The following is a 71626-nucleotide window of genomic DNA, read 5'->3' as shown; positions in this document are numbered from 1 at the left end:
GAGCAGCTGGAAGATAAGTCTATGGCTTATATGGCTGCAAGGTTCAAGCATATCAAGTTCAGGAAGAACCCCCGGTACAAGAAAACTTCAGGGAACAAGTTTCAGGGTAAAGGAGGATACTCAGGGTCTGGGTCCAAGAGTACTGGCAGTTACAAATCAAACATGTACGACAAGAGCAATGTCTGATGCTACAACTGCAATGACCTAGGGCACTTTGCAACAGAGTGCAGGAAACCCAAAGCGGCTCCTGTCAAAGAAAGAAGCAACTCATATGATAAGAAAAATTCTTATGAGGATCTGAAGAAAGAGAATGAAAAGCTGAAAGCTAAGTTGGAAGCAATGGTGGCCAAGCATAAAGGAATGGCTTACATTGCTGAGGGAAAAAGCTGTGATGACACGGATTCTGATGATGAACCTGTCCAGAGCAATTATGCATTTGCATTAATGGCTGACACTGTCGAGGAATCTCCATCTCAGGTATCTCCTGAAATTTCTGTTGATGACATGACTACTGCTGATTATAAAAAGACTATAAATGAACTAGGTCAAGAGATGTATAACTTGCACACTAGTTTATTAGCTTCAGAATCAGATAACTGTAGTCTTTCTCTAAAGATAGCTAAACTTGAAGAACGAGTAGATGAATTAGCTTTAGAGAAACTCATGAACACTAACCTTAAAGATAGAATTGAATATCTAGAGAATAAGGAGAAGTGTAGTGCAGAAATTGAGGAGTCCCTCAGGTCTCAGATAGCTGACCTAGAAACTAAGCTTAGGGCCTATCTGAATTCTGTTTTTCTACAGAAAGAGATCTTGGATAGTCAAAGGGTTGATAAGAAGGTTGCTATTGGCCTTGACTATAGTTCTTTGGAAAGTTCTAAAAGAAAGAAGAGAAAAGAAAATGAAGGCATATTTGTTTCAGCAGGAACTGAGAATGCTCCAGAAGGAACAAATGTACCTAAAATCTTAAAGAACACCAAGACTCCTATCTTTAGAAAGGCACAAACAGAACCTCTGATAGAAGAAGACCTTGTCATCAAGGAAGAGTTGAAAAATGAGGAAGTTGTTAAGCCTCAAGTAAAACAGGAAACACAAGACGTACCTTCTAATCCCCAAGTTAGAGAAGATTCTGATAAAACTGGATTAGGAAGTACTAGTTCCAACAAAAAGAAGAACAACAGAAATGGTAAGCTAGATGCTAAGAAAACCAACTCTAGGACTCTCAGTGCTAGAAAGGTTTGTAACAATTGCAATTCTACTAATCATCTTACTCATGCATGTAAAATGATTAAAGTAGATACTCCTGTCACTAGCATGCCTAATACTGTTAACATGAATGCTGTTCATTTGCCATGTGGTAGAGTAGGTTGCATGCAATGTGCTATGAATATGATGTCTGCATGTTTTACCATGTTAAATGCATCTTTTTCTGCATCACCTACTATGAATATGAATATGCCTGCACCTTCTGTTGCCCCTGTGGCAAAGACTGCTAGTCCCTCTAAGAAGAAGGAAACTCCAAACTCCAAGTCTAAAAGCATTTCTGCTAAGACTAAAAAGGAGAAGAGTCCAGTCACCCCTGAACAAGCACATGTTAAAACAGATTCTGTTGATACTCCTATTTCTACTAAACCACCTGGACCCAAGAACGTCTGGGTACCAAAGAAAGTTTAATCCATTTGTGAATGCAGGGCACAGGAAGGAAAAGTAAAGTTGTGTGGGTTCTTGATAGTGGTTGTTCAAGACACATGACTGGAGAAAAGTCCCTGCTCACAGATGTGGTGATGAGAACCGGCCCAATTGTAATCTTTGGAGATGACAACAAAGGATTTACAACGGGATATGGTAAGCTGAAAGTTGAAAATGTCATCATTGAAGATATCTCTCTGGTGGAAGGACTCAAGCACAACTTACTGAGTATCAGTCAGTTCTGTGACAAAGGATACGACGTATTCTTTCAGAAGGAAGTTTGCTTGATCCAGAACCGGAAGAACAAGGATCTTACACTCCGTGGTGTAAGAAAATCAAGTTTGTTTATAGCCGACATAGATTCAGCAAGTAAGGGGGAGGTCAAGTGCTTCTACAGCAAGGCCTCTGCTGATGATAGTTGGTTATGGCATCGGAAGCTCTCACACTTGAACTTTAAGACTATGAATTCTTTAGTCAAAAGAGAACTTGTGAGAGGACTGCCACAGAAAGAATTCTGTCAAGAAGGACTCTGTGATGCATGTGAAAAAGGGATGTCAAAGAAAGCATCACACAGGAGCAAATGCATGACTGACATTGGTTCACCCCTTCAACTGATTCATATGGATCTATTTGGACCAGTCAACATTCCTTCTATATCAAGAAAAAGATATGCTCTTGTGATCTTCGATGACTACTCAAAATACACATGGGTATTATTCTTACATTCTAAGGATGAAGCAGCACTCGTCATCATTGATCATATTAAAAAGATTGAAAAGGAAGCAAATTTGCCAGTAAGGGCAATCAGATCAGATAATGGAACAGAATTTCGCAATGCTGTTCTTAATGACTTCTGTACTGATAAGGGCATCTCTCGTCAGTATTTAGCTCCAAGGACTCCACAACAAAATGGTGTCGTAGAAAGGAAGAACATAACTTTGATTGAAGCAGCAAGGACAATGATTAGTCAATCAAGACTTCCAATCTATTTCTGGGCTGAAGCTGTGAGTACTGCCTGTTACACTCAAAATCGTACCCTGATAAACAAGGATTTGGATAAGACTCCTTGTGAAGTAATGGCCAACAGAAAACCATCACTGAGTTACTTTCATGTGTTTGGTGCAAAATGCTTTGTGTTAAAAGAAGAGCATCTGAGAAAGTTTGATGCCAAAGCTGAAGAAGGCATCTTTCTGGGTTATTCTTTAGAGTCTAAGGCCTACAGGGTTTATCTGATCAATGACGACAAGCTGATGAAAGCATCAATGTAAGATTTGATGATACCAAGCTCCCAAGTCTTCAAAAGGAAAATGAATCTGATTCTCTGGAATTTGAGAATTTAGAAGACATCTATATAGGAGAAGATGAACCTGAAGCTGATACTAGGGAACCTAATGCAAATGAAAGAAATGCTGATCCTGAACCATCTAGAGGAAGTATTGGCAACAATACAAATGATCATCATGATCACAGTGGTCAAAGTGGAGGATCATCAAATAGAATTAGCATCAGCTCAGGGGGAGCAAGTCAAAGTGGATCTACTAGTCATCACACTCAACACAACTATGATTATGGTGAATCATCAAGATTGAATCTGCCAAGACAAAGGGTATGGAGTGGAGCCCATCCTGTTGAACAAATCATTGGTGATCCAGACACTGGAGTGCAGACTAGAAGAGCAACTCAGAATGAATGCAACTTTGCTGGATTCTTGTCTCAGACAGAACCAAAGAAAGTTGAAGAGGCTCTAAGTGATCCAGATTGGGTATCTGCAATGCAGGAAGAACTCAATCAATTTGAAAGGCAGAAAGTCTAGAAGCTGGTGCCAAGACCTAAAGGAAAATCTATAATTGGCACTAGATGGGTTTTTAGAAACAAACTGGATGAAGATGGTATTGTTACAAGGAATAAGGCAAGACTGGTTGCAAAGGGTTATTCACAAGATGAAGGAATTGATTATGATGAAACCTATGCTCCAGTTGCTAGGCTTGAAGCAATCAGGATGTTCTTAGCATTTGCTGCACACTCCAACTTCAAAGTATATCAGATGGATGTGAAAAGTGCATTCCTGAATGGTGATCTAGAAGAGGAAGTCTATGTTGAACAACCCCCTGGGTTTGAAGACAAGGAATTTGAAGTCTTCGTATACTTTCTCTTCAAAGCACTTTATGGCCTGAAGCAAGCCCCTCGAACCTGGTATGACACTCTTTCCAAGTTCCTACTTGAAAATGGTTTCACTAGAGGTATCATTGATAAAACTCTTTTCCATAAAAAGCATAAGGATGATATAATTCTTGTACAAGTATATGTCGACGACATTATATTTGGTTCTACTAATGATCTTTTGTGCGAGAGATTTGCTAAGCTGATGCAGAGCAAGTATGAGATGAGCATGATGGGAGAATTGTCCTTCTTCCTAGGACTTCAAGTTATTCAGAAGCCTGACGGTATTTTTATCTGCCAATCTAAATACATCAAGGATCTTCTGAAGAAATATGGAATGGAAGAAGCATCTCCTGCCAAAACCCCTATGCCAACTGCTGTCAAACTTGATCAGGACAAATCTGGTAAGTCAGTTGACATCACGAAGTATCGAGGTATGATTGGCTCTCTCTTGTACTTAACTGCTAGTAGACCAGATATGATGTTCGCAACTTGTTTATGTGCTAGATTCCAGGCTGATCCTAAAGAGTCTCATCTTATAGCTGTTAAACGTATTTTTAGGTATCTTAAGGGAACCCCCAATCTAGGGATTTGGTACCCTAAAGATACAGGTTTTAATCTGATTGGCTATACAGATTCTGACTTTGCAGGATGTAAGATTGGTAGGAAAAGTACTTCAGGAAGCTGTCAGTTTCTTGGACGAAGGTTGGTGTCATGGTATAGCAAGAATCAACATTCCGTGTCTACATCTACAGCGGAAGCTGAATACATAGCTGCTGGAAGTTGCTGCGCTCAAATCTTGTGGATGAGAAATCAACTACAAGATTATGGACTCATGTTGGATAAAATTCCGATTCTGTGTGATAACACGAGTGCCATTGCCATTGCCAACAATCCTGTTCAACACACCAGGACAAAGCATATTGATATCAGGTATCATTTCTTTCGTGAGCATGTCATGAATGGAACAGTAGAGTTACACTTTGTATCTACTGATCAACAGATTGCTGACATCTTCACTAAACCACTAGACGAATCCACTTTCTCTAGACTGGTTGGTGAACTTGGGATGTTAAATATGTCTAATTAATTAGACAATAAATAACTACAATTTGTTCGTAAGTTCACAAGTTTTAAAATGTACATATTTTCAGGACTTGTGAATTTACAAAGAGCATCCAGTATTTTACATATTTATCTAATAATTAGTTTTATTTTATTTGCCATGTTTTATATGACTTGCATGATTTTAAATGATTATGTGATTATCTGCTATGTGGTAGATATTTAGAATTAATTTTCTTGAATTATTTAAGTGCTTATATTCAATTAATGAATATTAAGTGTTTATTTAATTCATATTTTAATTATATTTGATTAATGGATTTGAAGCAATTCAAATTATTTGAAGTTATCCATTAATTAGATTTTAATTAAAATACTTGCAACATAATTCATTAAATATTTGTTGACTAAATTTTTAATTTAGTTAAAATTTATTTAACTTAATTGTGATATTAATTTGTTTAATTATTTTGAACTTAATCAAAATATATTTAACAAATTGATATGATTTTCGGGTGAAATTTGTTCCAGAAATCTTCTAAGTACACATATAGCTGTTGATTGATCTCAGGCGCAACGTTTGACCAAGTCAAAGGTTGCGCCCCTTATTGATCTGTATATGTATGTATGAAGTTCACTTTTCTCCCAAGAACATCGACAATACAGTGAAATCTTGGCGCAACATTTGACTCAACATTTGACCAAAGTCAAATGTTGCGCCCATGAATTCTTTGTACACTCGTCTACTTAGTTTTCTAAGTACCAAAGTCGCGCCACTCATACACTGTATGTGTATGAGGGGCAAAATGGTACTTTCCATTGTTGTGCCACACTCGTCCCTCTGTGTGACCCATGGAGGGCAACTTGCTAAATAACCAAGTTGCGCATCGGTGTACTATGAGTATATATATACACGACTTGTGTTTTCTTCTCTTATTTCTCAGCCGTATACACACAGAGATACATACACCCACGAACAAACCTCCACTGCCATATTCAAACTCGCGATTTCGAGTTTTTAAATTCACTAAACACAAACGATCTCTTGCCCGTTTTTTTATTTGAAACCAGTTTTGGAATCCTTAAGTCAAGAGCTTTCTATACATACCAGTTTCATCATGATCTATAACTGTTTTTCGAAAAGGTTTTTCGAAACCCTTCACCTTCTAGGCCTGATTTGTACGTGTTTTTGGCATCAATAATTTGCGAGACCGATACCATTATTCTTAGAATTTCAAGAAGTATAACATACTATAATTTCATCGAAATCTGAAATTCTTGGAATTAGGGTTTTACGGAGCGTTATTAATTAATTATTTTCATAACATAAGTGAAAATTTGTTCGTAATTATTCCTGAAACGAAATTTATAATCATTTTTAATTCTAATTAAAAATGGCTGCAAATTTTGATATTCCGAAAACAAATTTCACTATTGTTGAGAATAATAATTTAATTACGCAAGCAAATTATCGACGCTGGGTTCGATATATGTCTGAATTTTCTTATGCAGAATTGCTATGACAGAGTCTGTTTATCTTAACAAATCTCTTCTACGAGATTTCTTGTCTTCTGTTTCTGTTGTGAACGCAGGATAGGTACTTGGTCTTACTTTTCAAATTCAGGGACGGACATTGTCTATCACTGAGAACACCCTGAACACTGCTCTCCAACTACCAACAGAGGATTTTGAAGCAGTTCCTGACAGAGCTGAAAGGATTAATTTCTTCTTTGCTATCCACTGCCAAAGGGAGCCAACTGGTGATCTTCCAGCAAAGATGTATGTCAAGCACTTACCTCGAGAATGGAATTTCTTCTTTAATTCCATTTCTCATGTATTTGCACCAAAGACTAGAGGGTTCCATGGAATTACTACCTTCAACCAGGAAATTGGAATTGCAATAGCACAGAACACAAGGATCAATCTGGGTCATCTGATTATGGGAGCTTTTCAGGACTCTCTGAGGAAGAACAGACATGTACTTCTCTATCCTCGATTCTTCCAGATAGTGCTGAATCAGATGTTGACCCCTGCTGAAAGAGCTGTCTATCCAAGTATAGACAATGTCATCTGTTCTTTCATGACCACAAGGGTAATCTCAATGCTGGAGAGTCATCAGAACTACACCAACAATGAACATGTGGTGCTTCCTGAGGCAATGCAAGAATTTCTTAATCTCCAGAACTTGCGTCCACCTCATGTTCAGAATGTTGTTGCTCCTGAGGTTGCTGAAGAGGTCCCTGAGGAACAAGCTGAGCCAGTCACTGAGCCACTTATTCAAGACAATATTCCTGAGGCTCAGACTACTCCTGTAGAGGAAGAAGTGATAGTGGAAGATGCTGCAGAGAACTCCTCTGAAAGCAATGCTCAGTCTGAAGGAGAGGATTCACTACAGGATAATTCCACTGATTCTGAGGATGAAGTGGATAGTCCTGTTCAAACCACTGTAGCTGCACCATCTGATGATGTCATGGTGGACATTGATGAGCTTTTCACCAACACCTACAATCCACTGCTTCAGTCAGGTATCCCTTCTGACTCTGACAACTTGTCTTTCAGTGCACCTGATTGGGTTCAGAATTTACTGGATTCCAATCCACTATCATCACCTATCACACATGCCAGTGAATTTGAAATCCCACAAATTCATAACCAAGGCATCACTTCACAAATCCATGAAGCAGAAACTTCTCAACCCCTTAGCCAACCACTTGTTATTTCTGAGAGAGAGGGAGAAAGTACCTTAAGTGCACCACATAAGGAGAATGTTTCTGAAACTACAGCTCTGTCTCCTAGTCAGGAAAGGAGAATAGAACCTGAGACAACTGCAGACATGTCTATTTCTTCACCACCTCAACCACATGATATATCATTGCACAGTGAGGTTGCACACACGTTTGAAGAATTGACGGTCGCCAACACCTTGTCATCCATGTCAGGGATAGACACTGTTGTTTCTGATCCAATTTCGGATCAAGTGCCTTCACAGGCTTCTGGGGGAAACTTGGATGAGTTGCCAAATTCTCCATCCTTGTCTACCCCCCTGGGAGGAACATTCCCAGATCCCTTAAGGGACTCTTCACCTCTCGAAGGTGAACGACAATTTGTTTCTGAGCCCTTCATATCAGGAAGTGTGCCAGTTACTGAAGACTTGTCACAAAGTCATTCACCGTCAAAGGCAGTTGTGGGAAACCAGGGTGCTTCGCCAATTCAAGGATCACATCCTTCGAGCCCTGTGTCTACCCACCCTGAGATTCCAACTCAGGATCCAACAAAGGACTCACTACCTACGAGTAGTTGGCAACTTGTTTCTTATGACTCAGATTCATCTGACGAGGAAACTGAGGACGAAGGCTCACGAACCTTCATTGCACCTTCTGTGACCTCTCTAGAAGAGGCTAAGAAGATTTCTTCTGCAGGTACATCTCTGGATGCTGGCACTTCTTTGAGTGAGAGGGAAACACCTACAGAACTTACTATACAGAAACCCCCTAACCCACTGAGTGTTCTAGTTCTGAGTGAAACGAGAGAAACACCTGCAGAACAAACAAGTGAGAACCCAACAGCCCAACCTACAATTGAATCTACAATTCCAACTGTATCTGTGACAGAATTTGAAGCTCTGAAGTTTAAAGTTCAACATCTCGAAGCTGAAAATCTTGTTCTACGGGAGGAGTTGGTGGAGATCAAATCTACAATGGAGCAAAGGTTGGCTGCTCTCGAGGCTAAGTTACTGGCATCTCAACCTTCCAGAGAGGATTACTCAACTGAGGGGGAGAGAGCAGCAGAAAAAGCAAGAGGTAAAAGGGTGATCACAGGGGTGTCAGAAGATTTAATTGACTCTGCTCTTAGAGGTCAATTCAGTTACAATCATGACGAGTACATCCCTGAGTTTGTTGATGACAGGGTGATAAGGATGGTTGGTGCTGATGATGATGATCTAGAAGAAGGAGAAATCCCTGATAATGAAGTCTTTGCTGATGAACTTGCATATCACAATGACATCTTCCCTCCTGAAGAGTATGAAATTGCAAATCCTCAAGATATTGCTGATGTCTCTAGAGATTTTGCTGAGCAAAGGAGAGCGAAGGAGAAGTTAGAAAATCAAAGACGGATTCGTAGGGAAAGGAGACTTGCTAACTTGCACAAAGATGGAGATGAATGGGATGTTGCCAGGGCTGTGTTTGATTTCCCAGAGGTCATTCAAGAAAACAATGATGACGAAGTGAAAGATATCTTTGACTCCTTCAGGAACAACTACAAGGATTCACATGACTACCACGAGGTGTTAAATGATATCATTTCTACTGTGTCAGTTGCTGTTCTTCCAAGAAGAGGATGGATGGTCAATATATCATTCGAGCTAAAGAAGGAAGGCCATGGACTCAAACATGTGTCAAGTCAATTTCTCAGAGATCTCTCTCTGACTGAGTTGTTTGTAGTAAGGAACAAGGTCATCTCAACTGGCAAGAAGTATAATGAAGTATTCAGAGATACGGTGGAAGAATGGATCACTGATATTGGACTAGAAATTCATGACAAGCCTTCAGTTATCAAGTATTTCAAGGATGGTATGATTCAGAGTATTGGACTCACTGATGAAGCATTATCAACTTACTCTCCTCGTATACTGAAGTATCTAGAAGCTCAAGTCAGAGAAAAGTGCTCAAGGACAAGCAAGGGAAGACTAACTGCTGAATTGCTATATGCTTATCGTCTGAACTTTGCTGCTATTAGAGACTTGGACTTATCAGCAATCAATCGTCAACCACCATATCCATTGCCTCCACTCAACCCTAAAGTACCTGAGAATCCCAATGCTCCTGTTGTCACTTACAATCCAACATCCATCATATTCAAAAAGAAGAAAGACTCTGAGGCCACTGCCATACCACTTACAGAAATTGGAAAATTCTCCTCTAAAAGAATTGCTCGTGCAGTTGGTGCTGTTAAGTGGTCAGTAGTAAAAGAAGACAAAGGTGTGCTCAAAGATTTGATTGATCTTCTGAAAATAAGGAAAGCTGTAGAGACTGTTCACAACACTTCAAGGGTTCGTGCTCATCCATCAAGAGTCATCATGAAAATTGAAGGAATGGAGCTGAATATCACATTCAAGAAACTGAAGAAGATGGTCCATCTACAAACTTTAGAAAAGATGAAGAAAAATCTGGAGCAACCACCACCTGAGAATACACTGGAGCAAGTGGCACTGAGTAACATAATTGCAAGGATTGAAGAGATTGAGAATAAACTCACTCAGAAGAGAGAAGAGGAAGCTGCAAAGAGAAGAGCTGAGCTCAATCTGATTAATGCAAGAGCTAAGAGAGCAAGGAAAGATTAGTTCAGTGTTAGGTCCTGAAACGATTGTAGAAGGGGGGGTTGAATACAATCGTCACTAAAAATCGCGGCGGAATAATCTGATTTGAATTAAACTTGTTAATCAGATTTTAATTAATTAATATAACAATGTTTTAAGTCGTTATATAATTAATAAGGTTCGTTTTAATGTCCACTAAAGTTCGTAGAATAAATTCGACAGGATGTATTCTAGTTTAGTGATTAAAACAACCGAGTGATCAAAGCACAGAAAACTGTGGATATAACAATTGCAAGTTACAAACAACTTGAAAGCTTTTACAATGCTTGAACAACTTTGAAATGAAGAAGTGAATCCATATATATAGGCAAATCACTTGGAACTAGGTATGACATTGAAAGGAATGACTTAGTAGCTTAGGAATGACATTACAAAGCAAAGCCATGCCAAAAGGAAGGAAGGAATGACATTTAAAAGGAATGTCATACTGCCATACACGGTATGACATTAATTCCTTGGCCTTCAAGGGTCATTTGGCATGACATAACTAGCCAAAGTCATAAGGAATCAAGAGGAATGACTTAATAAGACATAGAGCATCAAAGGGTATGACATTCTAAGTCATACAACACAAGTCATACACATTTACTAAGAATGTCATACTGATTGACACGGTATGACTTTCTTAAGTCATACAACCGAATGTCAGAAGCAAGCAAACGGTATGACTTTCTATCAGAAAGTCATATCAACTGATTAAACCATGCTAAGCTCATCAGAATGACATTTTAAAGACATGGGAGGAAAGCCATGATGAGTGACACGGTATGACATTATTGAATAATGTCATACCGACTGCTATATGTATATAAACACTTGTATTTAATTAAATAAATATTCAATAATCACTTAATTAATTATATTAATCATATAAATTCATAAATTAAATTAATTCGAAGGTGAATCAATTTAATAAATAAATTATACAACTAATTTAATTATTTTGATAAGTGAAGTGATTAAAGAAATATTTATATAATTCTTTTCTTCAAGCAGCAGGGACTCCAGACATGTTTAAACGCTGTAGATCTTCGTCTTGATTGACACTACACCATAGATTGCATTTAGCAACCCCTGAATATAGTTGCTATAATATAAAAAATCATTGCAATAGAGTCTATTGCAATGATTTTTAAAAAATCGACCGTTAAGTTTGCCCCCGTTGCCATAGGGCCCTTTATGCAATGAAATAACACATGTATTGCAACAAGTTTAAATCATTGCCAGAACCACATATTGCAACAACTTTTCCTCTTTAGCAATGATATTTAAATCATTGCTGTAGTTTGTTCTTTTATTGCAACAAAATTTGTAACACTTTTTTTTGGTTTAAACATTGCCATATAGTACCTATGGCAACAATTTTGGTCCGAATGCATTGTTATTTAAATGATTTACAATAGAAAAAGTAACCTCTAAAGCAACATTATAATCATATATTGCAACAATATGAATAAAAAAAATTGATATGACCATTTCCAATATATATTAATCCACCATTGAAGGTTCATTACAAGAACATCCTAAAAACAACTAAGAATGTTACCAACCACAAATCTATCCATGCCTACACAACCACAACCAAGAGCATTATCATTGTTACTGGCATTAGTACAAACAATCCTCAATCTAGAATTTTTAATAAAATACACCAACATATTATTACACTAAAATGAATTTTTAATAAAATACACCAACATATTATTACACTAATTTTTTTTATCAATCAGTAACAAAAGACTTGTCATATCAGGCCCATCATAATCGATTATTGCAAGAGCACATCTGTTGGGATTCTGTTGGAAACCAGCAAAGCACCCTCAATTAGATTGTTGAATGCCTGGCGCAGAGCAAGTTCCTCTATATCAATTTGGTAGATCGTACAAATTCATATAATCCCACAGAGAGTTGTTGCTTTTGAGACAAAGGCTTCCAGGCTCCAACCAAATCTGGTAGCACATCTGCAATATTGCATGGTCAAAGTAATAGAATAACAATATACACATGTAAAGTTCTATATAACACAGTGATGATAAAGTGAAAACAGAGCGCATTACAACTAGATTTGTAGCGTCTTAACCACAGGATAAAGCTAGCTAGCATTGTGTATCTCTAAGGTGAGAATAGTGAGACTGTACGTGAGGTCGTGCTTTGTTGTTGCAAAAACGATGCTTTTATTTGCTCTGTGAAGACAGAGAAGTATAAGCTCTGTGTTGAAATTAATTGCAGATAATGCAGGTTGAGGAAATAAATACCAATCAATCACAGAACTGAAAACATCTTAACCTGCATTCGTGCCATAGAATTGCTTCAGCTGTGCAAACATCTTAACCTGTAGAATGCGTCTGCAGCCTTTGGAAAGAAATTGTCTTCAGAAGTTAACTCAGTCATTAAGTCGGTTATTAGATACACGAGGGATTAATACCTCAAAATTTTTCATGGTACAAGTCACAGCTTTGTCAAACTCTGGCATATGTCGAGACTTCAAAAGCATGACACAGTAAACAAAGAAAAAAGTTAGTCGATAAGGTTAGAAAAGAATACTTATATTTTTTTCAAAAAAATGAATTTTTTTATAGATTGTTATATATGACAGCTTCACACATCACCTAAAAATGACTAATATAGCCTATTAGTCGGCATATAATAAATGGTCAAAAAACAAAAAACAAGCTTGCACATGCATCTTTCAGATTAACAGGCAATAGATAAACACAATTGATTTACCATTGGCTTCTAGTTATATAACCTTATTAACTAAAATGATCCGTGGACAAATAAAGACCCTATATAGCATCCGCCTGTAGAAAGTTATTTCATTAAATCTCAGACCGGAAGGAAAATAGGAAACTGAGGAAAAATATATAGTAGTGGCAATATACATAGTCTATACAAAACTAAGTGTTGGTGAAAAGTTAGGGCATTGCAGGAACATGTATGAAAAACTAATAAAATATCTAGTCAGCAATAAATATAATGGCATCTTTTATTATTTGTTGTTACCACCTTTGACCTTACATAAAACACAACACTTAATGTTATTTCACGAACCTGTGGTGCTGCTTCAAAAACAAGGAATTTCCTATTAAGATTCTCATTGAGGCTACATCACCACATAAAAGCCTCATTATCTAAAGAGCTTCTTCCTGATGTCCAGGTTCTTTTTCAAATAAACCCTGAAACCAAGATATTAAATGGCAAGATATAGCATTCATTCCTAAAAGCAAGAATATATGTCAATAAATCATGGGGTAAAAAGTCAGAAAAAATGGAGGCTAGTATCTATCATCTGCTGCGATATTATACTAACTAGGGACCATATATATAAAGTTTAAACACTAATTAATATAAACCACACATTAAATTATAAACCACACATTATATCAAACAACATATAAATAATATCAGAAATTAAATTAAGGCATATAGTAATTCAAAAACAAACCTCAAGTTAAGTTTGGGGATAATCATTTTAACCTGAAAAAAGCAGCTCCATGTTTCCATTACAGATCAAAGATCCGAAGTCCTATGTAATCGATGGCTCTGGCTCTATTACATGGACAACTACTAAAGACTTAGCTAACAATGTTGCTACCAGAGTTAACAGAATGTTTAGACTATGCAACCCCATGACAAGACGAAAAATAATAATTACCATGGGTGTGTGATTATTCCATTACTTGGGATATAAATTAAACCCCTAAATTAACAAACAAAACAAAACCCCTGAATATGAACTCTTAATTAAACATAACTAAGACTTAATTAAGAACGTAAACTCTTAATTCAACAAACGTAAGACCAAATTAAAAACATATAATCGATTAAACACACGAACAAATTCTATTAAACACATGTGCAAACTCAATTAAAAACACATCTAAACCATTACATACCTCAAGTTCAAGTTATTACGGAAAGAAGATTGATCCATCTATCACCAGCCTTCTTCGATCCTTCTCTCGCCTTCTTCGATCGTTTCTCTCTGTCGCATTTGTATTCTCTCTCCATGGCTAGCTTCTAGTCTGGTGTTTATGAGGTTAATCGAGTGGGTTCTGTTTTAGGTAACTCCTTTATTTTGTTTGTTTTTTTAATTAACCTCGGCAATTCTAATTTTTCATTATCCCGCCACTATTACTTTCCTTGGCCCGCCAATATTTTTGGCCCCAAAAATCTCATCTACTGCAACGCCTGGTTGTGACGTTGCAAAAGACCTTTGTTTCTACAGCCCTTTCAAATTTTTTAACGAAAATTTGATTCTATTGTAACGTTTTTTTCCCTATTGCAATAGACTGTTTTTAATTTTTCAATAGCAACGATTTTAAGGAAAATTTCTTTTGAGTGGTTGCTAAAGGCAATCTATGGTATAGTGTGAACGGCCACTTATAGTTGATGCAGAACATTTAATCTGAGTAGCTGACACACAAATGTACTGTCTGGTTCATCTGTATCTAGCTGAATTAAATATTATTTATCAAATAAACATTTGAGACGTGGCTTGTTCGTCGATTCTTTGTCTTTGTAGTTCTTCTTCATTAGTAACAATAGTGTGGAATCTTCTGAATAAATAAAGTATTAAAACTTTATACCTTCTGGACTTCTGGACGTGCTACAAAAGATTATTTGTACACTGAGGCTTGAACATATTAATGAACTTCTTCCAGTGGTGTGCAGCAGCATCCTGAAATTCTTCAGACATATAATTTCAATAAATCACTTGACGTTCTTCGTACGGATTCCTTCAACAGTACTTGCTATTTACCTTGCCTTCTCATCAGAGTTGAGTTGGTACCTCTTTAATTACAAATAGGCTAAACATATGCCTTTCAATCTCCCCCTATTTGTTTGTTAATATAACATGCAAATTATTGAGAGGATAACTCAACTAACTGATAAGACAAAGGATTAAACATGATTTGTAAATAGCAAAAAGTTTTTGGTATTTCATTAAACATTCACCAGAATTCAAAAGATTACATTAGATTACAAAAGGATGTTCTTACTGAACATATATTACAAATCCCTAATGAATCTAAAGATCAACTTCTCCTTCTTCGATATCAGAAGTGTGAAGAATGGGAGTTGATGGTTCTTCCTTGGTTGGCACTTCAGATGTAGTGGATTCACCACGCTTCTTTCGTTCCTTTGCCAGAGCCAGTTGGTGTAGTACTTCCAAATCCACAGGGTCTTCGCGGAAGTCTGATGGCTGAGATTTTGTAACATTTTTCATCCTTCGAAAGTATTGAGCAACATTCTTTCGAGTGCAGTAAGCAAGAATCACATCATCAGCATCAGACTTAGCTTTAGAAGCAAAGCCCTTGGTTCTTAAAAGAGTGGAGGCAAGAGCAAGTTGTTTAGCTGGATACTTTGGCAAAGCTTCTTCGTTGAGATAGACAGTGCTGAAGATCTCCTTGTGAACGAACTTAACACAGTAAGGATTCCTGACAACCTGAGGACTGTTGAAAACAGCTTGTTCCAGCAGTTTGTCACGAAGAAGTTCATTCAGGTTGGAGCTGCGCTTTACCTTATTCCGAAGCACCCAGAGCTCAGATACAGAGAATGTTTTCAGAGATTCGACAGATAGTCTGAAAGAACCATTCCTCTGTGTATAGACAATTAGCTCCCATTGCTATAGCAAATTGTTGACCCCCACAGTCACATAATTTAATTCCAAAGCAAAGGCATGCATAAAGACATCCTCGTCAGGGTTTACCTCTCTAAGATCATAGATCAGAGATAAGAACTTGTTGTCGTCGAAAGGCTCCCTTTGAGGTCCATTAAAGATTCTTCTTGCAATGTCCCAGCTTTTTCCTTCTTTCCTCCTTATATCAAGATTCTTTTGCTTGACTGCAGCATCATAGATTTTCTGTTTCTCGATCTTGATTTGTTCTTCTGTGATCAACTTGTCCTCTAGAAGTTTTTGGAAATCACCAAGCTTACGCTTCCTAGCTTCATTTTCAGCTTTGAACTTCCGGACATTCTCCTCATGTTCTAGGTCAACAGGTTCTTCATCCTGAAACAAATAACCCTCATCAAATTTACCTTCTTCTTCTTCTGCTTGACGATAGGTAGCATCGAAGATGTCATCATCATCCATATCCTGTGGATAGTCATCATAACTATCAGAATTGAAAACATTGTCGGACTGATGTAACGGTTCTTTGCCTTTAGACTTATGAGTTTCTTTGTCAGGGGCAGATCCAGAAGTGGTATTATCTTTGTTGCTTTGATTTGAGCTATTGCCTCTATCATCCCTGTCACCTTTGTCTCTATTCTCCCCCTTAGTTGAGGGATCCTCTCCGGAGGGTTGATCATCAGACTTGTTGGAGTTTCTGAGGAGTTGATCTAACTTACTGTCGATGGTCTCAAATTTGGACATGTAAAGCTCATGATTAGACCTCATTTCAACAGCCAAGTCATGGATTTCCTCTTTAAGCTCATCCCTGTAAGAACTGGATGGCCTCTCCTCAGTTTTCTGTTGCAGGGTCACCAACTGTGCACCCTTGAGCTTCTCGTTCTCAGCAATCATTCTGGCAAGCTCAGCTCTTAGCTTTGCCATTTGTTCCTCAAACAGAGCAGGGTTAGTGTGTGCGCTCACCTCACGTACACTCAAAGCTGTTTCACTAGCCTCACGTGCATGTGTATCGCTCGGTGTTTGCCTTACATCACTCTTTTCAATCACTCTTCCTGCTGTACCTGTATATACTACCAATGTCCCCTGAGATGGGTTCAAAGGTAGTGGAGGAACAAATTGTCCTCCGGAAGCCTGTGAGGGCAGATTAACTTGCACGCTGCCAAGTTCCGCCTGATCAGAAAAGAAAGAGAGATCAGCAAAGTTTTCATAAATAATACATTGATTTTGAAAATCTGTGCACTCAGTAAACATAGTAACCTGTGTATCTGTTTGGTCTGGCACTAGCGTGAGTGCTAGCGCAGTGCTTGACTCTGTACAAGTTACCGCGGCCGGACTGTCAATTTCAATGGCCACATCCTGTAGAGAGAATGGGTCCAGAGACTGTTTATCTGCCATTTCAAAATCTGAGCCTTGTTGGGAAGGCACAGATGAGGCTACAGTTGTCTCCAAGGTTTCCACCCTTTGCTTCTTTGAGGGAGACAGAGCTGTGGGTTTATTCATTAAACTACTCGAACTCCGTTTCCTCGCAACTTTACGAACAGGTTGCATTGAAGTGTTGGTTGATGTGTTTGGAGAAACGAATATTTGTTGAAGAGAATCTTCAGCTAGGTTATGAACCTGTGTGTTGTCAGGTTCACTGCTGGTAGGCTGGAAAACAAAATCAAGGTCACAAACAAAATCACAACCATAATCTGACGTATCAACATTAAAATTAGAGGATAAGTTAGAAAGTACCTGAGCTACCTGTAGGTCCTGACGGAAGGACTGCAGCTCTGGATTGATAGGAGAGTCAGAGGGTAGGGGTTGTGAGGTAGATTGTGTTTGTGGGATGATTTGGGATTGTGTTTGGTGTGGGAGAGGTTCAGATGAAGATGGTTGATGCTCGAAGAGATCATAATCCAAATTTTGATCTTCAAATGAAGGGTTAGATTGTTGTTGTTGATGGATAGGGGAGTGATATGATGATTGGTTGGATGAATGGTGTGAAGATTGTGCTTCTTGGGATTGTTGAGGTGAATGCTGTTGTTGTTGTTGTTGTAGAAGTTGTTGTTGATGGTGTTGTGTAGGTTGTTGAATCTGCAGGGGTTGAGGTTCTTGAGGTTGCTGCTGCTGCTGCTGTTGAGGTTGAGGTGGATGAGCCACTTGAAGTTGATACGGTTGAAGAGGAGCATTGAACATTTGTAGCATGTGAGGAGTGGTGATTAGTGGAATAGCTGCAAATTTGTTCTTGTTATCCAACTGAGTCATCAACTTGGAACAGGCACGAGGAACTGGTGCCACATGAGAATTAGAGTAGTGTTCCTTCTCAGCGTCGGTCATTTTATCATTGAGGAATAACATGATAAAGCGAGGATAAAAGCAAGAGACTTTGGCATTCTGCTCAACAGATCTGTTTCTCAGTGGTCCCAACTTGGTAAGAATGGATTGGAGTAAAAGCTTACCAAAGTTGATCGGTCGATTAAAAGCAATGCAGAATCCAATCTTCTGAAGCAAGGAAGTTATAACGTTGAAGTTCTTGCGAGTGGTAGGGGCAAACACTTTAGCCAAAGTGTCGAAGAAAAGATCCCACTCGGGCTTCAGATTGCTTTTCAACATCCGAGGCAAATTTATTTCACCCTGATATAATATAGTCTGAAAGAATTGGGTGATCTCAGTTTCAGTAGGTAGCTCAGCAAAATTCTCCCTCGGAAATTCCAGTATCCTATTCACATCGTCAGAGTTGATATGAATGGTACGTCCTCTATGTACTTCTCCAGACATTCGATAATTATCCAACAACGTAGTATTTAATGCTGAAGAGTAGAAATCCTGTATCGGTTGAATTTGGAGTTCAGCAGAGGCTGTAATAGCAGTGCTGACGAGCGACTGACTATTCAGAAAACGGACCCACGGTCTGAAACGAGCCAAACTAGCTTCCGGGTCGAAAAATCCATTCAAATTAGTCTCCTCAATTACAAAGCGACCGGCCATTTTTATAATTAAAAATTGAATTAAGTGAGAATTTTTCAAATAAAATAATAATTTTCAAATTTCTCACAAATTTCAATTAATAATAAACAACTCAATTAATTAATTAATTAATAATTCGATTTAAATGGGTAAAATCGAATTAAAATTTAATTAATCCTTAAAATGGCTTTACAAGGTCCCAAACAATGTCTTAGCACCCACTAACTTCAAAAATTCTCAATTGGCTTCTCAAAACCCTAATTTTCGAAAGCAACAAACAGGGGTTTTGAAATCAGTATGCACAAACCACCACAAATCGCACAAAACTGGTACTACACGGCCACAGGATCACAGAATCGGTCAAGAATCGTTCAGACTCGGTCAAAATCGATGAAACTCGGTGACTCAGTCTAACTCGGGTCGAAGGGTTTCGAAATTTTCAAAATTTCAGCAGCAATTTGACTCGATTTCTTGAATAATCGAAGTAATCAGCAAGCTTTAAGCTTGAAATAACAGTAACCAGCAAGTTTTTCAATGAAAACTTGAAAAAGTCGAGCAAGAACAATGGCAGTGTATGAGTGTATGCGTGAGGGAGATGAACAGAAGAAGGTATGGCTTTATGCGTTTAAGTCATAGGAGTTGAGTTAGTCGGTATGACATTTCTTAGGAATGTCATACCGAATCTTCGAGTATGACTAAAGCAGGAGTTCGGTATGACATTTCTTAACAATGTCATACCGAGGATAGCAGGAGGGGTAGGTGATAATTCGGTATGTCTTTCTTAAGGAAAGTCATACCGCATTATGAATTGTAAGAAAGAAGCCACAGGCGGTATGACTTTTTCCGAAAAAGTCATACCGCACTATTAAAACAGTATTTTGATAAAATAAAATAGAATATTATGATTTTTGATTATTTAAAAGCAATAAAACCTTTTGCACATATAATCAAAAATCTGATACACATACTATATAAAATATTACACATATATTTTGTAAAATTCAACTTTAATTAAATATAAATACTTATGAATTTAACTTTAATTCATTAAAATGAATTAACTTAAAAACAAATATTTATGCTTAATTAATTTTGAAAAATACAAAATAAATACATATAATTATCTAAATGCATGGATAATATTACATGGGAGCATGTAGCACTTAGAAAATTTATAGAGATAGATATGAACATGCATAATTACACATAAAATTATCAGATAATTTACAAACAATTATATAAAAACTAATAAAATAGATATAATTACACAGAAAATTCACAAAAATATATAATAATATATAAAATACATATAAAATATATACAAAGAGAATCATGGCATATTTAACATCCCTAGCTCACAAACCAACTTAGAGAAAGTGGATTCATCAAGTGGTTTAGTGAAGATGTCTGCAATCTGATCAGCTGTGGGTACGAAATGTAATACCACAGTACCATTCATGACATGTTCTCGAATGAAATGATACCTGATATCTATGTGCTTGGTCCTCGAGTGTTGCACTGGATTGTTTGAAATGGCTATGGCACTGGTGTTGTCACAAAATATCGGAATTTTGTCGACAGAAATACCATAATCATTTAATTGATTCCTGATCCAGAGAATCTGAGCACAGCAACTTCCAGCAGCTATGTACTCAGCTTCAGCAGTAGAAGTGGACACTGAGTGTTGCTTCTTGCTGTACCAGGAAACCAACCGACGTCCTAGAAATTGACAACTTCCAGACGTACTCTTTCTGTCAATCCTGCAACCTGCATAATCAGAATCTGTATAGCCGGTTAAGTCAAAACCAGTATTCTTAGGGTACCAAATACCTAAACCAGGTGTACCCTTAAGATATCTAAAGATTCTTTTGACGGCTATAAGATGTGATTCCTTAGGATCAGCCTGAAACCTAGCACATAAACATGTTGCAAACATGATATCTGGTCTACTTGCAGTAAGATAAAGTAAAGAGCCAATCATACCTCGATAGCTTGTTATATCAACTTTCTTACCAGATTTATCCTGGTCAAGCTTTGTGGCAGTGGCCATGGGTGTCTTTGCCGGAGAAGAGTCTTCTAGATTGTACTTTCTTAGAAGATCTCTGACATACTTTGATTGGCAAATGAATATTCCATCTTCCTTTTGGCTTACTTGAAGACCAAGGAAGTAGGACAGTTCACCCATCATACTCATCTCATAATTACTCTGCATTAACTTAGCAAATCTCTTGCACAAGTTGTCGTTAGTAGAACCAAATATAATATCATCAACATATATTTGAACAAATATCATATCATTATCATGCAATTTGTAAAAGAGAGTTTTGTCTATGACACCTCTAGTAAATTTATTTTCAATTAAAAACTCAGAGAGGGTGTCATACCATGTCCTTGGTGATTGCTTAAGCCCATAGACAGCTTTGAATAGGAAGTACACAAAATCAGCAAATTCTGGATTTTCAAAGCCAGGGGGCTGTTCCAGATATACTTCTTCTTCCAGCTTTCCATTCAGAAATGCACTTTTCACATCCATTTGATAAACTCTGAAGTTGGAGTGTGCAGCAAATGCAAGAAATATTCTGATGGCTTCAAGACGAGCAACTGGAGCATAGGTTTCATCATAATCAATTCCTTCTTCTTGAGAATAACCTTTTGCAACCAGTCTGGCTTTGTTTCTCACAACAATGCCATCACCATCTAACTTGTTACGGAAGACCCATCTAGATCCAATTGTAGACTTTCCTTTTGGTCTTGGAACCAGGGCCCAGACATCTTGTCTCTCAAATTGATTGAGTTCTTCTTGCATGGCAAGAACCCAATCAGGATCAGCAAGTGCTTCATCTATTTTCTTTGGTTCTAATTGTGAAAGAAAACCAGAGAATAGACATTCGTTTGTCGTAGCACTTCTAGTCCTTACACCAACATCAGGATCACCAATAATCAGATCAAAGGGATGATCTCTGCTCCAAATCCTTTCCCTTGGAAGTTGTGTCCTTGATGATTCAGCTGTATTATCATTAGGCTGATGTGTATGACTAGTTGATCCATCAGCTCCCCCTGAGCTGTTGCCAGGTTGACTTGATGATCCACCACTAGCATCAGTGGAATCTCCAGCATTATTGCCATTTCCTCCACCATTGCCTGGATCATTATCATTGTTGTCATCACCTGTTGCAACCTCAGGTGTCACATCATCATCTGAATCTGAATCTGGATAGTTGTCAAACTTCAGAGATTCAGATGGATCAGCAGATTGTAAACTTGGTAGTTTAGTGTCATCAAATGTTACATTGACACTAACTTTCACTGACAGAGTATCAATTACAAAAACTCTATAAGCATTATTTGTATAACCAACAAAAATTGCTTCAGATGCCTTTGGCTCAAACTTGTTCAAGTTCTCTTCACCATCCCTGAGAACATAACACTTGGCTCCAAAAACATGAAGATGTTTGACATAAGGCTTCTTGTTGTTATACAGATGAAATGGAGTTTTCATATGATCCTTATTGATCAAAGTTCTATTCTGGGTATAGCAGGCAGTAGACACAGCTTCAGCCCAAAAGTACAGTGGAAGCTTTGATTCAGCAATCATAGTTCTTGCAGCTTCAATCAGTGTACGATTCTTTCTTTCGACGACTCCATTCTGCTGAGGAGTCCTTGGTGCTGAATACTGCCTTCTTATTCCCTTTTCAGAGTAAAAGTTAATTAAAGTTTGATTCTTGAATTCTGTGCCATTGTCTGACCTTACAGCTTTGACTGGCACACCTTTATCCAATTCAACTAACTTTATATGATCAATCACTGTCATCGGGGTTTCATCCTTAGAAGCCAGGAAGTAAACCCAAGTAAATTTTGAGAAGTCATCCACAATAACCAAGGCATATCTTCCTCCATCAATGGATGCAACATTTACAGGGCCAAACAGATCCATATGCAACAAATGAAGTGGATCTGTAATGGTATTGATGGTTTTGCCTTTGTGAGATGCTCTCTTCGCTTTTCCTTTCTGACAAGCTTCACAGAGATCATCAGTTGAGAATTCCAGGGAAGGCAACCCTCTCACCAGATCTCTCTTGACTAGAGAGTTCATAGTTTTGAAGTTGAGGTGTGAGAGCTTCTTATGCCATAACCAACTATCTTCAGCAGACGCTTTGGCGTAGAAACAGTGAACTTCGTTTCCTGGTCCTGAAGACAAATCAGCTACGAATATATTGCCTTTCCTTATGCCACATAGTGAAGGACGCTTATCCTTGATATGTTTAATGATACATATCTCCTTTTCAAAATGAACATAATAACCTTTGTCACAGAATTGACTGACACTCAGGAGATTATGTTGTAGTCCTTCTACTATTGCAATATCTTCTATGATGATCCTTCCAATTTTGTACTTGCCATATCCTACAGTACGACCTTTGCTATTATCAGCAAAACTGACTGTAGGGCCAGCTCCTTCTCTTATGTCTTCTAGCAGGGATTTATTGCCAGTCATGTGCATTGACGCTCCACTGTCAAGCACCCAGGTAACACGAACAACTCCACTGGCACCCTGCAAAAGACATACTGATTAAACCTTCTTTGGGACCCACACTTGATTGGGTCCAGCAAACTTAAAGAATTGATTTCTATCAGGTAATACAACAGAGCCTCTTGGATTGATACTTGGTTCAGATTTGACTGAACTTACTTCCTTAACAACAGCCTTATAAACCTTGGTTTTAGGCTTTGGAACATAAGTCTCCTTCCTGACACGAGGAGGACTAGCAGTCTTTGATCTAGCATGCTTATTGTTTGTGTGTTGTCTAGGAGATGTGTTTTCATTTTTAGCATGCAAATTTATAAAATAAGCAGACATAGTATTGAAAGCACAAAGCATACAGTTATTAACACCACAACATTTATGACATGCATCAAAAACAGGAACAACAGGAATATCAGTCACAGCAGTAGGAACATCAATGGATTCTACTCTAACATTGTTAACAGATTTAAAGTTCTCAGTAGAATGACATCTATTGTTCTTGTTCTTACTATTCACAAAATTATTGGGCTTGTTGAATTTAGTTCTCTCAGAGTTGACACCTAAACCAGCTTTAGGCAACCTAACATTGCCTTTCACTTTGATTGGTTTCAGTGATGTCAGGATCTCATCTCTCTTCTCATTACTCTCTTTCATTTTAAGGTCTTCCTGTTTGAGTTCATATCTAATGACAACAGGAGTTTCTAACAGAGGTTCAGCTTCTGAGGATTTAAACAAAGGTTGAGGGGAATCTTTCAAAACAAAAGGAATCCCTCTCTCCTCAGCACTCTTCTTAAAGGGAGTAATGTTACTAGCCTTACCTACAGATTTGTTATAGTCAAAACCTATTCCAACAGTTCTCTTGATCTCTTGTTTATCATTAAGTTCTTTGACTATAGTGGAGGCATCCTTAAAGGCTTTACATTTCACTTTCTCTTCATCTAGCTGAAGTCTTAAAGCAATCTCACCTTTCTCTAGAACTCTGACTTTAGCACATTGTAATCCTAAATCCATAGTCAGTTGTTCTATTTTAGGTTTTAATACGTTCATCTCATTCATTTTATAAGCATGAATATCTAAGACTAGTGTATCAATTTTAAGATTGGCAGCTTTCAACTTTTTAATAGCATCATCTCTTTCGAGTCCTAATTGCATAAAAAGTTTAGGGCATGTAGGATCTACCTGAAAGCTTCCAGCAGGAGGAGGTGAAGATGATCCAGCATTAGCCATAAGAGCAACATTCCCTAGCTGCTCCTCTTCATCACTATCTGTATCATCCCAGCTTTTCCCTTCTGCCAGATAAGACTTGCTTTTATAATTCTGATTTCCAGAAGTACCCTGATGTTTTCTCACAAGTGCATCATACTTCTGCTTCAGCTCATCGTAGGAATCTTTTCTTTTTCCTTGAACCTTGGGCTGTTTGCATTCAGTTGCAAAGTGTCCTGGTTCACCACAGTTGAAGCATTTGAACTTGCTTCTATCCACCATCCCAGTCTTGTATCCTCCTTTGCTTGTAGAAGATGAATAACCTCCTTTCTGAAACCTGTTCACAGTAGGTTTGTACTTGTAGGAGGGATTCTTCCTGAATCTCATGTTTCCAAACTTCTTGGCAAACAGTGATAGAGATTGATCTTCTAATTTTTCTAGCTCTTCCATTGTATAGAACTCATCATCACCACTGGAAGAAGCAGTCTGACCCATCTCAGGTACAACAAACTCCTGAGTGGTTTTAGAAGGAACAACAACATCCTTCTTCTTTTCTTCCAGTACAGGTGACTCAACAACTAGAGCTCTCGAATGGTTCTGTGTTTTACCCCAGCCATATCTCTGTTTACTCTGAACTTGCTCCAGTTCATAAGTTTTCAAAACTCCGTAGAGTCTTTCCAGAGAAATCTCATTCAGATCTCTGCTTTCCCTGATGGCAGTGATTCTGTGTTCCAGATGTTCAGGAAGTGTTAAGAGAAATTTCATTTTGACCTCTTTCTTGTCGTAGTATTTCCCATTTAAATTTAGATTATTAATCAGATTATTAAGTCTGATAAACACTTCTGAAATCCCTTCTCCGGGATTGGAACCAAACTGTTCATACTGAGCCATCAGTATCTCTTTCTTGTTTTCTCTAACTTCATCTGAGCCTTCATTGATGATCTCTAACGTATCCCAGATTTGCTTGGCGTTTGTACAATTAACAATAGCATTGTACATTACTGGATCTAGAGATTCCACTAAAATTAGTTGAAGAGCGTCATCTAAGTTCATCTGTTCACCCTCTTCATCTGTATACTCATGAAGTTCTTTCGGAATGGTCTGATGAGGTATTAACACACCTTCTTCTTCGTGTGCTAATATGACTTTCATCGGAATAGAAACACCTTTGTTTAATATCCCGATATATTTTCTGTTGGCTGTGCGGAGGAATAATAACATGTGCCTCTTCCATAGGCCAAAGTGTTCCTTGCTGAACGGTGGGATTTTAATGCTACTGATCTTTTGTGTACTCATTTTTAAAGATTTAAAATGAATAGTGTTTGGATGAGAAATGGATTTTTGAAAGAAAAATATTTTAAATCAAAATTAATTTTTGGAATAAAATTAATTCGAATAAAAAATATTTGGACGTTACAGAGTGTGTATAGGATCTGATACGGAAAATGGTATCAACTGCTCTGATGCCAATTGTTAGGTCCTGAAACGATTGTAGAAGGGGGGGTTGAATACAATCGTCACTAAAAATCGCGGCGGAATAATCTGATTTGAATTAAACTTGTTAATCAGATTTTAATTAATTAATATAACAATGTTTTAAGTCGTTATATAATTAATAAGGTTCGTTTTAATGTCCACTAAAGTTCGTAGAATAAATTCGACAGGATGTATTCTAGTTTAGTGATTAAAACAACCGAGTGATCAAAGCACAGAAAACTGTGGATATATATAACAATTGCAAGTTACAAACAACTTGAAAGCTTTTACAATGCTTGAACAACTTTGAAATGAAGAAGTGAAGCCATATATATAGGCAAATCACTTGGAACTAGGTATGACATTGAAAGGAATGACTTAGTAGCTTAGGAATGACATTACAAAGCAAAGCCATGCCAAAAGGAAGGAAGGAATGACATTTAAAAGGAATGTCATACTGCCATACACAGTATGACATTAATTCCTTGGCCTTCAAGGGTCATTTGGCATGACATAACTAGCCAAAGTCATAAGGAATCAAGAGGTATGACTTAATAAGACATAGAGCATCAAAGGGTATGACATTCTAAGTCATACAACACAAGTCATACACATTTACTAAGAATGTCATACTGATTGACACGGTATGACTTTCTTAAGTCATACAACCGAATGTCAGAAGCAAGCAAACGGTATGACTTTCTATCAGAAAGTCATATCAACTGATTAAACCATGCTAAGCTCATCAGAATGACATTTTAAAGACATGGGAGGAAAGCCATGATGAGTGACACGGTATGACATTATTGAATAATGTCATACCGACTGCTATATGTATATAAACACTTGTATTTAATTAAATAAATATTCAATAATCACTTAATTAATTATATTAATCATATAAATTCATAAATTAAATTAATTCGAAGGTGAATCAATTTAATAAATAAATTATACAACTAATTTAATTATTTTGATAAGTGAAGTGATTAAAGAAATATTTATATAATTCTTTTCTTCAAGCAGCAGGGACTCCAGACATGTTTAAACGCTGTAGATCTTCGTCTTGATTGAACGGCCACTTATAGTTGATGCAGAACATTTAATCTGAGTAGCTGACACACAAATGTACTGTCTGGTTCATCTGTATCTAGCTGAATTAAATATTCTTTATCAAATAAACATTTGAGACGTGGCTTGTTCGTCGATTCTTTGTCTTTGTAGTTCTTCTTCATTAGTAACAATAGTGTGGAATCTTCTGAATAAATAAAGTATTAAAACTTTATACCTTCTGGACTTCTGGACGTGCTACAAAAGATTATTTGTACACTGAGGCTTGAACATATTAATGAACTTCTTCCAGTGGTGTGCAGCAGCATCCTGAAATTCTTCAGACATATAATTTCAATAAATCACTTGACGTTCTTCGTACGGATTCCTTCAACAGTACTTGCTATTTACCTTGCCTTCTCATCAGAGTTGAGTTGGTACCTCTTTAATTACAAATAGGCTAAACATATGCCTTTCATTCAGGCTAGAGGAACAATGGCTGCTTGTATTTATCTTTTGAATTCTGGAAAATGTAAGATATAATCCAGACTGTACTTAGTATTATTTCCTGTTTAAATTAGTGTGCTTTTTCATTGTGTCAGTTGAGTTATCCTCTTAAAGGATTTGCTTGTCGAACTCTAACAAACAAATAGGGGGAGATTGTAAAGCATAATGTAACGTAAATGTAATTACGATAACTCAACGCAACAAAAGACATGAAACAATACGTAAGTATAATACAGGAATCTACAGGTTGGAGATTCGATATGAACAGACAAAGACAATCAAGATATCTGAGACGAGCATCAGTCCACTCGAAGAAGTTCATTAACATGTTCAAGCCTCAGTGAAGAATAAAGCATAATCAGTGTCTGCTATCAAGATTGCCTGAAGATCAAGTATCAAAGACCAGAAGATTCCAGTATATTTAATTTGATTATTTATAATCAAATTTATCGAAGCAACGTCTAACCCGGAATGACTGATCAAGTATATATTATCAAGCAAAAGAATTCAAGGGATTATTTCAGTTCGAGTCGTTCTTGAACCAGACCAGTGCACAGGACGTCAGGACATACGAAAGTATTCAGTGGATTCAATCAACGGATTAATTGATCAAGTCAATCGAGCTGCTCCAGAATATATTGCCAAAGAACTCATTATTATATATATATATATATATATATATATATATATATATATATTAATTGTGAATTACCTGAATATAAATAATTCAAGTAATTAAATAAACACAATTAATAATATATATATATATATATATATATATATATATATATATATATATATATATATATAATGGTGCAAAAATAGGAGTCCAAGAAAAATGCCTAAGTACTTATATACTACATACAGGGGAGGCGCCAACTCTGTTGAAGCGCAAACTTTGACCAAGTCAAAGTTTGCGCCTCCACATCCTTTCCATACTTAGAAAATCTTTAAGTGTTCACAGCTACACTGGGGATAAGCCTTATGGCGCAACCTTTGACCCAAAGTCAAAGATGGCGCTACGTACATTGGAGATTCAAAAGCGCAAGTTCAAGTGATTTATTCTAAGGACAAATCACTCTCCTCTACTGTGAACATTGTGGAGCGCAAGTATTGACTGGAAAGTCCTGGCGCCAAGTTTGACTCCTCCAGGTGGCGCAACCTTTGACCTCATACATATATATACACATATATACATCCTCAAGCGCAAGTTTGTGATATATATGTGTATATATATAACTGGCGCCACTTCAATTACATTTTGGAGTTAGATTTATTTTGATAAATCAAATCCGTCCCGAACGAACTCAAGTCGTCCAGGACGAACTCGTTAACCATGGTTAGATTTTGAAAGCCTATAAATAGAGCTTTGTAGTTTCATTTGAAACTAACTACACACTTTGTAAATGCACACACTATACACATTCTCGAGAGTTAAATTAGAATATCATTTTTATCGAGAGTTTGTATTAGAGTGATTGTAGTCTCTGCAGCCGACACTTGTGTTGGAATTTGTAGCACCCGAGGATTATTTCTAATACAAAGAATATTCCCCGACTTACTGGAGTTGTTTATTTACGATTGATTTAACATGGACTGAAACAGAATTATCCGCAATTAAATTAAATCGAAGAAATTGGTATAGACGTATTCAACCCCCCCTTGTACGTCTGATTGGACCTAACCCGATGAAATTTCGATCTGTACTTATGTGTGCATGTTTCACAGCAGCTATGAGCACTTCCTTGGTAGCAAATAGAGCTCCTTCGGTCAACTCATCGGTGGCGGGATCAAACCCGAGTGACATAACTGCGTCCTTGTTGGACACAATCACAGGCTCGTAATCCTGGGATCCAAACCATGCAGCTCTAGGTTCATGAATAGACAATGCCTCTGTTTGCAAGTGCATGTTTCCCTCTCTGTCTTCATCGGAATCAACCTCCGAGAAATCTTCACTTTCCGCAACATCCTCCTGTGATAGATTCCACTCCGAATCGTCACTGCTGCTTATGGCTCTTTCCGAGCCATACTCTTCATCATCCTCCTCGTTCTCCAGTGCAAGAGCTATAGCTGCACCTCTTTTCGGGGTTTCACGAGGCGGTGATGGCTGTCTACCACTCAAATCATCCTCGTCCACAACCTCTTCAACAACAAAACGACCCGTATTACTCGAGCCACCACCAAACTCTCCAATCGTCCCGTAGTTGTAGCCGCTAGACCACCCTTGCATGCCCTGGCTTTGTCCATAGTTCCCCCCATAATCGCCTCCAAAACTCCCACCGTAGTTTTCAACATAATTTGAAATTTGGCCACCTGCAGCGGTTTGTCCGGTTTGTCCATAGTTCCCCCCATACTCGCCTCCATAGTGTTGGCTGGGTTGAGTAATACTCTCAGCCTCGATAAACAATGATACGTCTCCACCCAAGTGAAATCTCTCGGGGATACTTAACATCCTACGAACATCGTCATCCGATTTAACAGACTTCACAAAGAACCCCGAAACGAGGTTACTAACCCCGATTCGAGGATATTTGACACTAAGCTTGACATCCCAATGATGCCTACTTATATGCATCAACCCGAACACCATATCTCGTAGTTCTTCAAGTGAGCTGCTCAATTTCACATACATCATTTCTTTCGGATCTAAGATGTAGAGAACATCGTTATCTTGTTTTATGATTTCACCTTCCCAGAAGAAATTAACGTTTACGTATCCGTCCATCTTTGTTTTGGGTTTTTTGTAGTGGTTTTGCTTTTGGTGGTTTTGGTGTTCTGATAGCTTGCCAATGAGGTTTTTTCAAGTGATGATGGTTTTGTGCATAGGCAACCACAAATGCTTCAGCTTCTAAGGACGAATTTCAAAGTTAACCACTGTGCTTCAATAGTGCATGCAATTTCAAAGTCCACTTATTGGTATGCAGTCAATCTATCAATGAGCAATAAAGTAAATCTTCTTGCTGCTGAATGAATGATTCTCTGAACAAGCTGAGCTGCATAAATCCATTGATATTATTGCATGCTGCACTATGTGTTAAATGTGAGGGATGTGACCATATGAAAAAAGCTGATGCACACTGTTCAAAAACTCATAATTGCATGACTTTAAACAAGCTGCTGCAAAGAGATGATTTGAGCATACGAAAAAAGCTGCTGCAAACAGATGATTTGACCATACGTTTTAATTTTTTTTCACACTCTTTAGAAAAATACATTAAATAATATACATATATACACGCACATGTGTATAATATATATACACACATATATAATATATATATATAAATATATATATATATATATTTCAATCTTTAATTTATATATATATATATATATATATATATATATTATTTACATTATGTATTTTATATTATATAACCCTTAATTTTTATATTCGTAAAAAAAATAATTAAAAACCCCCCTCCCCTCGGGTCGCCCTTGCCACGGGCGACCCGTGGGAGAGGGAAAAAACCCACGTAGGGGTCGCCCTTGGCAGGGGCGACCTATGTGCGTAGCATGGGTCGCCCTTCTCAGGGGCGCCCCTTGCTTTACCAACATCCTCATTTGGGTCGTCATTTTTCATATGAATTAGACTGGTTAGTTTTGAAAACTCGAAAAAAAACTGGTTGTTTTTGAAAAGTGGTTGAACAAACTGGTCATAAATGAAAGAGAGCCTCACTTGTTTAATTAATAGTTGTTGAATATTGTACTTATTTAACGATAGTATTCAACAATCATATTTGACTGTTCAGTGATATAGTGATATTCTGCCGAACAACTGAAACTTATATTTTGCTTGTGTCTCCAGAAGCATGAGCTTAAAATAGTTTCTGTTTCTTAAAAAAATTAAAAATATTTATTAAAAAATTGACAGTGTTAACTTTTTTTTTCATAATTTCTACTTATTTTCCAAACGGTTTAATAACTTAAAGTCTTAACTTGCTTTTCAGTGATTTCTACTCCACTTTTTTTAGTTTACATAAAAATTCACTTTTTCTAATTTAATCCAAAAGATCCCTTTATCACATAATGTGAACATAACTATATAATAAATAAATATGAACATAATTATCACACAGGATATAGTTGTTTGACGCGTAGTATAATATCATCCGCACCTCTTATTCCTGTTTTGGATCATCCCCAGCAGTGTTTTTTGACCATTCAACACCCCCTCTATATAACCACTATCCATCTGCCACTTGATCATCATTTTCTCATCCAACAAAATGAGCTCTCAATCTGTTCAACACATCTCAGAGTGTTACATCAAACCATCTCACCTTTCACAAGACTCTAAAAAAGTCATTCATTTGGCAACATGGGACTTGGCCATGCTCTCTTTTCATTACATTCAGAAGGGCCTTCTCTTCAAAAAGCCTGATGCTCAACACAACTTCATTCAACCTTTTCTAGAGAGCCTTAAACATGCTCTTTCCATCACTCTTGCTCATTTTTATCCCTTAGCTGGTCGCCTGGCCCGAAAACAGCAAGATTCGCGTTCTTTCATTGTGTTCATTGATTGCGTTAACAGTCCTGGTGCAAGATTTGTGCACTCTTCAGTTGACACAACAATTTCGGATATTCTTTCACCGCCTTATGTTCCAGTAATTGTTCAAAATTTTTTTGATCATCATAAGGCTGTCAATTATGATGGCCTTGACATGTCGTTGCTCACGGTCCAAGTGACAGAGCTCGTCGATGGCATATTCGTAGGATGTTCAGTTAACCACTCTGTGGCTGATGGCACCTCTTACTGGAATTTTTTCAACACTCTGTCTCACGTTTTTCAAGGGTCACAAGTCACACCACCAGTCCATGAACGGTGGTTTCCGGATGGATATGGTCCATTTATCGGTCTCCCTTTTACGCGTGATGATCAATTCATCAGCAGATATGATGCCCCGGTTCTGAAAGAAAGAATCTTCCATTTTTCAGTCGCGAATTTAGCAAGAATCAAAGCCAAGGCAAATGCTAATTGCAAAGACAACAAGGCTATCAGGATATCATCTTTACAAGCCTTGTCAGCAATAATATGGCGTTGTGTGACGCGAGCACGAGGCCTGACAGAGGATCAAATCACTAGCTGTTGCATGCCCGCGAATAACAGATCAAGATTAGACCCCCCTGTGTCGAAAAACTACTTTGGAAACTGCATTCAGATACTAAGAACATTCACTACAGCAAGCAAGCTACTTGAAAACAACTTCGAATGGGCTGCTCTCCAATTGAATAAAACCATTGTCCAACACGACGATGAATCTGTGCGTAAATCTGTGGCTACATGGCTGGAAACTCCAATTACTTACCAATTAGCACAACTGGTTGATCCTGGTACCGTTGTAGTATCAAGCTCACCGCGTTTCAACATGTATGGGAACGAATTCGGATTCGGGAAGCCTGTGGCAGTTCTCAGTGGATATGGCAACAAGTTTGATGGTGAAGTGACATTGTATCAAGGAAGTGAAGGCGGAGGGAGTATCGACACATTAATATGCCTGAATCCGAATATAATGAGAGCACTGGAATGTGATGAGGAGTTCTTGGATGTTCTTAATTGTTCATGTTAAAACTAATGGGCATTTGGATTGTGGTTGGGAATGGAATCGGGAATCCAAGCACCTAACACAATGGTTTGAGGTTTCAATCTTGTTATTCGGGCTCATTAACCATGATTCAATCAGCTCCTAATTAGTTAATCAGAAGCATTGACATGTTTGAAAAATTATCACTTCAATTTATCATCTTGTTCCCCTAATTGTTAAGAAAGTATAAGTATTCACGTGTCCTGCTCGAAGAGCTTGTTGTATTAATCTGTTTTCGTGTTTCTGGGACTCTTCTGTTATAACGATTCATGTACTCATCTCATGACCATAAGTTCATAAGAAGTTTATGTGACAAAGGCAGCGGATACGTGCTGATTAGTAATATCACTTGTTTCCAGAGCCACACAAACAACATCCTTGCAATTTCTACCACACAAACGGAGTGAATAATCGTGATTAATCTTTATTCGGTAACTCGCTAGACTGATTAAATCTCCAATATCCGATTAATTTTTCATCAATTCAATTAATCAGAAATTTAATTAATCGTCGATTAATTGTTATTCCAAATTTTCACCGATTAAGTCCGATTTCCTATTTTCAATCACTAATTATTTACTTAGCTAATTCAACATCATTTCTGTGCGATAAAATTTGTAAAAATGGGGTAAATTAACAAAGACTTAAAAAAAATAATTTATTTTGAATTTTTTTGATAAACAAATCTGTTTTTTTTTTGAAACTCTCATTAAACCTATGTTATTAAAATAATCCATCAGCCAACAAGTAAATAGTAAATATTTGTAAATCAAAATTCAAAAGTAAAACAAAAATTATATATAACCACCATTTCCAATTTGTATTGGCATTGTACACATCTTACAAGACTAATGGCTACAATTTCGTCTTGTTCGATTGGCTCCGTATCGTTGAACACAGAAAATATTGTTGCCCGGAACCCGACCCAGATTGTACAATTCTCAGTTGGGTCTTCCGGGTCGGGTTTTTTTCAAAATGGGTTGACCTTGAAGACATCATCTTGTTCTCAAGCTGTCAAAAAATCAGAATCAAGTGTTGTTAGTATAAAAGCAAGAGCAGCTACAGGGAAGAGCCTTTATGATTTCACTGCCAAGGTATGCATGTATGTATGTATATATTCATCATTCTTTTGCTGCTTCTTTTTTATTTTGAAGTTATGATTGGTGAACTTGATGGAGAGTTTTAAGTTATAGTAGTATCTAATTCCATTCAGTCTTTAAGGAATGGGTTTTATTATGTGTGTGTAGTTGCTGCATACTTTACAATCATTGAATTTTTATAATAGTCTTATACCTTATACCTTATACCTTATGTATGTATGTCATTGTAAACATGAGTGTACAGATGATGTGTACCAAATTTCGCTAGCAATTTTGCATCCGCGTAGTCTTCTTGTAGTCTACGAGATATGTTTGGGATAATTAAGTGATGTTATCATGTAAATTTAGTGGGAAAAACTCTCAAGTTAGCAGGACAATCTCGATTACTTTTGCCTTTTTAGACTGAAATATGAAATCACATGTGATTTACATATCTTGCATAATTGATAGAAGAGCTTATCCAGGTTTATGTATGTTCTTATAAATGGATTTTCAGTTTCGGAGTTAAGTACCTAGTAGAAAAAACTGTCAAGCAAACCTAATGTATGTTCTTGAATTGAAGTTTTATCTTAGTCTAGAAGTGGAATTTTTTTGTATTCAGAGTTAAACATTAAAGTGGCCATTCATATCTTTTTACTCGCTGGCTTAACGAAGTATCATTTGAATCGCCAAAGTTATAATAAATATCACACATGTACCTCTAGGTATGTGTTTGGGGAGTACATTAATATTGATTACGTTGTACAGTGTACACATTTTTCTTGAATGTTACCGCAACCAAGTAAAAAGTCGTGAGTTTTAGTATAGTAAATAAGTTTTTTTAAAATCTAATTGTATTACCTAGAATACAATATCTCACAACTTTTTACTTGGTTGTGGTAATATTCAAGAAAAATGTGTAAACCTCAATCAATATTGATATCACTTCTCGAACACATATATAGAGATAATTGTTATCAATTAAGTGATTCAAATGACACCCCGTTAAGACCAGTGAACAAAGTGATATATGACCTCCACTTCAGTAACCACATTGATATTTAGCCTCTTGCTTTCCGTTTATAAGGTTAAATATCAAAGTGATCATCGAAGTGTAGCTCATATATCATTTTGCTCACCTATCTTAACGTGGAATCATTTGAATCACTAAAATCATAATAATTATCAAACAAGTACATTTAAATATCTGTCCGGAGAGTAAAATTAATTTTGATTAAGTTTTACTCATTTTTCTTGAATGTTACAACAACCAAGTAAAAAGTTGTGATATTCTGGTATTTCAGATATTATATTTAGATTTTATAAAGTTATTTACTATTTATTTTAAATTTATAGTCATTTTATTTGTTTTAATTAGAAATAAATGGTAAATAACTTTTTAAAACCTGAATATATCATTTGAAATACGAAAAATCACAACTTTTTACTTGGTTGGTAACATTCAAGATTTTTTTGTCAAACTCAATCAATATTAATATTACATCCTGAAACACATATTTAGAGGTGCAAGTTTGATATTTATTAGGGATATGTTCAATGGTACCATTGCACAATTGGTTTTTCCCAGTAGTATCTTCACTTCTATTGCTTATGTCTTTAGTAACCTTGTACATATGTTATATATATATATATATATATATATATATATATATATATATATATATATATATATATATATATATATAAAATACCCATTATGTTAAGCACAATTAGGTAAAACGTAATAGAATTGATTCCGGATTGTGAAATAATTTTAAATTTTAAATTCTTGCAAAAAAATATGCAAAAGACCTTTAAATTTTGAATCATGCAAAATGCGGGGTGAAAATGATTGATATATATTCAAATTTAATCACCAAACTTTGACCATTAATATCTCATTCACTTTTGCTCGGTTTTACATGATTTATGAGTCTATCACATGTTTTTTTTGCAAAGATATCAGGTATATAATATATTTTACGGTCTACAATTAATTCCATGACATTTTACGTAATTTCACTTAATATAAGGGTATTATATGTAGAAAATCAGATGTACATGGTTATCATAGATAGAAGAAAAAAAAATGTGATGGTACCATTGAAAGACAATTGTACAATGGTACCATATAGAATATCCCTATTTCTAATGAGTAATGATTCAAATGATACCCTGTTAAGATCAGTCAAGTGATATATGACCTCTACTTCAGCAGCCACTTTGATATTTAACTCTCCGTTTATATTGTCGTGTAAATGTCAATCAAAGTACACTAAGTAATTTATCACTTGGGAAAAATAATTTACATGCAGGATATTGATGGGAAGGATGTTAACCTAAGCAAATTCAAAGGGAAGGTTGCATTAGTTGTGAATGTTGCTTCGAGATGGTATATTCTTTTACTTGATAACTGACTGTAGTTATATTAACCGGCTTTAGTTTTGTGCGAGGAGATGTGACTAAATCATTTGTATCAGGTTCAGAGTTTTCTCTTCTTCTTAATGTTTAGCTAAATAAATGCTATTGCGAAGCTGGGCAAAAAGTTTTTTGTATGCCATAAAACTCGAATATTTTTAACGCTTTAGGAGTTTGGTTATTTGAGGTTTCTGTCTGGGGGAACTGCATTCATGAGGAAGAATGATAATAATAATTATTACTGTTACTTTTTGTTTTTACCAGAAATTCAAGGACGGGGTGGCCAACACATCTCTTGCACCAACACTTTTGGTTTCACAAATTTAGATAGGAGAAAAGACGAGACTTGATAATATATAAATCTACATATCAGTAGTCCTTGTAACTCCTGTTTACATATAGAAAGTTGATATCCTACAATGCCAAGATGGAAGTTCTATGAATTTTAAGGGATATATAATAATAATAATAATATATGTATATATATGGAGAGAGAGAGAATCCTACTCATACAAACCACTAGCATAAAAACCAATGCAATTAAGGAAAATGAGAAGGGTTGTGGGGGCCAGTTATGGCCCCGGAGGGGGCCTAGATGGGGCCTGGTTTGGGCTCTTGGGCTACCTAGAGTCTGTCCAAGACCTGTCCAGAGCCTTGGTGAGGCTCTCGTGGGCCCGAGGTGGATCGAGTGCTGACGAGGGTGGCTCGAGGTGGGTGATGTTATATAGGAGGTGGGTGATGTCATATAGGAGGCAATTGCTCAGATGCAAGCCACTAGAATAAAAACTAAACTACAGACGTTCAATTTGTAAGTGGAACAGTTATGAATTATATAATCTCAAGGAGTGTAAGCAGGAGGAGCTCGAGCCAAATGACAGCGGTGCTTAACTTATCTGCATAAAGAGGGTATCTTTTGCTTCCAAAGTAGGCTCATTTTTCATTTTTTTGTTTGAACTTGCCTACTTAGGAGATCGAGCCACACTTAGGTTTGTTTGTTGAATAGATCATATAGCGGTACTAAATAACTGTAACTGAATTTCGATTTACATAAAGTTAAAGTTAAAATTTTCGCTATATACATAAACTCCCTTAAATGTACACTTTATTTATTTATTTATTTATTATTATATGTGTACACCTTTCCTTGTGAGTTTATATTCATACGCAATTTATATGGTTGTCCTGATGTTCCTCTTTATATCTCTATTTATCATTTGATCTAACTGTAGACTTGACTTTTTCAGTGGGTTGACGACTTCAAACTACTCAGAACTTTCACAAATATATGAGAAGTACAAAACTCAAGGTTAGTTAAATATGTTATCTTTCAATGTGAATGAGTATAGGGTATTATCTCTGCTAGATGAGTGTGTATCTTATTAATGATTGTAGTATTATAGTAGTGCACTAGTGCCTACAGCTGATGGCTGTGGATTGGTATTAGGCATTGTCCAATGACAGAAATTTGAATAGTCACATACATTGCCTTCACTGAGGCTTGAATCCTCGACCTTTTATTATCAAGATAAGAGGGGTATCCACTAGGCTACAAGGCTAGAGATTGTACATTCCTTTGCTGTACCTGTAAATCCCATATTACTTTAGCATACTGCAGAAGATTGATGACGATTCCTCTCTAGGTACTTGTTATGATATCAAGTTATATGAGTTCAGAAAAAGAAGTATTTCTTCAGGCTTCTGCATATTAGGAGTGCTATAGATATCATTACAGTTAAAATCATTTATGTATTAATTTTCCTTAAGCTGTTTCTGTGTGTAGCAGTAATACAATTTTACTTGAGTAGTTTCCTTTCAGCACTGGACATGTAGCAGCCTCTGTCTCAACTAACTCTCTCTCTCTCTCTCTCTCTCTCTCTCTCTCTCTCTGTGTGTGTGTGTGTGTGTGTGTGGGTCTAAGAACTAAGATTACTCATTTGGGTAAAAGCTGCATCCATACCCAATATATGGTGTTATGAATACAAATTCATTTTTGGCAGTTTGTTTTTAATGTAGGTTTGAGTTTGGAAAGTATGAGACAAACAAAATTATCTAGCAACATATTACATATAATGACACATTAGACTTTGTATTGAATACTAGCCCTAAACCCGTGCAAAGCACGGGCGACGGTATAATTTTAAATTTATTATACATATATTAAATTTTAACATCATTTTATTAGCGTTATAGTTTTAATGAATTGAAATTTTATTAATTATATTCTCTCTTAAAGAATATTTTTTATATTATAAAATTAATAAAATTAAGAAAAGTTATATGATGGTTATTGTTTGTTTTTGAGTAGAATACTTTATAAGTAAGGAGAGACATGTTGATATGTCCCTCATTATTAATATAATTGATTATATAATTTCTTTATAAAAAAAAATTCCAAATTTTATATTTATAATTTTATTTTTAACGTCACTGTATTATAAATTATATTTAAAAGGATAATGATGAAGTTTTGGTTGTATAATACATCAGAATTGTTTGGAGTCCTTGAAACTGTTTGAATTTCTTTAGTGATGTAAGAGCAAAAGACCTCCATGTTTTACAAGACTTGTAAAGAGTACCAAACCAAACAAACATAACCAAACCAAAAATTTGTACGACTACAAATTATACCCATGTTGGCTTATTATAGTATAGTATAGATATGTTTGTACTCATTGCATACACTATATATAGTCTATATGTTTTTGTATTGTTATGACTATTTAGAAACTTAAGAAAAAAAATTCCAGTTGTCTCAATACCAATTTCCTAGACAAGTCAGTGTATGAAACATACGACGATTTAGTAATTCGGTGTGTTCCAATTTTTATTTTTTTAAGAATGAGATTCTTTAACCTGCGTTATTTCTTGTTCTTAGCTTCCTGTTGTCATGCCCCTTGCAATTGACTCCATTTTCGTGGCTTTGTAGATTCCATACATATCTTAATGTGGTCAATACCAGTCACAAATATTTTTACAGTTTTCCAAGTAAAGTCTATATATTTCTTAATTGTAGTAGAGCCGAGTTTAATTTCGGCAGTGCTATGTACATTAGCAATTTCTTTAAAGGTAGGAACAATTCTTGAGCTGTTGAATTATATTCAGGTGTGCTATCTGAATACTCTGATGCACTGCTGTATACATACTACATATTTCTGGTATGAGTACTTTATGTAGCCATATGTCTTGTAGAGTCTCAGTACTTTATGTGGCCATGAAAAGAAGAGAAATAAGGTAATTCATATCTCTGGGACTGTTCACTAAGATGATACATTGTTTTTGTTTTGAACCATCTAAAATATATGCTATTACGACGGAACAATCAATGTTATTACTTATTAGTATAATTTGAAGGTTAATGATTCTATGGGATGTCTTCAAAATTCGGCCTGAACTGATAACAGTACATATGTAACATATCATTCTGTAATCTACTTTCAGGTTTCGAAATATTAGCTTTTCCCTGCAATCAGTTTGGGTTCCAAGAGCCGGGATCAAATTCAGAGATTAAGCAGTTCGCATGTACAAGGTTTAAGGCAGACTTCCCTATTTTTGACAAGGTTCGACAAGTGTATCTCTCTGTAACAACCCCCTCCCCCGCTGAACATACACAATGCAATATGCTGGGATGTAGCAGATATTCTAAGTTTGAGTCGGCTAATATTCAGTTCTTAAATTTTCGATAACTCACCGTAATATAAAATAATTCTATAAAGGTCTTTGGAAGTGATTACAACACTCTCGTTAAGTAAAATTCCATATAAAGAATTAAACTTGAATATTAAGGAAGCATATTTATATAGTCGGTTGTACCACGTATGTTACCTTGCCAACACACCCGAACTTTGGAACAACTAGAAATTATTAAGATTGACAGACATTAGCTGATTGGCAGTGTATTTTTCGAAAAATCGAGCCCTAGATTGTAGAAAAGGATTCTGACGGGATAAATAAATGTACTCAGAATTACCATTAAGGCATGCAGGCCAAGGCTTTTGAGAAGACAATGAGTTTATAAATTCATCCAATATATAAGATTCTAATTTAGCAAGAACTTAATTTATTTACCAAAACATCAGCTTTGATCCAGAACACTTCTTCCCACAGGCCATAGATCTTCCTCTCACAGCACTTTATTTCACAGCGGTTGGGTACATCAATGACAACTTGGCCTTAGGAGAGACTTCATCGTCAAATTTTCTCGAGTCTTCAATGTTTGATCTATAGTCAAGTCTCGTCACTTGTCTTTGGTACAACCATAATCTTCTTCGTTATTGCTTCTCAACAGAAGTGGATATGTTGTGTACATGGACTAAATATTCACTTTCTTCTATAATCATCCATGAACAGATAGATGTGCGATATGCATGCAATGTGAAAATCACTAAAAAATTATTGGTTAAGCACTAGTAATTGCGTAGGGACTTGTCCTGGTCTGTCAAATAGTATTAAAACATATTTGTTTGTACAGAATATAGTATGTAACTTTGAGTTGATATCTATTAGGTAGTATAATGTGTGTGTGTCTGCATGCGTTCGTTTGCACATGCAGTTTATATTTGTAATTAGGGATCAGTGTGTTTAAGACAAAAATTGAGAAAAACAAACTGGTCGATTTTAGTTACTTTAATACAAAACTGTGAACTGCTCGTCACTTTTGGTTTTTCAATGAATTTAATACATAACAGGTTGATGTGAATGGCCCATTTACTGCTCCAGTATATCAGTTTCTGAAATCAACCAGTGGAGGATTCTTAGGTGATCTCATTAAGTGGAACTTTGAGAAGTTTTTAGTGGACAAAAATGGCAAAGTTGTTGAACGATATCCACCAACAACATCACCTTTCCAGATAGAGGTTAGTTTCTTCACTGAGGCTTAGTAAGCTTATGTTACTCTGAAGTAAGTATGTGAATCATGACAATTCTTTCCAAAATGCTCTGTTTAGATAACTATTTAATCCAGAATGTGCATCTTAAGAATCTTATTAAGTAGTAGAAAAAGTAGATATCGTACGAAAGGAATGAAAAAGTAGTTAGTTGCACAGGGTCATTCTCACATGATTATTAAGTGGGTTATACATGTCTGTAAGATAATTTTTTGAAAGACGAAAATTATGGAAGGCTAGATGTCATAAGATGCAGGGGGTTAGTGTGTCTACTAAAGCACATCATTCCAACTTTTTGTATCCCTGGGTGCTTTAAACGTCTCTTGATCATCATTGTTTGTTTTACTTGTTTACTTTTAGCTAGTTTTATAGATGGAGCGCCCAAGATGATATTTAGATTAGAAGAGGACTACCAAATATTTTCATCTTAGCGAAAAATAAAAACATCGTCGTGAACAACTGATGTAGATTCAGGCATTCAGCCACAAGTTACACGAATGGATACAACGTGCAAATCCCAGTTGAGTTTGTCAAATTGGCCATCAAGATTTTGCGAAAGAATTCGAAAACTAGTCTAAATTCTAAGACCTCAATTAGAAGAGTGAGGGAACTTCATTAAGTGACTGCTTTATGCTCATTGTACATATTTACCGCACACAAATCCTCGATGTGTTGACATTTAATGATGTTTACTTACATGTTACAAAGTTAAAACAACTCCTCTATGATATGCCTTTACGATCTTATATCTCTTATATATGTAATCACTTTCAAAGTTTTATTATTTCTGATATTTCCGATTACTTGCAGAAAATTTTTTCTGATATTTTTATTATATACTGATTTTGGATCTTCTGCAGAGAGACATACAGAAGCTTCTTGCTGCATAGCTTTCCTGGCCTTTGTTTCCATTTAAACTCTCTATGCTACGACTGCTGCTGAGAAGAACGTAACATTCTATACTTGTAAACATCGCTAAACTATATGTTACAGTCTTGCATGACATTCTTATCCAACTTGTCTTGTAGCCGGTATATATAACACTGTGGTTGGTAAAAGAATTGCAAGTTGAAGAGAGAATTTCACTTGGTTTGTACTTTGTGAATGATTAAGTATCGGTTAATGAAAATTTGGTTAAGCATCCAATAGGTGCTCTGGACGAAAATGCTTAGGTAATTGCATAATGAAAGATGCCTTAATTAGTCTATTACAAGTAATTGGGACTGCAAAGAACGATGACTATGATATATATATTTATCTGATATATAAATAGTATCCCAGTCGAACTTGTCCGTGAGTACAAAATCATTGTCAAGCAATAAAAATTTCCACATTCAATAATATCTGGGTCCGACTGTCGACTATTTCCACATTCGCACAGTAGCACTAAATTAAAGCAATAATAATCTTAAATTTGAAAAGTCAAGGAAGACCCTCCCGTGAAGCCCACGGCGGATATTTTTATTTAAACGTAGCATTTCCCTTCAGCTTTCTTATCAAATCTATATCCTCTTTTCTTTCCAATGGACAGAGACCAAGAAAAATTCCGATTTCTCAGCTTCTTAGGCATCTTCAAAGAAGCCTTCAATATCACCACCTCACACAAAAAGATTTTCACCCAAATAACACTCTCTCTTATCCTCCCTCTTTCTTTCATCTACGTGTCGCAAAACGAAATCTCCGGATTCGTGTTCGGACAAAATGAAATCATCAGCCCTAGTACAAATTTCACTGATGATACTCAAATGGAATCTCAAACATATGCCAACCCTCCAAATATCTTCTCATCCGAGACGACCTCGTTTTGGCTATTCAAGCTAGCCTTCTTCATTTCTTCGATATTACTTTCCCTCGTTTCGACATCCGCCGTTGTTTTCACCGTTGCATGCATTTACAGCGCCAAAGAAACAACTTATAAGAAGGTCATGAAAGTGGTTCCCAAGGTTCTTAAAGGACTTTTAATCACTTTCTTCTGGATTTTCATTATTTCTTTTGCGGTCATCATGGGCGTCTCACTTATAATATTTTTAGTGGTATTTCTGGTTGTAATTACTTCTGGTGTACCAAGTACCCCTGGAGTTCCAGTTATGATCCTCCTCTTAGTTTTTGGAGGAATAATTTTGTTGGGTATTCTGTATATGAGCTTGGTGTGGCAATTAGCGAACATCGTATCCGTTTTAGAGGACGTCCATGGAATTCAAGCCATGAAGAAGAGCAAAAATTTGATCAAGGGAAATTCTGGACTTTGTGCTGCCGTTTTGGTGGTACTTAACCTATGTTTTCTTGGAATTGACCTAGGGTTTAAGGCCAGTGTGGTGGGTGGAGATTCGGTGTGGGGAAAGATATTGCATGCATGTCTTTGGGCTATGCTAATGTCTATATTGAGTCTCTTGGGACTTGTCATCCAGACCATCATCTACTTCGTCTGCAAATCTTATCACGGTGAGACTATCGGGAAATCATCGCTTGCTCATCGTCTTGAGGTGTTCCACAAAGATTATGATCAGCTGGATTCCCAGGAGGAGGTTTCCATGGTTTAAATTCCTGATGTTCTTTTTCGTTGTTATTTATAAGTACCACTGTTTCTTCTTCATGCTTATAAGTTAAAAGACTGAAATATATATGTTGTGTACTGGATTGTAAAGATATTTTACTTGCAACTTTCTGAGATTATTATTGTACACTGATGATTGTTGTAATTAGCGTGTACCTACGACTGTTTCTCTAGCTTGCATACGAGTATGATCACTTCACTGTTTCTCTAGCTTGTATGGAGTACTATAAGGTCTCCGACGACCAGGTTCTATAAATTTAAAGAATACTACAAGATAATAATTATATAAATTATAATACATTCGTTGAACAATTCAGATCAATCACTGTGATGTCAACCATTGGGTATTACACAAATTTATCTAAAGATACATGACACTTATGATATGACATGCATGTAATTTATTTGAGGGGATCGGTTCCCATCAAATCTATACTCTATATATACTATATTGTAATAAGTCAATATAGTATAATTCAGGGACGAAGCTAGCCAGAAGGGACCATGGCCCCTCCTAGGGTTTTCGTAGTATTGTAATTTTTATTATATAATTTTGAAAAAAATTGTATTATATCTATATATTTATATAAATATAAAAATTTGGCCCCCCTTAAAAAATATTTGTTCCTTCTAAGAAATATTTAACATTGTAAAATAATGTTTTAATTCTTAGATTTTTCTAATCTTTGTATTAGACCAAATTTAAAAATAAAAATAAACAAAAATATGAATATATATATACAATTATACTATTTAAAAAAAATTTGTAAAATGTGATATGTGATAAATATAAATGTTAATATGGTTCTTCTTTAAAAATAAGAATCTTTGGTGGAGGTCTTATCCAAGAAACTTATACCTCACTTCACCTCTTCATTTTCATAGAATAGTTAGTCCTCGTGCATTATCAATTTATTATTTAATATTAATATTGATCTACTCATCTTCAATTTAAATTTCATCATCCAGGTAATATTTTTACTTATTTAAATTTTAACTTGTTATCTTCTAAATAAGCATAATATTTTTTTTAAGTATAATAAATATATTTTTTTGAAAAGGAGTAAGTATAATAAACATAATATTTAGTTTTTGAGATATTGTCAAAATACAATTTCATTTAGTGTGTGTTACTTGCTAATTAAAGATTACTGTATAACTTAGAGTTTATGATGAGTATCCTGATCATTTTATACTTAAATATATTTAAAGAGAAATAGCTAAATATTTTTGTTGACAATTAGATCAAATAACCTTCTCCCACTATCTCATTTTAGCCGCTTTTGATATGTATTTTAAGGGTTCGAAAATCGGACCTTTACATATTTAGTTTTTAAAATATATATATCAAATAAAAGGTTAAAATCCAAACTTAATTTTATATATGAACCGAAATTTAAGGTTACAATGCTAATGAAAAATTTCACTGTATTGAAAAAAAAATTTGGCCCCCCTACAGATGTTTGCTGGCTTCGTCCCTGGTATAATTTGTAGTCAACTTTTTAGTTATATTTTCTGGTTTGTTACTCTTTCTCTGAAAGTACAAGTCTAAGTCTACAAGGGTTGGTTCAGCTGGTTAAAGAGGGGACAAGTATCCTCTTGGTCACAGGTTCGACTCCCAAACGGAGCAGAATTTGTGATTATGCCTCCTGGATCAGAGCCTGTCGCGCTTAGGTGCGGTTTACCTTGGTTCACGTAGTTTGCAGGCTATTGCGAGGGTAGCGGCTGCGGGTTCCTACGTTAAAAAAAAAAGTCTACAACATATGAAGGTCTATTACCCCTTACATTGTTAAATAATTTTAAATACTAAAACCACTCATTACAATACATTATTATATAATATCTTATAAAAAGGTTATAATGATGTTGAAAATAAAATTATAACTTTTTTTAAGCTTAACATATTCTATTTCAATACAAACACCTCATTATAACACTAAAATATTTATAATTTCATTATAACTTTTTTTAACCCTAACATATTTTATTTCAATACATATTAATAGATCTGGAATTCAACTCCTGATACATGACATATTAATATGTAAAATATAGACTCATCAATACATAATCGATTCCACTTCATATTAATATTAATATGTAAAATATGTGATGACATATTTTACATAACCAAAAAAATAATTAAAAGCAACCAACTATCTCAGGGTCGTGGCGGCTCCACTTCATTGTCAACATAAATACTCCCGCTCCATTTCCTATCTCACACCTTGCATCGTCTTTCCCCTCCCTTCATCTTTTCTTTCATCACCATCGTCGCATATCCCTCTCCGTCTTTGACGCCGTAATGTTTTAACCGCCGACGTCAACACACGCAACCACACAACCCCAAGCAAACAGACAAACACTCTCCTTTAATCTTAACGTTTCCTTCTCATCGTCGTTTACCATTCGATTCCTCTCCACCCCTCTTCCCCTTACGTCACACATAACGCAAAATCTCCATTCGATTTCTTTTTTTTTTTTTTTTGCTAAATAATCTCCATTCGATTTCTATAATGCTTTGAGAGAGATATAGGGAGAGGGAGAGAAATCTGTGATAGTGATGTATGTATTTGTGTGTATATGTGCTAATTGAAATCGTAAAATTGATCGGAGAGTGGAAGCGGAGGATATGGCTAGAAAATGAAACACTGCATGAACGTAAATATGAAATAACTTTGTGAGAACCGTATAACTGCAACAAGCATACTGAAATTTGGTATATGTGGTATAAATATATGCTCTATTATAACTAAACCGTCGTAAGTTAACATATTTAGGTGATTAAAAACAAAAAATAAATGAAAATAAAATGGTTCCAACTCCGTCGTAACTACACCGTCGTAAGTTCACATAATTATATAATTATAGCCATTTAAAAATGAAAAATAAATGAGAACGATATGTTTTTTTCCGTCGTAACTAAATCGTCGTAAGTTCTACTCTACGACGGAATTTTTATCATAAATTCTTTATTTATTGTTAAAAATTAATTTTTATTTCCTCCTATTTTTAAATTTCAATAAATAAAACTGGGGCCCATGAATTTAAAATGATGGAAATTCCGTCGTAAGTTGCTTTATTATTCTATTGGCAGATAGGACCCACTTATATAAAACTTACGATGAAAATATGTACTTGCGATTAATTTTTGAACTTTTCACGTGAGCAAAAATGACGGAAAAAATCCATCATAATTTGGCCATCTACAATCTGTTTAGTGTTAAAAATCTGTCGTAAATACCCAAAATTGTTGTAGTGGAATCAAAATGAAAAACCTTCAATTATTCTTTTAGTTTCATCTTATAATATCAAGAAGGCAGATTATTGTTCTACAACAGAATTATTTGTCGAGTTCCATTAAAATTGTTCTATGAACAATGATGAGTCTTTTCTTTTTCTTTTCCGAAGTGATTCATTTAATTATATTGGTTGATCGAGTGATCGTGTATAATTTTATATCATCTGCAACTGTCAAGGTGAGTTTGATGTTCATGATATTTGAATTAGTTAGTACACAATTATATCTAATATGTTTCTATATAATGATTTAATTTCAATAATTTGTTTTTTTAATCTAATGACAGATAAGGTGAGTTTGATGTTCATGATATATATTCAAGCATCGTGAACAAATAATCATACGTCTTAATTATAATATATTCATAAAAATGCACCTCCATGCATACTAAATCAAAAGGATCATATACATCGAAACGAAAGAATGATCCACAAGAATTTTAAAAAAGATAGCTCATAAGAAAAATGATACTTACTAAGTTATGAACAAAGTTAAGAAAAATATATAAGTTAGACAATAAATTAAGAATGAATTTATGACTAAAAGAGTTTTTAATATACAAAGATATATATTTCATGAGGGATAAAACTAATCTGACAAAAATATCTTGATTTCGATGTGATTTGACAACTTTAGAAAGATAAAAACTTACTTCATATATAACTCAACCTAAAACCATATAGAAACAAAATTCTAAACCCCTGATCTATTCTTTGTCGTTGTGTTTTTGACTTCAACACTTCAAGTGACCCCTTAATCATTTTTAGACGATGAAATCGAGAAGATGGGCGATAAGAAAATATTGGGTCTGCACAATTTGAATCTATTCACGACGGATATCTTTATTTAAACCTATAGCATACTAGCATTTCCCTTCAGCTTTCTTATCAAAATTATATCCTCATTCCAATGGACACAGAACAAGAAAAATTCCAATATCTTGGCTTCTTGGGCATCTTCAAAGAAGCCTTCAATATCACAACCTCACACAAAAAGATTTTCACCCAAATAACACTCTCCGTTATCCTCCCTCTTTCTTTCATTTACGTGTCTCAAAATGAAATCTCCGGATTCGTGTTCGGAGAAAATGAAATCAGCCCTAGTAAGGATGTCACTGATGATACTCAAATGGGATCCAGGGCCGGCTCAACAGTAAAGCCAACTAAGCGGTTGCTTAGGGCCCCAACTCAAAGGAGGGCCTCAAATTTTTATAATTATATATATGTTTAGGTTATAATAATTAAATTTTGATTTGTATTTATGAAAAAAATATTAAAAAAATATGAATTATTATACTTTAAAAAGAGTATATATATATATATATACAATAAGGAATTATTAATAAATAAAAATAAGATTAACTTAAAAAATGAGAATTAGAAGAAGCAAATGATTTCGAATTTTTCAGTGATGTTTGTAAGTACTTAATAAATATAATACGCATATTTTTAAAATCTATTTTACTTTTCATAAGTTTTACGTTATCATAAATTATGTAATTTATATCTTTATGTTATAGTATTTTTTTTAAATTTTATTAGTTTAAATGTTATATTAATATACAAATTAGCCTAAAAATAAAAAGAACAATATATAACATGACGTATAAATTTTGTGTAAAATGTAAGTATTATTATTATGTTCTCATAAATAATTTTTATGTATAATTTATTTTATAAGAATCCAAATTGTAAATTATTTCAAATATAAAAATAAGTATTAAATAAAAATTTATTATAAATAATACATAAATTTATATATTAAATAAAATAAAAATATTTTTTTATATAGAGAAAAGGGCCTCCATTAAATTCTTGCTTAGGGCCTCATATTCAGTTGAGCCGGCCCTGATGGGATCTCAAACATATGCCAACACCCCAGATATCTTCTCATCCGAGATGACGACCTCGTATTGGCTATTCAAGATAGCGTTTTCCATTCTTTCGATATTACTTTCCCTCGTTTCGACATCAGCCGTTGTATTCACCATTGCATGCATTTACAGTGCCAGAGAAACAACCTACAAGAAGGTCATGAAAGTGGTTCCCAAGGTCTTGAAAGGACTTCTGATCACTTTCTTTTGGATTTTCATCGTTTCTTTTGCAGTGATCATGGGTGTCTCACTTATAATATTTATAGTGGTATTTGTGGTTGTAATTACTTCTGGCACTGTACCAAGTACCCCTAGCATTCCGGTTATCATCATCCTCTTAATTTTAGGAGGAATTATTTTGTTGGGGACTCTGTATATGGGCTTGGTGTGGCAGTTAGCGAACATCGTATCCGTTTTAGAGGACGTACATGGAATTCAAGCCATGAAGAAGAGCAGAAATTTGATTAAGGGAAAGACTGGACTTAGTGCTGCGGTTTTGGTGGTACTAAGCCTATGTTATCTTGTAATTGACCAAGGTTTTAAGGCCAGTGTGGTGCGTGGAGAATCAGTGTGGGGAAAGATATTGCATGCATGTCTTTGGGCTATGGTGGTGTCTATGTTTAGTCTCTTCGGACTTGTAATCCAGACGATCATCTACTTTGTCTGCAAATCTTATCACGGTGAAAATACCCATAAATCATCCCTTGCTCTTCATCTTGAGGTGTTCCTCAAAGATTATGATCAGCTGGATTCCCAGGAGGAAGTTTTCATGGTTTAAATTGTTGAGTATTGTTGAGTATTAGTCATGATGCTCTTTGTCGTTATTTAGTACCACTGTTTCTTCTTCATGCATGCTTATAAGTGATGTTTGGCAAATGCTTATTAGCCTCACTTTTTGGTTTATAAGTTAGAAGCACTTATTCGTACCGTATATGTAAAAAGTCAAAGAAGTACTTAAAAGAAGGTTGGAATACTAGCCTTTGTTTCATGAATTCTACTTTTCTCCCAAACACTTTAATCACTTGTAAGTCTTAACTTGCTTCTAACTTCTCCATCACTTTTTTACGTTAGCGGGAAGCACTTATTAGCTCACCCAAAGTCCCAAACGGCCCCAAAATCTAAATCCAATCCGTCGGTTTTTTCGGGTTTCGGTTCGGTTTCAGGTTTGATTCAGGTACTTAATGAAATAAAATTAAATCAAAATTAAAAATTATATACCTATAAAAAATATGTTGATTATTTTTTCAAAATTTGGGAATATAAAAAGGGGGCTTCACATGTTTCATTTAGTACAATAAACACGTGAAACATGCTAATTAAATCATTCAACTTATCATTCATATTTTAATTATTTAATGCACAATAATTAAGAAAAATGTAATATTGGTGAAATGAATGTAAATTATGTATCACGCATATAAAATTAAGCAAAATGTTAATATACATAACTAATAATTCATAATATTTCAATATATATACTTAACATTTAACACACACACAAATAATATTTTGTAACAAGTTTTTATGGGGTTTCGGATTCGAATGGAGATTTAAATCTTCCCCTCTTATTAGTTCAACAAGAGGGGTATCCGACTATCCGTTATGCTACAAGTACTGCAGCGTATAAACTGTTATTGCTACTCCCTCTTGTCCCATTTAATTGTATATGTTTCTTTTCACCTGCTCGACACGTATTTCAATGCTCTTATAAAATATAGTTTCATAACTTATTTTTGAGCTTTTCTTTTTCTGAATAAAAATATAACATCCAAACTTTAATTCAGAAAAAGAAAATTTTAAAAATAAATTACACAACTACACTTTACAGGAGCATTCAAGTCCGTGCCGTGTCCCCGTCCCCCAATGTATACTACTCAAGGGAATGGAGGGAGTATATATCTTGTTTTGTGGTACTGTTTCAGGTCTTTTAACGAAGAATTTAACATGTCAAACCCAAGAATTGATGTTCCTGCAATGTTGATTATGGGTGAGAAGGATTATGTCCTCAAATTTCCAGGACAAGAAAATTACATAAGGAGTGGAAAGGTGAAACATTTTGCCCCAAACTATGAGATTACATTTTTGCCTGAAGGAACAACCCATTTTGCTCACGAGCAATTGCCCCACCAAGTAAACCAGCTGATACTCATAACTCACCTTCCTTGGAAAACATAACTTGTAACCCATCTTTATTTTCCTGGTATTCAAGTTTGTTGTGTGTTGTGTGAAACGATTGCCAAAATTTGGTTTCCATTGTGTAATATGTATGCAGCAAATAAATTCAACTTACGAGTTGGTTGTAATAGAAAAAATTTGCCTTTAGGCTGAAACTCATGGTCACCAACTTTGATCACCTTACAATTCATTTATTCAAATGAATGTACACTAATTATAGATTTTATAGTTTACAAATGATTTTACTTTTAATGAAAAAAGTTAGAGCTTTATCAATCGAGATTCCAGACTATAAAAATTATATCATCATCATAGTTAATAAATGTCAACGGTTGAAGATATGCATAAGATGATTAGTTCAAAGACAAATTTAAAATACAACGAACAATCTCATAAAAGACTACATTTATTTAATATTCAAGGACTTTTTTTAAGATTTAGAATTGAAGTCAAACAATCATTATCAAAAATATGTATAATCAAAAGAAATAATACAAATTTTACGAATTTAGAATATAAATGATGTCGATATACTGTCCTCCGGCCGGCCGGAGCCAAACGGAATAAAGGGTATAATTGTAAAAACAAGCCGACCACGACGGCGCGACCACCTTCCTTTATTTCAACATGTATAGTTTCCCTTTTGGACTTTCAAGTTGCACACTGTTAACACAGACTGGTCGGTAGGGGTCTAAAAGATGGAGAAAGTGGAGCACAAATACATTCAAGTTAACGGGTCAAAGCTCCACATCGCTGAGCTCGGATCCGGATCCAAAACCATCCTTTTCCTTCATGGGTTTCCCGAGATATGGTACACGTGGCGTTACCAGATGACTTGCGTTGCTGAAGCTGGCTACAGAGCTATAGCTATTGACCTTAGAGGTTACGGGTTGTCCGACCCGAAACCCCAACCCGAGACTACCACGTACGCTGATTGTTTGAGTGATCTTCTTGCTTTGCTTGATGCTCTGGCCATTCCTAAGGTACTGTTTGTTATATGAGTGTTGTTCAGGTTTCATATATTAAAATTTGAGGTGTTGGTTTTGTTTAGAAATTAAGATTTTTGATGTTTAATTTTGACCATGTTTGGAAGTTAGAGGTTTGTGGTAAAATTAGAAACCGCTAATGCTGGTGTTTGATAGTTGGCGGATTGAAATAGAGGTTTTGGCTCAAAAAGCTAATTTTCAAAAAGCTACTTTGAAGAGCTTTTTGGATGAGAGGTTTTAATATGTGTCACAAAAAGCTAATCAAACAGTTTTACAATAAACCGTTAATCCAATCCGCTAGTCAAAACATCTATTTTAATCAGCTAGTCAAAACATCTAATTCAATCTGCTAACAGTTAACGGCTAACCGCTAATTCCCGAATAGAGCCTTTTATTCCGATCAATTGCAGAATTTTAGATACTTGTATAAACAGGCTTGCTTATCCGTTCATATATTAATTAGTTTAGCTTATTAATATGAAACGATGAACTGATGATTTGTCTTGTTAGGACTTGTGATATGTTGAAATTCTGTGTACACCTAAATATGTAAGGTCCGGACTCTGAGTGCTTCCTATAAATCTAATATTAGAGAAACATTTTGCAGTGTAGACTTTAGATAGATTTGTTTTTAACTGTGCTCGATCCCAAGGTCTCTTTGTGTGTTGTTGTCTTAACAGCAGGGCGGAGAAGAGGGTACCTTAAGGAAGCATGTGAGTGCCCTTAGAATTTAAGGAGTGTTTGGAATAGAGTCGGTTAAGTTTTTGCTACTATTACACAAATGAATGTGCTATATGAAATGCAGGTTTTAGATTACTCAAACTTGCTGGCTCGCAGCCAGCTTTTCAATTAAAAATTACTGTATGTAACAACTTTTAGAATATCAGTTTTTATATATTACCCAAGTTAATCCATTATGTCAAAGACGGGAAAGGAAAATTTGACTGACTGAAACTGAGTTTATGCTTTGCATCAGCGAGCACTGGTCTAACATTTAGTTACTTCCTGCTTATAAATGTATACATGTATACAAGAACGTGCTGTAAGACATTTTTCGCCTTAAAAAATTTCAGAACCACCAAATGTCCTTTATATGTTAATGTGTTTCAATGTGATTATATATATCAACGGAATGTGACGATGTCGACATATGTTGTTTTGCACAAAGTGCAGGTTATTCTGATTGCAAAAGACTTTGGAGCGTTCCCAGCTTATCTTTTCACCCTACTTCACCCAACTAGGGTCAGCGGAGTTATATCAGTGGGTATTGTATTCACACCCCCAGGTCCCCGCACATTCCTTAAACAGCTTCCAGAGGGATTCTATATTAACAGATGGCAGGTATATATCTATTCAATTGTTTTTTTTTGGGTGTGTTCATTATTTTGCCTCCAATCACGACCCCCAAGCTCTTTGTAAGAAGATGTTTACATAAGGTTGCCGCCAATCATTAATTGTCCATCCCATAATCCTTCTAGATCTAAGTTGTGGTGGAAATATTTCAGGAGATGCTTACCTTTAACAACTTGTCAAAGTGTTTTCTCTGTATACTTGGTAGTTTTGGGCTTTCAGTTTTTTGTCTTTAATCATCATGCAGGTTCCTGGACGAGCTGAAGCTGATTTTGGTCGCTTTGATGCTAAGACGGTAGTGCGAAACGTCTATATATTATTCTCTAAAAGTGAATTGCCTATAGCTGCGGAGAACCAAGAGATCATGGATCTGGTGGACCCATCTACTCCTTTACCACCTTGGTTCACCGAGGAAGATTTTGCTGTCTATGGATCTCTATATGAAAAATCCGGGTTTACTACTGCATTGAAATTTCCGTATAGGTAAATGGTATTCAATGATATATTCTACTGTTTTATAACATCAATGGCCTGCAATGGATATAATATGTAGTTTGGTTTGGAGGTCAACTTTTTAAACTTCGTTATAATGCTTCATAGTACTTGTTCCTGGTAGAAACTGAATGGATAAGCATGCATATGCTAATAGTCTTTGCAGATAGACATTTTATTTTGATATGTTAAGTCTTCCAAGGCCCTCCCCACATGACCACATCAGTAGCCATAAAATATTATTGATTTTTTTTTTTTTGCTAAATAAAATTTTTATCGATTTCCCACAATAAAATAAAATTTCCAGATACAATTTTGTTATTTCATCACATCAAGGTGCAATGCCCCATTACATACTTTAGCTGAGATTGAAATTTGCCCCTCTTAGTTCAACAAGAGGCGTATCCGACTATCCGTTATGCTACAACTGAAGTGTATAATCTGTTATTGCTATCTTGTTTTGTGGCTCTGTTTCAGGTCTTTTACCGAAGAATTCAGCATGTCGAACCCAAGAATCGATGTTCCTGCAATGTTGATTATGGGTGAGAAGGATTATGTCCTCAAATTTCCCGGAACAGAGGATTACATAAGGAGTGGAAAGGTGAAACATTTTGCCCCAAATTATGAGATTACATTTTTGCCTGAAGGAACCCATTTTGCTCCCGAGCAATTGCCTGACCAAGTAAATCAGCTGATCCTCGCATTCCTTGGAAAACATAACTTGTAAACCTTTTTGATGCTCCTGGTATTCAAGTTTGTTGTGTGAAACGATTACCCAAATTTGGTTTCCATTATGCAATATGTATGTATTTATGCCGCAAATAAACTCAACTTAAGAGTTGGCTGTAATAGCAAACACTTGCTTTTAGGCTGAAACTCATGGTTACCTACTTTGATCAACTTGCAATGCATTTATATGTATGTACACTAATTAAGTTATAGGTTTAATAGTTAATTTTTACAAAACATTGATTTACTTTTAATGAAAACAATAGAGCTTCCCCATATTATCGAGATTCTGTATTAGTGATATGCTCAATTTCATCGTATATGATTAGTTCAGAGACGAAGTTTTCCCAATTTCATCCTGTTATGTTTATTGAGTTCGGTTAGGTTGGACACAAAAGTATTTATCTATGTAAGTTGGGTTATGTTCGATAAGAAATATTATCTATTTAACTTTTTTCTTTGACAGAATTATCTATTTAACGTTGATTTGCTTAAATTTTTGTTTGAATCGGTGTATCTATTTGAGTTAAAACTCGACCTGATAATAAAGCAATCCGAACGTTAGTAAAAGAGCATCTCTGATCACTCAAAACCAACATTATCAACCTATTTGAGTTGAAACTCAGACCCGATAATAAAGCAGTCCGAACGTTAATTTGAAAGAGCATCTCCGACTACTCAAAACCAATATTATCACATATATGTGTAGTTTCATATATGTGTAGTTTGCGTCTATGTACACATGTTAGGCACAGACGATTCATATTTATAATAATATTATAAATATTATTTTAATAAATATTTTAATATTTATCATGAGCATGCTACTTGAAAAACTGTAAAATTATTTGCCTTGCAAATCCCAAACTTATAAAATAGTCAAACCCACTTCATTTCTACAACACCCATAAATCTAGAGAGACAAACACTCCGCAAGAATCTAGAGAGAGAGCAGCTCAAAGCCACCAACACGATGTCGTTCGACTCCTACAGCATCGACGGCGACGACTTCGTCTCCGCCGCTCCCCCTCCGCAGTTCGGCTCCGGCGCATTCCCCGACGAGGACTTGACTCCAGATCACGCTTCCCACTCTCCCGATCCATACTCGTTCACATCAGATCCAAACCCTAATTTCTCCGAGTCATCTCAATTCGATTCGTCTGTGCCTGTTTCCAATGGAGCTTATGGTGTTGGTGATGATGCTGAGGGGATTTTTAGCTCCGATGGACCCGTGCTTCCGCCTCCTGGTGATATGGTCGAGGAAGGTGCTGCGCTTCGCGAGTGGCGAAGGTCGATTTTCATTTCATCTTAATTTGTGGAATTGATTGAACCTGTTAAAATTGATGTCTTTTGATTTGTTCGGTTATGATTAAATTAATCTTTTTTTTAGATTTGATTTGGTGATCCACGTGGAATCGATTGCATCTGCTGAATTAATGTTTTTTTAATATGGTTTTGAGATGTATGATAAATTGATAATGGTTCGGTGAAGTTTTAGGGAAGGAATGGAATTGTTATCGTAAATTATGTTTAATTTCTAAGGTGGATTTAGTGATCTAACTAGTATATAGGTGATAATATTAGATCTGGGAAGTTAATTAAGTAGGGGTTTCTTGTAGGCTTTTTAGTTGACGGCTGTGATGTTGGATTGTGCTTTTTGTGATTCGTATCTAATCACTTATATTCTTCAGGATTATGTACGTAACCGATGCTTATGGATGATTATAATGATTGATCATATCTTATATCGAGTACAAATGAAAATGACCTCTCTGTTTCATACTAGGTTTTGTGATTTGCCAACTAATTATTTAGTTATTAAAGATTCTAATTTTGACCAATTCTGGGGCCAGGGTGTTGTCGGGTTAATCTGCAGTCGGCGCGTTCAATTTTGGCACAATGTTGAATTGCAAGACCCAAATTAGCCATTTTAAAATGCCCTTACTTTTTCGAATTTTATTCAGGAATTTAAGTTTATTAAGTAATCATTGTGCAAAACCCTCTCCATTCTCTGTGACTAGGTTTGTTTAAAGGGTTATAATCCTCGTATTATTAGCTATATATCTCAAATTTAAAGGATTACAATGCCACAGATATACATACATTTAATACACACACACAGATATATATATTATGTGTGTGTGTGTGTCCTGGCAGACGAACATCGACTTCTCTCACAATACCACTTCAATTCATACTGTGTGGGTCACCCTATTATAATTCATTCTTATTTCTCTTACGTTATCATTTATCTACATCTGTATGTATGCGTGTATATATCTTTATCCTGCTATATATATGTGTGTGTGTGTGTGTGAATTAATTCTAGATTTCTCTACACGCCAATTTTATTAAGCCTCAAAATTCTCAAAAGTAAAAGAATCAATAAAATCACCAGCTCGATAGACCAATGATTTGACTGTTTAGTTAAGAACAAAACAGCATCTAAATCAGTTAAACATCAGCTGGCTGCTTACTAGTTTTGACTCGAAGTAAATGCTCTTACTATGTGTGCCATATATGTCTAAAGCTTAATTAGGAAATCCCACTACAGAGGGCTGCTCTTATATAAAAATAAATCGTGTTTTCTATATTCCTTATTACAGTGACTCAGTGAGGACCTTTACCTTGAATTTGATCTATGGTTTATTATCGCTTATTTGTATCATATAGAATTTTGTAGAAGTCTTCAGTCTGGTGTGAATGCAATTTCTCAGTCAGATTTGCAGAACAAATTTTGTTTGATTTAATGAAACGTTTATGATCCAGTAAGCTAAAATAAATTATGTAGAAATTTGAAACTGAAAGTGCTACATAGGCAAATATGAGACAATAATTATGACCTTTTTCTAGTGTGCAACTTCATCTTATTTATTTTGGTCTGCAGGGAGAATGCAATCCGGCTTGAGGAAAACGAGAAAAGGGAGAAGGAATTACGCAACAAAATTATTGAAGAAGCCATAGACTTCAAGAATGCCTTTTATGAGAAAAGAAAGCTTCAGATTGACTCTAAGCGAGACAGTAACAGAGAGAAAGAGAAGGTAAAAATATTGGTGCTTTGTAGTGATTTTGCCTTGTTTATATTGAACTTCATCTTCCTCTACGAAATTCATATGGCATATTCTTCTGGAGCAGGTGTACTTGGCTAACCAGGAGAAATTTCACAACGAGGCTGGACAACAGTACTGGAAAACAATTGGAGAGATCATTCCTCGTGAGGTTCCGAATATTGAGAAGAAGAGAGGCAAGAAAGATCAAGACAAGAAGCCTTCAGTTACTGTTATACAAGGCCCCAAGCCTGGGAAACCTACTGATCTCTCAAGAATGCGTCACTTGCTGTTGAAGCTGAAGCACACACCCCCACCTCACATGGCACCACCTCCACCAGTTCCCGTGAAGGATGCCAAAGATGGTAAAGATGGGGAAAATGTGAAAAACGCAAAAGATACTGCTGCTGAAGTTGAATCTGCACCAGCGAAAGATGCCTCTACCCAAGAACCTCCTGCTGCAGCCGATGTATAGCCTGCTAGCTAGATCATTAAGCCTCATGCTATTCCCAACCATCCTATTGCTTGATTTGCTATACCAAGCCTGCCTCTGCATATGGTTGTCAGTTACGGAAGATGAGAATTAGGTGCTTCTGCTAAACTCTTTAAGTTTTAAATCTGTTTTGCTGGTATTAGTACAGCTCTTTGCTTTTGGATTTATATACATTTTTCTGTTGTACTGTGAGTTCTACAGTTGTATATGCTGGAGTCAGTATTTAGAACCATTCTGCATTAATTTTCGTGTCATTATTATTATTATTGTTTTTGTTTATTGTGGTCGGCCTTTGTTGTTGTAGCAAATTCTTTTCCTATTCTAATGGTTAGGCCATTATTATAAGAAATAAATAAAGCTTATTTCATTTTTGAAGTGCAACCTATTTAGCGCCTGGACACGGCCGGGATTTTAGAATACTGGTAGTAAGTTTCGTGTCTTTGAGATTACTCTGTATTTTTACACTAAAAGAGGTTTGAAACTATAAAAAGTGAACATATAAATGCTAATAATCCATATTTCCTGCGCTTCACTTCCTGTACAGTAACATTAACAGCATTTTAACTTGATATCTACCATTTACTTGTAATTATTTTGAAATTGTAATTCTGAAGTATTTATATTTCAAAATTATCATGTATATTAAAAATTTTATAATATAAAATTTAATTATATCGAATATTTTGTTCCGTAGTACTTACTTTCTACATCAGATATCAATAAATTCTACCATAACTCATTTTTCATTTTTCCCCCTCACTGATTTGTACATTTTTTCTTAATCCCGGTGCTCAACTCATTTGTAAATATCAGGAGGAAGTATATCTATGTGCCTCTTTCTACGGAAAAAAGTGAATTTTTATAGAATGATGCTTCCTACATTGCTGTTGTGGCTTTAAAGGCATCCCTAACATTTTGACAAGCTGAAGTTGACTTGAGTTTTATCTAGGAATGAGCTGAGTGACAGAGAGTGGGACAGAGCTCATCTGTGTGCTTGTTGATGTAGAAGGTATCTTTTTAGTTGTAGATGAACGAGTAGTTGTATCTTGAGAAAAACCAGGGGCCACCAGTTCCTTCTCGTTTAGCGTATGGTTCTTTGCGAGCATGTCAACAACTTGGCTCATTGTTGGCCTCCTGCTGGCTGTTGCTTGTGTGCAGAAAAATGCTATTTTAATGTACCTTGCAAGTTCTTCTTCAGGGCATCCTTCCAGAGCAGGATCCACCATTTCTGAGAGTCGATCTTCTTCGTAGAGCTGCCACGCCTGTCAAACCATACCATCGTTAGTAATAATGTTAGGACCAACGTAGAATATTATTTTATCGAGTTTATTACTTTATCGAGAGTAAAAATACACTGTCTGTATTATGTTGGGACCAGAAAAGAAATATTTACTGAGGATATTACTTTATCGATTATTACTATAAGTAGAAATATAAAGACAATGTCTAAAGGAAACTAGACAATTACATGTATGCAGAGAATCAAAACCTTTCATACTCATTGATAAGAAATCACACTTGAAATGTCTGCTCAAGTGTTTGTATATATATATGCAAAATTTTCAGAGTGCATCTACATTCTAAGCAGAGTACAAACACGTAGCACTTTCTTATCAGCAAAACTGAAAGTGATATTTTCGGCTAATGAAGAAACTAAGTTACCCATTCTATCAGAAGTTTCTGCGTGCCAGTAGCTAAATTTGCTTTTCCACTACTTCTGCCACTTACTATCTCAAGTATGAGAACCCCGAAGCTGTAGACATCTGCCTTCTTCGTCAGCTGACCACCCAAAACATATTCTGGTGCCAAGTAACCGCTGATGGAACAAAAACATAGAATGAATGACGTTCATCTTATAATTTCATAATGGCAAAAAGAAAAGTGGAGAACTATACATTTTCAACTTTAACCAGAAATTATTTTCAACTAACATAAGGGAAGAAGCAGTTTCTAAGCACAAAAGCATATTGTCTTTGAAGATGAAGAAAAGAGACAGAAGAACAAATAAATGCAGACCAATCGCTACTTGGTTTAAAACTAAAAGGTTGCGTTCAAATGGAAGGAATTAAATTAGGCAGGAATGGAATACTATAAGGAATGAAATGGTGAGGAATGGGAAGGAATGGCCCAACCAAACAACCTCAATTTTCGTTCCGTCATGAATCATTATCCCATCCTGCCAAAATTCAATTATCCCATCCTGCCAAAATTCTTCCCACTCCGGTGAAAATTCCAGTGAAGTGAACGCAACCTAGATGTGCAAAGCAGCCTATGAAATCACCCTTTACTTACTCCAGAGAAACCATAAACAACTGTGATCTCAACATGCATAACTTGTTGGATCTACCATAGCCATTTTGACACAAATTTGATACAGTAAAAGGTCTATCATAGTATAGCTATAGTTATTCTAATTTTAGAAAAGGCTTTTTGTAACATATAACAATAGTGTGATTATAGTTTACTAGCAATTTTGACACAATTTGCGAAATTCACAGTTGTAGTCACTACAGTAAATGAATGTGCACCAGTAAGTTCAGATTTTTAACCTGCATTAGGATCAGCAATATGTTAATAAGATATTACAATTGAAAACATACGTGGTTCCTGCTATTCTTGTACTGATATGACTGATGTTGTCTGGAAAAAGTTTAGCCAATCCAAAGTCACCAATTTTTGGTATGAAGTCTTTATCGAGCAGTATATTGCTAGCTTTAATGTCTCTATGTACTATAGGTGGCACAACTTCTTCGTGAAGATAAGCAAGACCCCTGGCAGTGCCCTTACAAATAGCAGAACGTCGTTCCCAGTCCAGTTTAGTGTCTTTAACCTGTGAACCTACAGCCGTAATAATTACACAGCGAGTATTATGTTCATAAGGAGATGTAAAGATAGTAGCAAGATCATATAAAACGTTAACCAGGTTGGCAAGTACCTAATAAAGCAGTATCAAGGCTTTTATTTTCCAAAAACTCGTATACTAAAATTCGGTTTGTTCCCTGAACACAACATCCAATTAACTGAACAAGGTTTGTGTGCCTGACATTTGTTATGATGTCAATTTCAGTCAAAAATTCGCGCACTCCCTGATTGGATTGTGCAGAAAGTGTTTTCACAGCTACCTCTATCCCGTCGAGGATACCCTACATAATAGCAACACAAAATTATTATAAAGGAACCAAAATATTGGAAACAAGAATAACAAATGACTGCTGTTACTGCAGATTGGAATACATTTACCAAAAATCTCAGTTTCCCTTTCATCAAGATTCCACTTGCAACTTTAGTATGACACAGAAGTACACATTTGATTACCTTAATGGTTTATATATTTAAACCCATAAGGCAGATTTTGTATCTTGGCATATTATTTTACTTCTTACTGTGAAGACAGCCATAGCAATCTCTTACAACTAAATTTCTTGAGTGAACTACTAAACATTCCATTATTCTATTCAGAACATTAAAGAAAGGAAATGTTCCATTGGGCTGCGTTTATTTGGATGGAATGAAATGAGGAGATAATGGAATTAAAGATTATAACGAAGTTTTATGAAGAAAGAATAAAGAATGAGACAATAGTTGACAAACATGAGTGAGTCTAAATTTCTTATGATGAAGATTGTAGAGAAATATGATGAAGAAAATAGTTGGAATGGAATGATCAAAAAAATGAAAATTATAAACATTTTCACCCATCACCCCCAATTTAGGGTACAAATTTCATTCCATTCTCCCTCCATTCCATTCCATTCAAGTAAACGCAACCTTAATTATTCAAACCATAGAGCATCTACGACATAAAGAGGCAAGAATGCCGGTAAGACTGGATACCTTATACACAGTTCCGTAGCCACCTCTTCCGATCTTATTTCTTGGGTGAAAATAATCCGTTGCTGTCCTTAATTGTTTGTATGAAAAAGTTTTTATATTTCCAAGCCTATGCCCTAGGAAACATATCAATAACCAAAATCAAATGAAATTAACAGCTGAAAGCAACTAAAATATTTCTCATCATCCACCATACACTGAGGTCTGAGAAACCACAAGGGACTAAAAGAACATGCAATTGCCTACTCATTCAGTAACTAGTAGCAAGTTGAATGATTTAGAATACCGAAAGATGTCCACCTATTTTGTTTCAAATCATTCAAATAAAATTCCATCATCTCATGATCATTCCTTATAAGGAGAAGTACTTACCTTCAAAGTCCCCTGAATCAGCACCACCATTATCTTTCCTGTTTAAGGCCGAGGCACCGAAACAGCTACAACTCATGTCGTGCAGATAGAAAAACTCCAATCAGCAAAATATGAAAATCAGCTCATTTTGGAGAGCAGATGAAAACAAAGATGAAAAGCAATATATGTGAATGAGAATGGTGGGAAGAAGATCCAAATTTGACTTGTAAGTGTGGAAATTATGTATATAGATAGGCGCTTGAATCATTTAATAGTGAGGTTGGTGATAGTCCCCTTTAAAATGATAACATGCGCATTACCACCTTTGTTCACTTACAGTGGTCAGCATTTATAAATCATAGTATATACAGTATTTGTATTCATTTATGGGGCCACTAAGGGGTGCCAAATTTCGGTTAATCGTGTTCGTGTCAGCAATCGGGTGGATTTCGGATCAAGTTAAAATCACTTAAAATTGAATAAAATTGAAAATTGAAGTTCTTAGAAATGAGATTCTAATTTCATGTTAATCGGGTGATTTTCCGATTACTTTCGAATTTTGTCTCAATATATCGGGTTGTGTATTGGATCGAGTTGGGTCGGGTTTTGGATCGTGTCTCATATTGATTCATTAATCATAACATGTCTAAGTCTTAAAAACGACGTATTGTGGATCATTTGAATTATATAATCCAGCCTGCACTTGAAAAGACTCCAATTGTGCACAATTGCAAACTAGCGCGGCAGTAGTCGTGGTCATCTTCTTCTTCTTTTTTAATATTTAAAGCCAAATTAATGATAATGAACATATATTGTATGTTGAAGCCAATTTTCTAAGAACCTTTTTGAAGATTTGGGTTCCCATTTTCCTTTCTTACAAAATTAGAGTCTGATGGTAAGAATCATCAGTTTCATCTTCTCATTTGGAAGCTAACAACCATGTTTCATCTTCTATAGGTAATTTCTCAATCTCTCTTCTATACATGTGTTTGAAATGCTATGCGTGTCGTTGTTGTATCTTTCTACATGCATGTATGCAATTTTATTTATGACTTATGGTGGGGTTTATAGTAAATTCGTCTATTTATTGGTAATATCAGACACAACCCGAACCCGACCCGATAGCACTAAATTTCTTCGTTAATGAAGTTGCTTCTTTAAGTGATCATAGGTATTAAGTTTTTTGATATTATCCAATCTTTAGGTATGATGAAATACTTTGTTTGTCTACTATCGTTTCTTGGTTATAAGTTTTCTACTTTTCTCATCATTTTTGAATTTAGTTCATGATGTAATTTAAGTCCAAAATATCTAATTAAAGGATCCCAATCCACTCTTCAGCGTCATTCTTGGTGCGAAAACAGCTTGACCCAATATCAATGAATTTAAAGAAAATACACACACAATCTTTCAATTCGCTTTGCACCACCATTTTACCAAAGTACAACAGGTTTGTAAGATTCTAAATTAGTTGTACAAAAATTTCCTACGACACCAGATATACTGCAAGAGGCAACCTTACGATTACTGATTTTAAAGCCAAAGAAGCTAAGCAGGCCAAGATGAAACTTCCCTCCGACAAAGAGGTCCCTTAACACTAATAAAGATGATATGTGACATTAAAGTACACGGTAAAATCAGAGTATTAGAACTGCTGAGTGCTGACTATTGCCTATGCTGAACTGCCAAGGATATCTGTGGTTGCCAAGCTAGATGGAGGTGGTTGACTGGCAACAATTCTTGGGGGCAATTGTTTTGGTTCCTGTACTGGCAGAGGATTTGTCGGCCTATTTGGATTAACTTGATCAACTTTTTCTCGCGGAATATTATACTGCATTGTTCAAATATATGTTAAATTGTACTGATGACGGTTATATAAATACTGGAACAAGCCAGAAGGATGCTGGAGGAAGTTGATAATTTTAGCAGCAAAGAGAATAAAAGAGGTAAACAATTAAAGCAGTTTTTCAGGTAACAAGTGTTAATGAGTATTTAAGTGAAAACATACACCAAGGCAAACTAGTATATGCAAAGTTTCATAGCAAGGTATATAATTGATCATATGTTAAATAGGGGAAAGGGAGGACCATGGTCCTTTCGTGCATTGGGCTTGCAATAAATAGTAAACATAAAACTAACATCACATAGAAATCTAAAAGTCACTCTGAGAGCTATTGCTTTGGTTTAAAATAATAACTAAACTGACAAACATTAGTAGTTACTTCTATAATTTCAAATTTTCAAACTCTTGAATTTACCTAATTGCATTACAGACAAACTGGCACAATTGAACCTCTTTCTATCCCTTATTCAGCAGTTCCAAATATGGACATGTATTTTTATCATTATGTCCTAATAAAGCCCACGATAAAAAAAGAAGTAGTTTTATATTATCACTTTCTATATATACCTTTCGTCAACAGGACATTTGAAACACATATTAGAGTATAAAACAGGCATTGTCTCAAAATTCTGTGGTTTTTTATCCAAATAGCTCTAAGATATGGGTGGGGAACAGTCGAGGCTGTACGCGAGGAATAGATAGGCAGTAAAGTGATTCCAATAGCCACACAAAAATACATTTTTGGGAAGTCTAATAACAAAGCAATGCAATAATTAACATATATAATGATCTAGTCCAAGTCGTTATGCATGCCAAATGGTTCAAATGATGTTCAGAACACAACACAGACCAAGCTACTCTCTCGCAATACCTATGAATTGGCTTTGTTAGAGCGTGTAAATTTTTTCATTATAATTTGTTTGGGTATGCTCAATTACAAGACTTCACACACTCAGACACGTAATGCCCTCCACTAAGGACCTCTAGTAAAGGAGTTTTGACGGCTATCGGTGGAACTACAAGCAGTACCAATTAAATCCAGTAGATCATTTTGCAAGCAACACAGTATAATAAGAACAAACCTTGTAACCGCAGCCAGCTACACAAGCATGGAAACATTTCTGCGCACACAAGAAAATGATATTGCATATTGTGTAAGTGTGTTGACATTGAAAGTGATATGATACTCCCAGAATATAATGATACTAATATATTCAAGAGCAAATAGTAATGTTGCCCACACTTCATATATAATACTGTATAAGTATGCAAGTCAGTTCAGAATGAGGGGTAAAATATAAGTAAGTGTAGAAAAAGATCTACAAGAAGATTACTACACAATGCAAGTATGCAACTTTTCTCCGCAACAACGCAACAGCATATATAAAGACCTCAGCATTAAAACATTGGGTGTTTTCAAAATAAGGCAGTTGGATTTCATTATGATTCCATCATCAAGCAGAGCTTATGTCATATTCACAAAGTTTACGATTCAGCTGATGCATCAGTAACCATTGACGTGTTTACCAGGAGTAGAATAAAATTGTTTTTTCCTGAAGCCTAGACAAAGATGGTAACACATGAATACAAAACCTGGGAATAAATTGCTGCACCAGGAGAACGATCAATGTATGCACTCCATTGCTGGGCCTCTAATACCGGGTCTTTGTAGCATATCTCATCACACTGTTCCAAGCCTATACATTCATAAGTGAAGTTCCATAATGATTAATTGCTTAAATATCAAACTTAAAGTATAAATCCAGAAGAAGCTCTTTGTGATAATTATGAAGAACTGCAGCATCTTACCAGTATCATACGGTGCAAAAGCTCTAATAGAGGATATAATAAGACAATATATTGATGCACCCTGAATACGGATATGGTTTCCTAAATAGGGATTATGTCATCAAGAGGTTACTTCAATGAGTTTACATGCAAGTGATTGTGGACCCCAACATAAAAAATGTAAGAGAGTCTATTTGTTTTTATAAAACATGTGCATGGAAAGTACTTAGGTCTTCCTTTTAAGGATGAAGGAAGTAATGAGCTGACTGAATATTAAACACACCATTCCCGATGTCTTTTCCCTTTAAAATGTGCGGTTTGTGCACATGTTGCACAGGCTATAGCCGTGAATTTTAATATTAGATTGTTTATGTCATATATGCTTTGTAGCATAAAGACATAAACGACCACTACTCATTAAATGCCACTACTGCTTTTATTGTACTTGGTTCTTATTCCACATAATACAGCATTAACGGTTCCCCTCATGAATTCTTCAAGCTCCAAGCCTACAAGCTTCTCATTTTATTTAAAAGTAGATATGTTCACTGAAAAAAAAGGGTCACTGAGTAACATATGTTAATGAAGATTATAACATCCTTATTGAATAAAAATTAAATATGTTTACAAAGTCAAACATACACAATGAAGAACATGGAACGCTACAGAACAAGACTCAAAAAGGAAGGCAAACTTACAATCCTCCCATGTATCTCCATCAGCGCCACATCCTTTCTTACAAAATACTCTCCCTAGAATTCACAGATGTACAAAATCAAATCACTGTGATTAATGTAACCAGATAAGTCACTCTGTCACTAAATATAAAGATCTCAGAAACAATTATGCCCGCAATTGTAGATGAAATGCAATATAAATATATACTTGCTAATCACGCAACTATCAGAAATTTTAAGGTTAAATTAAAAATGAAAAAAGTAAACTGTCCAACAGTGCATACAACTCATGTGGATTTAAAGTGTTAATCAGTTAGTAACTCACTATCAATGCACTTTCTGCCAGTAGCTCGGGAAGCATAAACTAGTCATATCATGCGATGACGTTGGCCTTGATTGACAAAACATTACCATATTGTAAAGTTTATATACTCTCTTACTCATCTTGACGTATATATTTACATTTGCAGACATAATATTCAGCATTTACCACAAAACTTATAATTCCTAAGATCAATAATGGCTTGTTGATATATCCAAAATACATATGAATTATAACAATAAAAGCTCAGAAGATCTGAAAGCCAAATTTCTATCACCTAAGAAAGAGATCAGAGAAGATTTAGACATATATTCCTTAAAGTGTAAATGAAGCTAAACTACCTACTTGATGCTAATTTTCATCTACGTATATTATTCAGATTTAGATTTAACTTCTTTAAGATGCAAGGAGATTAACCTATCAAACAATCTCCTATTTCTTTAAATACAAACTTCATAAGACAAAGACGACGCTGGTCCACTTATTATCCAATTAACTACTACTCTCTCCGGTGTCTCCATACTCTAATACAGGAGGTGATGTCAACAATCTTGACATTGGTCCCATTAAACATACGAGACTGTAATAGTCGATAAAGACATGAATATTATAGTTGATAACTATGTGCAGCCTTCATCCGACCTCCGTTTGTAGAGCACAACAGTTTATGATGCATTCTGACCTAAGTTTGAAACATAATAGTGAAGAATATTGCCTTTACTATGACTGACCCGGTTAGCGAATATGAATATTGCATATCTACAGTCACACTAAAGATTCACTGCAACAACACAGCTACAAACATAGTAGAGTGTCCCTGAACTATCTTCAAATTCAAGCATATGTTTGTCCCTCAAATATTTACCGCTATTGTCTCAACTCCCAAGTGTTGGTCAGTTAATCACAACCTTCCAAAGGTCTCACCGAAAGCAAAGATCAGCAAACAACCACAGAACCATGAAACCGTGACCTAACTATGATACAATCGACATTAGATTATTTTTCACACGCTAATAAACATTTCCAAACAAATAAAAAACCAAGTTATAATCAGGTTAGCCCCAAAAGATACTGTCATAAACTTAATCATTTTCACGCTTCATCATATCAATACAAATTGTTGCTACATTTGCATACTTCTCGTTATCACGAGGTACGATAAATTCAGAAGTTTAAGAGCAAAAGAAATCAAGAAGGGAAACTAAATTAGAACAATGTTATGATCATGTACACTGCATATATATGCAAACACCAAAGTCAGCACTTGTACATATACATATTAGATTGTTATATGAAAACAACATGAATAATCTTACAACAATCAATTAGTAAAACATTCAGTATAATTAAAAGATCAATTATTATTTGACGAATTAAATTAAGAAAAACCCAAAATTTAAAGCTTAACGATACACTAAAGCAAAGTTAATGGCTTGAATAACATAAAGAGGATGAGAAGTTACAAGGAATCTGGGTGAGAGCAGCGAATTTGTGTGTGCATTCATTCCCGCACGGCGGTGCCCACTCCGGCAACATTTCTCTCTCGCTTGCTCGCGGTCTCTGTCCCTCTGCAGAACTTTATGAAAATCCAAAATGAAAAAGGAACAATAGGATGGGGCCTACTGGAATTAAAAAAAGGGAAAATGCTGTCCCAAAATTATTTATTTACTAAAATCGACTTCCGGCATTTGTTGCGAAAAGCACAAATCAGTTCTAAGCGGTGGAACGACTTTCTAGTGCTTAAGGGGTAAAACGGACGCTTAACTGAAATTTTAAGCATGTTAATAAGCAGATCAATATAAAATAATTAAAATTTTATTTATAATATTAATATATTTAAAAATAATATTATGTTGTGCTAAGAATTTTAATTTTTAATTTTTTAATAACATATATATTTTTAATATAATTATAGTTATATTATTAAAAAAACATTTTGAAACAATAAAATTAGCAAGTCAACATGATTTTAATCGCTTAATTACTGTTTAATCCGCTTAATAACCGCTTAATCCCCTTGATAGTCCGCTTAATTTTCAAAAGGGTTAATGCTCAATTTGGTCACTATACTGAACCAAAACTTTCAGTTGGCTTACCGAGTCAAAAAAGTTTTCATTTAAATAATAAAGCATCTGAAAACTTACAATCACATAATTAAGTTTAAAAAATATTTCATCGCCGTTAACCATATCGTTGACTTTAACGGAAAACGTTAATTTTAACGGAATAGCATATAGTTTTCAAATTTGCATGTGTAATTTAGGGTTCTTAAAATTAATTTGGGGCTGGATGATTGAGAAGAGGGATCGGAGGTTGAACATAGTTGGAAAGGGAGGGGAAGCGGTGTTTGGTCGGAATTATGGTTGTTGCTGAGGTGGTACCCCGTGGATGGCACCTTGATGGCAGCACACGGCATAGCTGCTATGCAGCCACCTACAGTGTCCCGGCCAGAGCGTCCTGGACAACTTGCACTCGTGTTACTGATAGCAACACCCAATTAAGAGATGAGTGGTGAGTTCTGTTAATGAAAATGGTTAGTGAAGTGAGATAAAAACACACGGAAATATAAAGCTAGACCCCATGTGATCTGTTCTCACTCAAAGTCAGTACTGCATAAACATTAAGACGAAGCATTAATGTGTGACCTGCCTAATATAAGGCACAATTGTTAGCATCTCAACTGGGAATTACATTCTACATTGAGGGTCCGTTGGATGATTGTTGCTTTGGTCGAAAAATCATACAGTTTCAGCAACAACAGTCTCCAGCTTCCTCTACATAATTTTCGATACATATGTATTGACACCATAGTAAAGGGGGAGAAAAAACCAGAGAGAAGTGGAGGGGGAGATTGCTTGTAAGTTGTCCTTTACTCGATAGGGTAACTGAAAATTTTGCTCAAAAACAGTGATAAAATAGAGTATTAACACGTTAAGTTTTTAACAGAGGCTAACGGAATGACCTTTTTGCAAGTTTTAAAATGTACAATTAGTTGACTGAAAGCTTTTTTTACTCGGTAGGCCAACTGAAAGTTTTGATTCAATACATTGATGAAATAGAGCATTAACCCATTTTAAAACACGCTTAATCCCCGCTTAGTATAAAATCAGAGCGTTTAGGGACTGATTCAGATTAATTTAAAATTGTATTAAATATTACTAGATTTTTTGAGATCCCAAGAGTTAGTGCAATTCTAAATCTTGACTAAATAAAGGTGCATTTAATTTTTTTAAATTAATTTCAACTAAATATACCTCTTGTTGCTAAGCAATGCTTATTTGATTATAGATATGATGGTGTTGATCGTTTATAACAAAACAAATCTGATTTTCGTATTTTTCCTGATAAATATAAAAATAATTTATTAGAACTTACCTAAATTCCAACAAGATGCGGAGTAGAGCTAACTTTTCATCATTTTTTTAATTTATTTACATATACAAGAGCTCATTGGAATCAGACCTAGGAAACACTCCCATTATCTCTACTCTGAGAATCTTTTAATTTGGTGTAAAATTTCAAATGATGATAATTTCTTAGCTAACCAATTTGGAGCAATATTATTGCTCAATTAATCTAGGGAAAATAGATTTTTTGTCACCCAACTTATTATTTGTTTAGAAATCTACCACTGAACTATAACTTTTTTCTTTTTTGTCACTAATGTTAGGTTCGGATTTTTTTTTGTCACTAACGTTAGGTTCGGATTTGATTATTAACACTATGTTATTTTTTTAGTATTATTAAAATATAGTGCTAGTCTGCAATATAATGGCGATATGATATGTGTCAATATCTTTAGGTAGTTTACCTTGGAGGACGAGAGTTGGACACGCATTTTGAGACTCCAAAAAAATTCAAAAATTATTTTATTTTAATTTTTCTGAATAAAATTTAATGTTGGTTTTTTTTCCTTAAAAAACGTTGGATTTTTTTTGTCACTAGCGTTATGTTTTGATTTGATTATTAACAATATGTTATTTTTTTAGCATTATAAAAACATAGTGGTAGTCTGCAATATTATGATGATATGATATGTGTCTATAACATTATATACAGTCATCCATATGAAGTACGAGAGTTTAACAGGCATTTTAAGAACCTAAAAAAATTTTGTTTTATAAATTATTTTTAAACTCCACAAATATATAGTATCACTTGGCTTTATAGTTCTTTTTTTTTTTTAACGTAGGAACCCACAGCCGTTACCCTT

General features: G+C 35.5%; 8 protein-coding genes across 10 annotated transcripts; 6 read left to right on the top strand and 2 right to left on the bottom strand.

Moving 5' to 3' along the window:
- Positions 1 to 31831: 31831 nt before the first annotated feature.
- On the top strand, positions 31832 to 33465 carry LOC108196087 (uncharacterized acetyltransferase At3g50280). The gene has a single exon (XM_017363185.2). The coding sequence runs from the start codon at positions 31866 to 31868 to the stop codon at positions 33204 to 33206; it is 1341 nt and encodes a 446-aa protein (XP_017218674.1). The 5' UTR covers positions 31832 to 31865; the 3' UTR covers positions 33207 to 33465.
- A 577-nt stretch (positions 33466 to 34042) lies between these two features.
- Positions 34043 to 42747, top strand: LOC108196088 (probable phospholipid hydroperoxide glutathione peroxidase). Its single transcript, XM_017363186.2, has 6 exons — positions 34043 to 34315; positions 36616 to 36692; positions 37963 to 38024; positions 40157 to 40275; positions 41404 to 41571; positions 42462 to 42747. Exons 1-6 carry the CDS (start codon positions 34073 to 34075, stop codon positions 42489 to 42491), a joined length of 699 nt encoding a protein of 232 aa, XP_017218675.1. The 5' UTR covers positions 34043 to 34072; the 3' UTR covers positions 42492 to 42747.
- Positions 42748 to 43346: 599 nt separating this feature from the next.
- On the top strand, positions 43347 to 44141 carry LOC108194790 (uncharacterized). The gene has a single exon (XM_017361729.1). The coding sequence runs from the start codon at positions 43347 to 43349 to the stop codon at positions 44139 to 44141; it is 795 nt and encodes a 264-aa protein (XP_017217218.1).
- A 5213-nt stretch (positions 44142 to 49354) lies between these two features.
- On the top strand, positions 49355 to 50107 carry LOC108194789 (uncharacterized). Its single transcript, XM_017361727.1, has one exon. The coding sequence runs from the start codon at positions 49355 to 49357 to the stop codon at positions 50105 to 50107; it is 753 nt and encodes a 250-aa protein (XP_017217216.1).
- Positions 50108 to 51997: 1890 nt separating this feature from the next.
- LOC108193599 (uncharacterized) lies at positions 51998 to 55232 on the top strand. The gene is made up of 4 exons (XM_017360319.2): positions 51998 to 52487; positions 53664 to 53831; positions 54088 to 54323; positions 54810 to 55232. Exons 1-4 carry the CDS (start codon positions 52203 to 52205, stop codon positions 55057 to 55059), a joined length of 939 nt encoding a protein of 312 aa, XP_017215808.1. The 5' UTR covers positions 51998 to 52202; the 3' UTR covers positions 55060 to 55232.
- A 691-nt stretch (positions 55233 to 55923) lies between these two features.
- LOC108196872 (clathrin light chain 1) lies at positions 55924 to 58880 on the top strand. Its single transcript, XM_017364349.2, has 3 exons — positions 55924 to 56351; positions 57949 to 58102; positions 58197 to 58880. The coding sequence occupies exons 1-3, from the start codon at positions 56035 to 56037 to the stop codon at positions 58581 to 58583; spliced, it is 858 nt and encodes a 285-aa protein (XP_017219838.1). The 5' UTR covers positions 55924 to 56034; the 3' UTR covers positions 58584 to 58880.
- A 557-nt stretch (positions 58881 to 59437) lies between these two features.
- Positions 59438 to 63093, bottom strand: LOC108195266 (cold-responsive protein kinase 1). 3 transcript variants are annotated; one of them, XM_064081303.1, is made up of 6 exons: positions 62805 to 63093; positions 62436 to 62548; positions 61537 to 61744; positions 61202 to 61439; positions 60330 to 60417; positions 59438 to 59863 (listed from the first exon to the last, which is right to left on the bottom strand). In XM_064081303.1, the coding sequence occupies exons 1-6, from the start codon at positions 62878 to 62880 to the stop codon at positions 59543 to 59545; spliced, it is 1044 nt and encodes a 347-aa protein (XP_063937373.1). In that variant the 5' UTR covers positions 62881 to 63093; the 3' UTR covers positions 59438 to 59542. The 3 variants fall into 3 exon arrangements, with proteins under 3 accessions (XP_063937373.1, XP_063937372.1, XP_063937374.1); XM_064081302.1 differs by having other exon boundaries at positions 60264 to 60417; positions 62805 to 63091; XM_064081304.1 differs by lacking the exon at positions 62436 to 62548 and having other exon boundaries at positions 60264 to 60417.
- A 1070-nt stretch (positions 63094 to 64163) lies between these two features.
- On the bottom strand, positions 64164 to 69033 carry LOC108194022 (uncharacterized). Its single transcript, XM_017360911.2, has 5 exons — positions 68877 to 69033; positions 67113 to 67166; positions 66220 to 66323; positions 65709 to 65747; positions 64164 to 64614 (listed from the first exon to the last, which is right to left on the bottom strand). The coding sequence occupies exons 1-5, from the start codon at positions 68947 to 68949 to the stop codon at positions 64456 to 64458; spliced, it is 429 nt and encodes a 142-aa protein (XP_017216400.1). The 5' UTR covers positions 68950 to 69033; the 3' UTR covers positions 64164 to 64455.
- Positions 69034 to 71626: the final 2593 nt, after the last annotated feature.

The sequence above is a fragment of the Daucus carota genome, chromosome 7 (genome assembly GCF_001625215.2).
Source record: "Daucus carota subsp. sativus chromosome 7, DH1 v3.0, whole genome shotgun sequence".
In the NCBI taxonomy this organism is placed as follows: Eukaryota; Viridiplantae; Streptophyta; class Magnoliopsida; order Apiales; family Apiaceae; genus Daucus; species Daucus carota.
This window is presented reverse-complemented; position numbering and strand designations above follow the sequence as displayed.

Coding starts and splice junctions, on each gene's coding strand:
- LOC108196087 (XM_017363185.2), top strand. CDS start 31,866: ATGAGCTCTCAATCTGTTCAACACATCTCAGAGTGTTACATCAAACCA.
- LOC108196088 (XM_017363186.2), top strand. CDS start 34,073: ATGGCTACAATTTCGTCTTGTTCGATTGGCTCCGTATCGTTGAACACA. Junction 40,276..41,403: donor ACTTCCCTATTTTTGACAAG/GTTCGACAAGTG, acceptor AATACATAACAG/GTTGATGTGAATGGCCCATT. Junction 41,572..42,461: donor CATCACCTTTCCAGATAGAG/GTTAGTTTCTTC, acceptor GATCTTCTGCAG/AGAGACATACAGAAGCTTCT.
- LOC108194790 (XM_017361729.1), top strand. CDS start 43,347: ATGGAATCTCAAACATATGCCAACCCTCCAAATATCTTCTCATCCGAG.
- LOC108194789 (XM_017361727.1), top strand. CDS start 49,355: ATGACGACCTCGTATTGGCTATTCAAGATAGCGTTTTCCATTCTTTCG.
- LOC108193599 (XM_017360319.2), top strand. CDS start 52,203: ATGGAGAAAGTGGAGCACAAATACATTCAAGTTAACGGGTCAAAGCTC. Junction 52,488..53,663: donor ATGCTCTGGCCATTCCTAAG/GTACTGTTTGTT, acceptor CACAAAGTGCAG/GTTATTCTGATTGCAAAAGA. Junction 54,324..54,809: donor GCATTGAAATTTCCGTATAG/GTAAATGGTATT, acceptor GCTCTGTTTCAG/GTCTTTTACCGAAGAATTCA.
- LOC108196872 (XM_017364349.2), top strand. CDS start 56,035: ATGTCGTTCGACTCCTACAGCATCGACGGCGACGACTTCGTCTCCGCC. Junction 56,352..57,948: donor GCGCTTCGCGAGTGGCGAAG/GTCGATTTTCAT, acceptor TTTGGTCTGCAG/GGAGAATGCAATCCGGCTTG. Junction 58,103..58,196: donor GTAACAGAGAGAAAGAGAAG/GTAAAAATATTG, acceptor CTTCTGGAGCAG/GTGTACTTGGCTAACCAGGA.
- LOC108195266 (XM_064081302.1), bottom strand. CDS start 62,880: ATGAGTTGTAGCTGTTTCGGTGCCTCGGCCTTAAACAGGAAAGATAAT. Junction 62,549..62,804: donor TGATTCAGGGGACTTTGAAG/GTAAGTACTTCT, acceptor TATGTTTCCTAG/GGCATAGGCTTGGAAATATA. Junction 59,864..60,263: donor AGAAACTTCTGATAGAATGG/GTAACTTAGTTT, acceptor ATGGTTTGACAG/GCGTGGCAGCTCTACGAAGA.
- LOC108194022 (XM_017360911.2), bottom strand. CDS start 68,949: ATGTTGCCGGAGTGGGCACCGCCGTGCGGGAATGAATGCACACACAAA. Junction 67,167..68,876: donor TGCTCTCACCCAGATTCCTT/GTAACTTCTCAT, acceptor TGTGAATTCTAG/GGAGAGTATTTTGTAAGAAA. Junction 66,324..67,112: donor TGGAGATACATGGGAGGATT/GTAAGTTTGCCT, acceptor ATGAATGTATAG/GCTTGGAACAGTGTGATGAG.